Raw genomic sequence first — 71,749 nt, forward strand, 5'->3', positions numbered from 1 at the left:
GGGGGGGGGCGAAAACTAAAAAATAAATATATACCACGTCAGGTAGTAACAAATGCTTCAAAGAAAATTAGGAAGAGGGAGAGATAGAAGTAGGCCATCCTATTTGAATAAAGTCGTCTTAGGAAGACTTTCCTGACAAGGTGATGGTTGATTTAAACCACCTTCTAGAAGGATTGGGTGTATGTATTTAGGAAGTCCCAGGCAAACTTGGCCCCATCATGGCTGTGTGGTCTTGTTCTCAGTGACTAACTTCTCTGAGCCCAAGCCAGTAAAAATCGAGAGGATGAGGAAAATGCACTGTAAATTATAGTGATTATTACAGTTTATGAATGCAATTTTGTTATAGTATGAATTTTATGGATGCTATAATAACTTCTTTATGCCCCAAGGAAAAAATAATCTCCAATCCCCTGAGGGGGGTCTTGCCATACTTCCCTTCTTTTATTTTATTTTATTTTTTTTTAAAGATTTATTTATTTATTTATTTGACAGAGAGATGACAAGCAGGCAGAGAGGCAGGCAGAGAGAGGGGAGGAAGCAGGCTCCCTGCTGAGCAGAGAGCTCAATCCCAGGACCCTGGGATCATGACCTGAGCCGAAGGCAGCGGCTTAACCCACTGAGCCACCCAGGCACCCCCTTCCCTTCTTTTACAATTAGAACTGGGATTTCGGACCCTGCTACAAAGCAGGCATTCCCCTGATTCTGAGAATTCGGAAAATTCTCCATTGCTAGCTTCCGTTCCTTCGTCCATGAATCGGAGATAATGGTAGGGCTGACCACTTTAGGGTTTTTACTGATGTTGTTAAAATGACACTGAGCTACATGTGAGACACATTGAACCATACGCCAGGCATGTTCCTAAACAATGGAAACATAGTCATTCATTTAATCCACGACACACCCGTAGACCGAGTACAATTTTAAACTGCCCTTTACAGCCAAGGAAACTGAGGCACGGAGGCGTTAAGTCTTGACCTCCAGAGCTAGGGTTCCAGCCACGACAACTGGGCTCCAGAGCCTGGCAGTGTTACACAGGGCTCAGCCCTGGGCCTAGCCCACAGTTAGAGCTCGGGAAATCTTTATAGGGGTGGTTTTGTCCGTTCCAGCGCGGGGCTGCTCCAGACTTTCCACTTAGGAAGAGCTGAAGGGGGCTGGTTTGTCGGAAGGGGAGGCTAGGGGGCGCTTGCATAGCAACCGTAGTTCAATGCATAGCAACCATAATGTTTACTGGAACTGGGGGAGTCGGTGGGGATCGCGGGGAAGCGGAGTGAGCCGGCCACCCCTGGACACCCCATTTGCGGCGGAGACTAACAAGCCCCGGAGCAGCTCAAATCCAAGCTCCCCCCCACCACCACCCCGCCCCGGAGCCGCCCGGTGAGCCGGCCCTCCGCGCGGCGCCCCCCCCCCCTGTCTGGAGGCAGATGGTTCCTTCCGTTCTCCGGCTGGTTCAGGTTCCGCGCTCCGAGTCACAAAGCGCGGGGTCACGTGGGCGGGCCGGTGCGCTTTGTGACGCCGCGGGCCCCGCCTCCCGGCCCGCCTATCCGCGCACGCCGGCCCCGCCTCGCGCGCGCCGCCCGTGCAATCCCTGCTTAAGAGACCCCGGAGTGGGGCGCTCGCCCGAAGCCAGGCCGCGTCCGCCATAGTGCCTGGCTTGGAGGTGTCGCCGGCGCTGGGTGAGGGCCGGAGAGCGGCAGGGGGGCGAAACAAAAAGAGAGCCCCGAAGCCTTTGGCGTTGCCCGGCGGTTTCCGGGCCTCCTCTCGCGATTCGGGGCCGAGAGGCGACGGGAGCGAAAGGCGAGAGAAGCGCGGAGCACACGGCGAGAGGAAGCGTCGGGGAGCCTCGGCGGCGTCCCCAGGGTCCGCCAAAGCCACCCGGCCGCTGGCTGGGGCCCGGGGTGGTGAGGAAGTGCTTCGAGGCCTCGTTGAGGCCTAGTACCGGCTTTGTGTCCGAGGCGGCGGCGGCGGCGGGGGGGAGGCGGAGCCGGGGGCGGCCTGCGGGAAGGCCTCTCCTCCGCCGACCGCGCGTTTCTGGCCTAGGCCGCGGGCCGCTCGTGGCCTCCGGGGAGCAGGCGACAGGGGTTTGCGTGTGGGGGGGCCTGGGCCTGGGGAAGCTGACGCCGGTCGTCCGGAAGCCAGGAGGAGGCGAGAGGCCGCTCGTGGACTCCGGGCCTAGGCCCTCTTCCCCCAACCTTCTCCCGGGGCCTGGGTCACCCCAATCCACGGAAAGAGAGACCAACCGGGAGGTGCGGCCTCGCTATGGACCCCTGACCCCGCGGGGTCATTCGGACTCTAACGTGTGGACTGACCGCTACTGACTGCACCGCCTGCCCCCCGTCTCCTGCCGGCCCCTTAGCATGAGCGAGGGGGACCCAGCCGGGTGACATTGTGCCCGTTGGCGGATTCTCGATTTCCCCTTTCCCCGCCCTCGTCCGCTTCCTCCCGTATGAAGTGCTTCTGAGTATCGGGGGGAGGGGGGCGGGGGGGGCTCTGGATTATTGTTTTTACGAACCCCTGCTTGTGGTTGGGGGGGTATTTAATCTGAGGCCTTAGGGTCCTTCGGTGTCTTTTTGAGTGTTTTGTGTGTGTACATATTTTGCTCTTAAGTTTATAAATATACATATATTGAGCGTGTCCACGTCTCCTCGCTGAACCTTAGGAATCCTTTGGCACCATGTCCTGTGTGCATTATAAATTTTCCTCTAAACTCAACTATGATACCGTCACCTTTGATGGGCTCCACATCTCCCTCTGCGATTTAAAGAAGCAGATTATGGGGAGAGAGAAGTTGAAAGCTGCCGACTGCGACCTGCAGATCACCAACGCGCAGACGAAAGAAGGTAAGAGCCACACGGGCTCCAGCTCGGCTGGCCGGAGATAGGTAGTGGTTGTGCTAAATACTGGTTGCCTGGCAGGAGGCTAACCGCCATTACGTCTCCTGTGGGCCTGTTCGTTCTAAGACTTTGGATGCACCTTTCCTGGAGACCCAGGGGTTGCAGCGGTCGGCCTGGGGGTTTAACTGGCTTGTATGGTGTCTGCGTAGGTGGGATCATCGGTAACCGGCTAATCTGAAAACGTGCAAGTCGGTTTAGTCTTCTCAAATGTTATTTAAAATGAGGATGTCCGTGGGAGAGGGTGAGGGGTGCCCTCCAGGTTCTTGGGGGTGCTTGCCCTGTGGCGTTTTCGAGCTTGTTTTTCATCAGAGGGCAAGAGAGCATATGGAGGCGTCTTACTTGTTAAAGCAGCGGTAGAGATAGTGCCCTAACTTGCTAACCTGACAGTGGTTTGGGGGTTCAGTGGCAGGTTTTATGTACTCCCTTTTTCTTCCAGTCCTTTGGTACTTAATTTATTTTTATTTTGGAGTTGCCTGTGTTGCGGCGCAGGGATCCTCACTTAAATATTTTTGAGGATTTAATCCAGCCAGTCTTTAATGTTGGAATTGCTTTTGGAACCTGATGTGTTCTGATGTCACCACTTTTGTGTGTAAATTCCAGAATTAGTAATACAGTAATTAAGTGGCTGAGCTCTGAGTTCATCACATTACTCTTAAAATTTAGTAGCAATTTAGTAAAGGGTCTTCTTTTTTTTTTTTTAAAGTAGTAATTGCTAGGCTTTATTTACGTGATTATGTTACTTGGATGTGGAGAATAGTAGGCTGCTACCAAGTGAGTTTCAAACAAGCCACTGATGGGAATATTTAAGTTCTTTCTCCTTTTTAAAAGCATTTAATAATGTTGAGAATTTAACATTAGATATGACAGTGTGAGAAGTAGTATCTGCAGATTCTGGTTCTGCATTTGTTTTGGTTTCTTTTTCTTAGTACTGTAATGCTGATGTGTAGTTTTCAGTAGATCAGTCTGGGATGGGGAGAAATAAAGTTCAAACTAGCTTAGGGTATTTTATCGATCACTAAATTTTTCTTAAGGTGTGACTTGCGTTCTTTTAGTTGAAATTGGGGGGGTGTCCCTCACTTCTAGCCTACATGGGGTTTTGGATTTTGTTTCGTTTTTTAAATATTTTAATTTTAAGTAATCTCTACACCCAGCGTGGGGCTCGAACTCACAACCTAGAGACCAAGAGTCGGACGCTCTACCAATTGAGCCAGCCAGTGCCCCTAGTTTATAGTTTTTAATAGAGTGAATCTTGTCATGTAAAAGAGTTGTTTCCCATTTATATCCAGATATAAGTTTAATTGTATTACATTAAGGACTGGCATTACTGGCATGATTCAAAAATATTGAATACAAACTTTATTTGCTTACATGGTAACACATGATGGAATATTCTCCACTGCCCCCACCTCCTTTTAAAATGTCATACCTAAGGGATACTCCACAGGAAGCTTTTGTGATTATAATTATGTGTAGAATCCTCTACTTAAGGAGAGGAAAAATTGCTGGTCATCCTGAAGAGTCAAATAGCTTTTTAAAAGTGTTCAAGAAAATACCTTAAAGAAAATACTCTTTTTTTTAAGGTCACCAAAAGTGTCCCTGAAATATTGCAGCCATAGTTACAGGATAGATGGGTTTATAAGAATTTCAGGACATGGGGCCCTGGGTGGCTCAGTGGGTTAAGCCGCTGCCTTCGGCTCAGGTCATGATCTCAGGGTCCTGGGATCGAGTCCCGCATCGGGCTCTCTGCTCGGCAGGGAGCCTGCTTTCCCCTCTCTCTCTCTCTCTCTCTGCCTGCCTCTCTGCCTACTTGTGATCTCTCTCTGTCAAATAAACAAATAAAATCTTTAAAAAAAAAAAAAAAAAAAAAAAAAAAAAAGAATTTCAGGACATACTGGTATGTTTATGACACTTATAAATGAGAGGAAGAAGATGTATATGAAAGTAAAGAATATTAAGGCAATTTTAGTCCTATACTTGGGCAGGATTTACATTTTCTGGAGTATTAAATGATTTTATCATGGACTTGGCTCATTTTCTCCACCTGATAATTGAATACAACTTTGTTAGATTGCAGTAAGTTACAGTTGATGGACATCTTGCCCAAAAATCTAAGAGTTTTGTGACATTGAGTTATTTTTTTTTCTAAGCCAAGAAATTTATGTTATGTATTATTTTTTACAAACCCTGAAAGTTAGGGAGGTGTTTTGTCCAGCAGCATATCTTTTTTTAACATGTTTGTGTGAACCGTCTATATTGAAGAAAGCTTTGATGTTAGATTAAGAGAAGGGGTTTCTGGGGAGAGAATGTGCATTTTGTGCAATCCTCAAATTAAGAGAGGAGAAAATACTGGTAGTCTGAGGATAGTCACTTAATGAGTTTTACAGGAAATAACATCCAGTGTCACAGGCAGCTGAGTAAGAATGGGCTGGGTTTTAGCACCATCCAGTGAATTAGAGAATACAAAATATTTATAGCCTCATAGTTAGGCGATTGCCTAGAAGGATGCTGAACTGGATCACTTAATTTGTTTGAATTAATGTTTAGATTACCCAGTATATCGCATGTCTGTAAAAACATTACTTAGAGTTTTGGGAATCTATGTTTAGGACCCTTAAATCTTAATTACATCAAAATGCATGGGTCAGAATTTTATGTTTTAGATTTAAGAATCTTGCTCCTTTCAAAACAAATCCTGAATGATCTTCCTATATTTTTTAATACAGATTTCCCATATAAACTTGTTTCCCTACCTTTCACCTTCTCTCCCACCTCCAAAAAAAACAAAGCAAAACAAAATAAAACCCGCAACAACAACAAAACAAACCTTCATTCTGAACTTAAGAGTGAAAGATTTGAAAGCTGAGAATGAAGTATTTTTGAAGAGTCTTCTCTTTTTCCATCTATCAGATTCATCTTGTTTTTCATTCCGGAATCCATGGTCTTCATATTTTTGAATCGGAAATCACACTGGCGCCTGGAAAGGGTCTTTTGAAGTTAACAGCCTGCTTAGTAAAGTAGTTTAAGGGTAGGAAGTAACCAGTGTAATTCAGGTAGTTAAAGGTCAGAGCATCTGGTGTGGGGGCACGTGACTTTTAGTCTGACACAGTACTGGTCTGACCAAATTAATAAGTTGTCTTGGAAAGCTACCCTCAATGTTTTTAAGAGTTGTTACATATTCAGAAAGTCCTTGTCAAATGTTTGACGCCAAGTTTTGTTTTAGAATTTATTTTGTGAACATCTCCCATCTTTCAGTTTTTCTTACTCAGATCTTGATTGAAATTTGGAACTATCATGAACTATCAAGGTAATGATGATAGTCTCTAACAGGTCTAGGAAATTGAATTGCTCTGATTGGATACCTGTGAGATACAGTCTGCTACTTGAAATATACCGATAAGAACCCATTTTTGAACAATTTGTAACAGGAAGTAACTAATGATGTTATGATTAAAATTAATAGAGTATTAGACTTAAAATGCTCACATTGTGTGATAAATTGAAATAACTGGAAGAACAGAGGTAGTCAGCCACTTGGTGCTGAGTGACTTAAGTGAAGCAAGTAAACTCCATAATCCTAGAAGAGTGAACCCTGATAACCTGATTATGTGATTGGGAGAGATGAGTACGTTCTCATATCTATCTCATAGATATTCTCGTATCTATCAAATCTGTAATTTTATAGATTCCTTCCTCAGGAAAGCTTTTTACCCATACTTAAAGTTAATTGGTCCAGGTTCTCTCTTAATTTCATTCTTCCAGAAGTATTGCAAGTAATAGGGAGTTTAAAAAGTAGAAAAATAGGATCCATTCATACTTCCTCTTTTGTTCTCAGTGACATCACTGTTCTTCCAGTTGGCTTAAGCCCGGAACCCAGTTTCTTATGACTGACTGCTCCTTTTCCTTCATCTCCCTACCCTCCTTTAATCCATTGGTAGCCTTACCACTTCTACCTCAAAACATTCTGATTCTCTCCCTTTCTGCATCTGTCACATACCAGCAAGGATCATCGTTTCTTACTGGGCCTTTGCAGCAGCCTCCTTATTGGTCATCCTCTTTCTACTCTTGTTCCCCTGTGGGTTCATTGTCCACGTAGATACCAGAGTTCTCTTGTTTGTTCGTTATTAATGTAAATCAAATTGTCATCATTTTTGTTGAATATCTTCAGTGACTTCTTGTACGTATAAATAAAATATAAATCCATTTGTGATTTGTACTTTTCTATCCATCATTCTTCCCTTTCATTATCTTCTAGCTGTACTGGACTTTATTTTTTTTTTTTTTTTTTAAGTTTTATTTATTTATTTGACAAATCACAAGTAGATGGAGAGGCAGGCAGAGAGAGAGGGGGAAGCAGGCTCCCTGCTGAGCAGAGAGCCCGATGCGGGACTCGATCCCAGAACCCCGAGATTATGACCTGAGCCGAAGGCAGCGGCTTAACCCACTGAGCCACCCAGGCGCCCTGGACTTTATTTTTTTCACATGCTTTTCTTTCTGTCTGAAACAGTTTTTGTCCAGCTTTTTTGCATATCTTTCTAGCTTTTCATTCTTTAAGTCTCAAATGTTCCTTAGAAAGGCCTTAAATCAATATTCTATCCACAGTTGCCTCCTGCTACTAATTATTTTTATGAAACTCTTTTTCCTCTATTTAGAACATGTCTTAATTTCTTTAGTCTGTTGTTTTTAGTGATAACTCAGGTTGAGCGAGGGGCAAGGAGGGACATATTTTAAATAACAATAATTGTTAAATAATTTAAATAACACCTTTTTCTCATAGTTTAGATAATTAGCATTACTAGCTAAATAAACTAAAGAATAACTTAGTATTACTGAGATTTGGGGTTCAACAAAAGTAGGAGCGCGAGAGCCGAGAACCTGCTGACAGTCTTTAGTGTCCTTTGAAGAGAATTTCTATTTGTTCTGACAGTATCAGTAATCCAGATGCAAGGAACATGCAGTGATTAATGTTCTTTTAAATTTAAGTTCATTTCCCATAAAATTTATGTTTGGCTGAAGTTTTCTAATTCTTGAGGACTGACATCTCCAAATCGCCAAATAGAAATTCAACTCTCTATCTTTTTTACAGAATATACTGATGATAATGCTCTAATTCCTAAGAATTCATCTGTAATTGTTAGAAGAATTCCTATTGGAGGTGTTAAATCTACAAGCAAGACGTATGTTATGTAAGTATTTATCGGATCTCCTGTATTTAAGTCCTCAGAATAGACTTTTTATCTTGTGAGAAAGAAGTATTTTAGAATAGAAGTCATTACCTTAATAAGTATATCTTCTTAATCCTCGAAACTGTGGGGATGGGTTTGTTTCTTCCTGGTTTCTTCCCCCAGATAACTTAATCTGTAGTTAATAGTACAAACTGTCAGGAAGAAGTTTTTGCTATATAAGTATATTAAAAGCCTTGTTCTAAATATTTTGACGGCATCCAGAGTGTTCAGTAATGCTAACATTTGTTTCTCAATAAGGGGCTTTTGTTGGGAAGCTATAGAGTTTATAGGATTTATGGAATCAGGCTTAGGTTTGACTCCAGTAGCTGCTTTACACCAGTTGTGACTTTGAGTAAGTTATCTAAAGCCTCAAAATAGACTTCTCGGGCCCCTGGGTGGCTCAGTGGGTTAAGCCGCTGCCTTCGGCTCAGGTCATGATCTCAGGGTCCTGGGATCGAGTCCCACATCGGGCTCTCTGCTCAGCAGGGAGCCTGCTTCCTTCTCTCACTCTCTATCTGCCTGCCTCTCTGCCTACTTGTGATCTCTGTCTGTCAAATAAATAAAATCTTTAAAAAAAAATAAAAAAAGACTTCTCAAAATAATATAGGGATATGAGTATTTAACTCAAGAAGAGAGTTAGAAGAATTAAACAGTGCCTGACCCATGGTAGACTCCATTAATGGAGTACGAACACAGCAGTATTTTAGCACCAGTCTAGAGCTTAAGGAATTCACAAAAGACACAGGATTAAAACATCTTTTAACGTTCCCTGCCTCCTTGCAATTTTAATGGTGTTAGAATTATAATAATGTGAAAAGAGTAGTGATTTCCACTTAGAAGTTAGGTTGCCTTAATTGAAATTTTGGCAAATTCTGCTTTTGGCCAGTGAAAAATTCTGGAATTTGCCAGTCGTAGGAAATGGAATGTCTTCTTGGAATTGAGGTAAAATAGTCATTTCTTGGAGATTTACTTCATATGGGCAAGTGTTCATTCTAAACTTACTGTCATTGGTTTGCTATAAAGTTATATTCCATGTCCTAGCCCTTGGGGATCGTTTTGTGTAATATCTTCTGTATAACAATAGCTTAAAAACTTGCATACTTTCTTTTTCTTACAAAAACCAAGTGAATTATGTGCTTTTAACTTTGTGTAATTGTAAGAAATGAGGGAATAATTCCTAGTATTTCGTGTGAAATTACACTTTAAATGCTTTTTAAAAACAGTAAACATTAAGTTTTTTGGTTTTTGTTTGTTTTTTGATACTAAGAAACTTTTAGGGAGAGAATTATTCGAAGTACATGGGAAAATAAGTAGCCTCTTAAAATTGTGTGTTAACTGACTATGTGTGAGATTTCCTTTGTAATCTTTTTTCCTCATAAAATGCCTCTTGAGTTTATTGAGCAAATACTAGAAAATGAATGCTTCATTTTTATCCTAGGACTTGCAAATCGCATGTAAACTTAGAAACTCCTTTCAGATGCACACTAACATTTCTCTGTAGTCAGGATAGCATAAATTTCAATTAAGCTTTTAAGTGCTGTATTTAACAACTCAACTCCTGTTCCCTTTCCTGTGAGAACTTTCAAAAGAATTTCTTCTCAGACTTTATTCGTATGTACTTTAAAAAATCAACATTTTCAGTTCTTCACAACCATCAAGCTCGTTCTTTGAACTAATAAACTGTCAAGACTATATTGCGTATTTCTGGAAGTTCTTATCCTCAGTCATTGTTTTGAGACTTATAAGAAGTTAAAGTTACTATCAACCTGTCTTTCTGGATTTGAAATTTAGTTTTTGGAGCACAGCAATTTCTCAGGGGTCCCAATTATAAATGCTAACAGTGAGTGGTCTTCATTTAAGAAGATCTGATACATGAAAATTTTTATTTGTTACCTATTAAAAAACCAGGGAGGAGCTCCTGAGTGGCTTAGTCCTTAAGTGGCTGCCTTCAGCTCAGGTCATGATCCCCAGGTCCTGGGCTCCAGCCCCACATCAGGCTCCCTGCTCTGCAGGGAGCCTGCTTCTCCCTTTCCCACTCCCCCTGCTTGTGTTCCCTCTTTCTCTGTCTCTCTCTTTGTCAAATAAATAAAAATTTAAGAAAAGGTGGGGGGGATAATGTAACTTGGTTGCTCAGTCTGTAAGAAATAGCTACAATGTTTCTTAACAAAAGACCTTCATACTACCTGTGGGAAAACACCTGTTGTAAATGGCAGGTTACACCTATTCTAGAATTTCTTAGTATAGAATTTTGTTTTATTTTATTTTATATCCCACAAATAGGTCTTAAACTATTAGTAGTGTACATACTAGGAAATTGGTTGTTTTTAAATCTTTGTACCAAAGGAAATTTGTGTTAATAAAGGTATGTGATGAGAGATATATATTAAGTTGTTTTAGCACAAAAATCCATAAATACCTCCTCATAATTAATATTATTTTCATTTTTGTTTATTTTTTAGAAGTCGAACTGAACCAGTGATGGGAACTTCAAAAGCAGTATGTAAAAACACAATCTCACACTTTTTCTACACATTGCTTTTACCTTTATAATGTAGCAGTGAAGTAAATCATTTAGAACTTAACATCCAACTGATCATAGTACATATTGTAAATAAAATGTATTTCGATGACAGCTCAGTTGAATATGGATATATGTGGCATAATTTGCACACTCTGTAGAAATGGGTAATTTGTGCCCCCCAAAACACTGTTTCATATTAAATATAGCATCCTCCCTGTATGACACCGTGTTGTACAGTTAATGTATGATTCTTTTTAGCTCTTGTAGGTTTTACACTAATGAACATGATAACATGTTCTACATCTGTCTGTCTATAGTTAGTATTTTGTATGTATGTACAGGCTGTTGTGTGCTTTTTGTTTCTTGCAATAAAAAAAAATGTTTGGAGTGTATATTTTGCCATTTTCACGTTGTATCACTTAGTTTTTGTTAGTTTTTTTCCTGCCTGACGATGGCTTTTAAAAAATGCATTAGCAATATGCAAAGCTAATGTTAAAGTTTGATGCTTTCTCCAAGTTCAGACACATATAGAAAAGAGCTTTCCAGAGTTGATGCAGCTATATTACTTAGTTTTATCTTATTTGGCAATTTCAAGCTTTTATTCTTTGTTTATATCTCCACTATAAAGTAAGACCTGAAATTGGGCCCCCATGAGTATATAAATGTCTCATTGATGATTTATATAATTGAGTACATTGTTTTAAAATTTTACTACAAGGTCTTCCACTTCCAGCCTGCTTAGTTCTCCAAATTGAAATATTTCCCTCTTTCTCATAAAAATACTAAATGCTGCATTAATTGTAAGCTGATTGAAAGCTGTAGCTCATCAGAGGTAACTCCCCTTAACCAGGATAACATCTTAATTTTTACGATCATAGCTTAAATATGACACCCTGTTGACTTGGAGGTCTTAAATAAGAGGCAGCAGTGTTCCTAAGTTGTGGGGTGACACATTTGTTTCAGAGTATAGGGCTGTAGTAATTGGGTTCTGTAAACTTGATGGTGCTCGAAACATTTTACTGCTGAGGCTTGATCTGTACACAATACAAGATGTCTGAAATCTTGATTTAGAATTCAAGGGTATTGCTTGCTGTTTCACTTTATCCTTTTTAAATAGTACTGATCTTTGTGTATCAGGCATTTCACTAACCTTGGATCATTGCATCTTAAACATGATAATATAGAATATCTTAACTTTGGACTTGTTCTTTAAAGTATATGGCCTTTAGTTCTCATGGAACTAAATATGGTGATTCAAAGATCAAAACTTAGTGTTTTGGGGTCCCCCCCGCCCCTGGGGTATATGGGGTTTTTTGGTTTTTGTTGTTTTTTGTTTTTTGTTTTTGGGTTTTTTTGTTTTTTGTTTTTGTTTTTTTTTTGTTGTTGTTTTGGTTTGGTTTTTTGGTTTTTAAAGCATAATGCTGTAAAAAACTGTCCAAGTTTCTGTTTTGCTGGTGATTGGTTTAAAACTGATTTTATGTATCCAAATGCTAGCACAAATTAGAGTGACTATCCTGGTGACTGTAGTAGTTAATGTAACACATTTTGTATAAAGTACTTTTATATAGTATTTAAATTAATTCAGATGAAGTTTTATTTCTTGAAAACAGTTATTTCCTTTTTGTTTATTAGCATGTGTATAAACACAAATCACATGTTCATAAATAAAGTTAACATTCTTTTAGCCTTGTGTGTTTCCCTGGCATGTCTGTATTACACTTATACAAGAAGCAGTTTATTTTATGCTTATTTAGGTTTCTCTTTTCTTTTTTCTTTTCTTTTTTTTTCTTTTTTTTTTTTTTGGATACTTTAAAAGTGGCTTTAATTTTTAGGTAGAATGTCTGAAATGAAGACATTAGATGATTTAATAATTTAATATCCCCATCATTTATTTGCTTGGGGTACATTTGCTGGCATTTAGGATGAGAATATATTCATGAAGCATAATTAATGCCCATTTTACAAATCACCTGTTACTGTACACTTCACAAAAGCCAAGATAGAGCCACCAAATGAGGTTTCTAATTCTAGTTAATAGAAGTAAATGTGTGTACATTTTTGGTAACCTAAGCCAATTGCGATCAAGGATGGCTGTTTCTGTCCATATCCCTTAGCTTTGTTTTATTTAGTCATCCTTCCACGTTGGTACTGCAAAGCTGGATGTTCTTTTTGCTTATTAAATATCAGAGTTGCATTTTGTTGGATCCTTTAATTTCAAGCAAGTATGGGTGGCATAAAAAAATTTCAGATTCTTTCTCCCAGAAGCAAGACCATAAATTAGATGTGGGGAAGTGGGTTAATTTTAATAATGTCCACAGTATGTACTCATCAGTATTTTTTAAGACTAGATTTTTTTTTAACATGGTGCAGTTTTTAAATCATTAGTTAATACATTTATTGATGCTTAGGACATGCAAATTTCTGGTCATGTTTAAACCATTTCTTGTCAGCAATTTTCACTTAATTTCTAGTACCTTACTATATCCGGGAAACAATTGGATTCCTTTCTCAATTTCTGGTAAATTTTACTTCCTTGTGGATTTTAAGGTATTTAAGGTGCTAGAGTGATTGGTGGGGAAAAAAAGTGATGTAGATGCCATTGAGTATCTGAAACCACTTTATAGGATACTAAAACAAGTTGGCAGAAAACTAACATGGCAAGAAAGCCCAGTGTAAGAACCAAAAGACTGCTATATTTTAGGAATGGAAAGAACAAAAAGTGTTAGTGTTAGTATTTTAGTTCCAGCTATAATAAAGTTAATATAGCTGCTTTTTTTTTTTTAAGAAATGATCAGTGTTCATATTCTAGATAGTAATGGATTTATTTTGAAAGGCTATTAATTTGTTTCTTTGGTTAGAAACATAGATGATGCTTGACAGTAATTTGTTCAGTTCTTGTTACTTAGATTCAAATAATTCCTAGCTGATGTAAAATGTAACCCTCTTCAAAATAGATATCAGGATTTATTCTCGATAAAAATAGGATATTTGTGTATTCTTTTTTTTTCTCTTTAAGTTTCCCTTTGAGATTAGTTCTGTAACGAAAGAGCACTTAAAAACTAGATGAGAATAAGAACACGTTGGTGGATTATATGGTTGTGTATTAGGAATGTGGAGTTCGTGCATTATGAACTCTGCCACCCCTCAGTGGGGAGCTAAGAACCTTTTGTTTAAATAAGCATCCCAGTAGTAATATCCATTGAACTAACTCTTAAAACTCTAAGATATTTATAAGATATATTTTAAATTTAGCCAACATTACTTTTATTTATTGAACTCCTTCTATGGTGGGCATTGTGCTAAGAACTTACTTCATTGAAACTTGTAACATTTCTATTTGGGGCTCTCAGTCATGCTGCTTTTATTTTAATACTCTTAGCTCTCTGGAATATTTGAAAAATACTTAACAGAGACTCACTTTGTTGTTGTTGTTTTTCTCTGATCCAGACATCCTGTTACATCCTCTCCATTTTAAACAAGAGTTCTGACCAAAATGCATGAGAAATTTATAACCTGTTGAATGAGCAACCTGATTACTACATAGGAAGCTAATAATGTTTTCATTTTGGCACACTTACAGGGGAATAGTATCTTAAGAGTCATATGCTAAACGTGTGTGTGTGTGTGTATACATGTGTACACATATACACACATAAACACTTATATAAAAAAACTGATAATAAAATCACTACAAAGATCAAATAAGTGAAAAAAAATTTAATATCCTATTTGAAAATACATTTTTAAAATCCTTCTATCCTTCAGCATTTAATGCTTGCTCCATTTGATTAACTTCCTTCACACATTAAATTCCATCTTTTTATGAGAGCCCTGGTTTGCCTTTGTCACAGGCTACCTTTGGTTTCTTTTTTTTTTGGCTTAACACCTTTCCTTGATAAAGCTATGGTTTCTTTGGCAAGAAGCCATTCTTTCTTACTCTTTGGGAGAATAACCAGATTTACTCAGAATGAGCAGTACATGCTCAAAAATAGAGAAAAAAGTAGCAATTATGTGGGAGCTGTTTTATTAAACAATTATCTGAGCCTTTAAAGAGCTGCTTGTTTTTACAGTGTTCTATAATGGCATTCCAGAAAAGTTAGATTTCTTATTCTTCTCTCATCTAATGCACATTGTCTTAGCATTTTCCGATTTAGAGAGCACTGATAGACATGGGACTCTTTTTTAATATTTAGTCACTGCTCTGAACACATTTTCTGTGATACATTTTTCTTTACCCTGTTGTTCTTCTTTTATTCTTTGTAATTGAGTCTCCCTCAACTTTAGCCTTTTACTGTGTGTGAAATACATAGAGAAGGGTAAAGCGGGGGTGAGGTACAGTTTCAGCTTTAAAACTGGAAATAATAACATTCTTTAGAAAACTTCTAAGAAAATGCCCAGTATTTGAACATTAAGTGGCAGTAGGGACTAAATGATCACTTTCAGATGTTTTCAGTGTGGAACTTGAATGTGTGTTTAATTTTTTGTGAACAGATTGATGACTCTTCTGCGTCTATTTCTCTGGCCCAGCTTACAAAGGTATATATATATATATATATATATTCTTGAAAATATAAATCTTTTTCTAACATCGTATTCTTTTTTAATGTGGAACAGTTGTTTGAAGAGGGGTTGGGGGAGGATGTATTTTGTGAAAACATTGTACACATTATTACTATCCTGTAAAGAGTAGTTGCCGTTTTGAGAAGATAGGGGGAGTATTTTGGCAGCCTCACCATAATGTTGGAGTGTTGTTCATCTTCAAGACCGAAGAAACACATGAAGCTACCCTTACCTTTTTTTTTTTTTTTCCCTCATACATTTTGTTTAATTATACATTGGAAACTAACAGAGTTCTGGAGGAATTTCCTGGTTTTGGCTGTAAATTATGTGGACTTTCTTTAAGCAGCCAAAATAGAAGCTTTCCTTTACATGGACAATTGCACAGTTATTTCTTGAATATTCGAAATGATCCCATGAAGGTCAACATTTTAAATGTGTTACAATTGTTTCTTTATGCTATAGACTTGTAGTCTGTCTGCATTAGAAAAAGTTTTAAACAACCTAATTTGTTTGAACACAGACTACATGGATTGTGTAAATGTATGAAGCTGTTTGCAGGAATATACCAATGTGTATGTTTGGCAGAGGGGCAAATTGTTACCTCCTGAAATAATTGTATATGCCGTGTTTTGCGATAAAATTGCTTGCATTTTCTGCTCAACAATGTGTACTTTTGTTTGGGAAAGCACTAGTGATGGATTACTTTTTAAAATAATAGATGTAGCTTGCAAATTATGCCTTTAAAAAAAAGAAAAAAGGGAAGAAGACATATATTACAGAATAGACAGATTTTTTAGGACCAAGAAGGAAGGAAGTCTTCCAGTTTTTCAAAAATCTTTTTTCCCTACTGTCAGAAATGTAAAACCAAACTTAAGTAACCAAGATTTATCTAATGAGTTGGATGGATTTTCCATTAGTGCTGTCCCTATCTTATCCTTGGCTTTGTTAGAGGTTGTGTCCTTTTCCCCTAGAATGTATCCCCCCAAAATGTCCTAATAACAAATAAGCTTTTAAGCTCTTGTTCCGGGAAAACTAAACATTAAAATTGATGATTCTGAGACACAAAGTGGGCTGAAACCCATCCTCTCTCACAGTTTTCTAAAGCAAAGTGGTCTAGCATAGAGTTAACCTCTTAAGCAGTTTATAGTTCATGGTTTTAATTCTTATGTGCTGTAAGGACCATATTTGAATTTTGGTCTGTTCCTACTATTGTTTCTTTGTGGGAAGCAGTTGGGGAATTTTGGAGGTTTGGGGGATTTTTTTTTTTAACTATTTGTAAATTAATGTTTGGGTTCAAACAAATTAGTTGTTCAACATCTGTAATCCAGTTTTCTGTAAATGTTGCTGTTGTTCTAAGCTCTGTTAATGTTAAGCATTCTTTGTATATAAAATTACAATAAAATGTTAAAACTGGTTGCTTGTTTTGTGGATGAATGTAAAGATAAAACCCAATGAATGGCTGATGTGAGTGCTAGATGCTTGAAGATTAAAGTTACTAGGACTCACTCTCTTAGACCCTGCTTATATCTAGACTCTTCTGTATATAATGAAGTTCATAAAACTTTGGAGAGTTGGATTTAAAATTTTGAGTGCTCAGTTGCATGTGCCTTGCACTTAATTTGAAACTGTTGCTACTACTTAAAGAGCCTTCTGGCTTAGTAACAGCTGCATAATAGGTTCAGTAGTTCTACCCACAACCCTATCTCCAAGTTTTAAGTATTAAGTCTTTGTATTGTGACACTTGAATTATTTTTAAGATTTAAAATATCAAGTGTTTCCGTAATCTGTTTTTAACTCTTAGAGGAGTCATATGCAAATCTTAATGTAAGGTACAAACAGGGTCTAAGGTTTGAGTGCCCCCAGAACGGCCTTCCTCAGCGCTGCAGACACCCAAACATCATGTAATGACCTAAGGAACTCCCGGTGCCTCTTCTAGGTTATACATTTAAATAGTTTTAGGTTTTATGCAAGATTAGATACTGCTCTTTATAGGATGAGTGGTGTTGTCTTTGGCTGTGTGGTCTTAAATGTGTTTCTAATGTGTGTGTCAAATAATTACCTGTTAAACAGACTGCCAATCTGGCTGAAGCCAATGCTTCTGAAGAAGATAAAATTAAAGCAATGATGTCGCAATCTGGCCATGAATACGACCCAATCAAGTAAGTCCATAAATACTTCGTATTAATAGGTATTTTGGGGTGGGTTCTCCCCCCCAATCAAAAGCGTTTTTTCAAGTTTTTGTGTACATGTAACTTTTTTTCCCTTTCAGTTACATGAAGAAACCTCTAGGTCCACCACCTCCATCTTATACCTGTTTTCGTTGTGGTAAACCTGGCCATTATATTAAGAATTGTCCAACAAATGGGGTAAGTCCAAAGTAGAAACCCTGGTGCACCTTATTTTTCTCAGTTATTTCTTAGCCATTATAGTTTTCTTGTGAATACTGCCTTCTCTATTACAATGGCAAATGAGCACAGGCTCTGGAGCCCAACTGCCAGGCTTCAGAACCTGGCTCTGCCATTTAATAACTGCGTAAGCCTGGGCAAGCTACTTGATGCTTCAAGCCTGTGGTTTCTCCTCCGGATGACTGAGGTGCTCATAGCAGTATTTCCCTCACGTGGCTATTGTGAAGATTAAGTGAGGTCATGTGTGTAAAGCACTACAAATAATAGAAGCAATTAATGAGTACTGCATGTTAATATTAAATAAATGTTAACTGCTTGCTTTCTTCCTCCTTTCTCCTTTCTCCTCCAAATAGGATAAAAACTTTGAATCTGGTCCTAGGATTAAAAAGAGCACTGGTATTCCCAGAAGTTTTATGATGGAGGTGAAAGATCCTAACATGAAAGGTGCAATGCTTACCAACACTGGAAAATACGCAATACCAACTATAGATGCGTAAGTATGCGAGTTAGGTGCGATTGTGAGGCCGCCATCCGGCCAGGCGCCAGTCCTCTATGTAGTCTCAGGCTCGTAACGTGGCTATTTGGATTACTTGTGAGCATTATATAGCAATACTGTTAGTCTCCATGTGTTGCATTTCTGTGTGAAGAATGAAAGGCTGCAGTCTGCTCCATTAAATGCAAATTTAAAATGGATTTGGGGGTTTTTGTTATCACTGAGTGCCACTTCCCTTGTAGTCTTCTGATTTTTTTCTTTTTCTGTCATACCCTGCTTTCTTCCTCATTCACATACATACTCCCACATAATCTTATATGCTGTCTACATTTTTTAAGTGAAGAAGACAAATACCTTAATCCTTTTGAGAAGCAAAAGGCTTAAGCATAAGCGTTCTACAAGATGTCAAGGCAAATATAAGTGCCAAGAATAAATAAAAAACTGAGTCCTCTTGAACAAGTTTGGACAAACCATGGGAGTGTTAAGATTTTAAAATATGGTTTGTTTATACGCCATTAGAAGAGCTACAGCACTGTATGCTACAGCTTCCTGCTTATTTTGAATGGGTTTTCAGATTTTGCTTAATGGGTCGATTTTAATGAAATGGATAGCTGTGGAAACCTGGCGTTGTGGTTCAACCAGACAACTTCTCAGTTTACCTGCTCTTACTGATCGTTAATTTTTGGCTGCCCTGGGCAGCTGTGAAATCACATAATATAGAACACGGTATTAATTGTTCCTTTGGACTGCATTCTCTAACCACTCCTCCAGTGGGTTATGAAGTGAGCGTGTCCTCAGGACATATCTTGAGAAACATCAATTTAGAGAACAGCTGGCAATGTTCATAGGGACACAGGGAAAATGTACAGAACAGTTTGCTTCAGCTTCATGCTGTCCTGTTGAAATGCAGTGGAGTGAGCAGGTGAGGGTGATGGGAGGAAGACGGCTGTGCTGTGGGAATGGTGTGGGGCAGAGTGGTTTCGAGTATGCGCTCGAGTAATAAGTGCCTCATTTTCGTTCACGGATAGGAATGAGTGTTCTCCTCAACTCCCAACCCTGTTCACTTTCTCAGTTTCACCCCCATCTATTTTTTCTCCGTCACCATCCTGTGTTTGTGGTTCATCTTAGAGCAGTCTGTTGTTCTGTTTCTAATTCAGACATTTCATACATATTTCCAAACAACTTAGGTTGAAATGGATGATTTTTACAGACACAATTTAAGAGCAGACCGCTTCATCTTAATATAATATATACAAGTAAAAGTATTTAAATAGAAATTTGTGTTGGAATAACACCACCCTTGTGAACCCTAACTAGTAATTAACTTCATTGCTTTTTGAATGCTGAAATACAAAAGCCCATTTGTGCCAAACACACAGCAAATACTGGGGAAAATGGGAGCCCAAATATTTTAAATGAAGCTTTCACCCTCTCCACTAACACCACTGATAAGCAACTCAGACTCTTCTTCTGTTTCTTTTTCTATCCTCTGTTCTCCTCTTTTTTTTTTTTTTTTTTCTTTCTTTTCTCTCTTTTGGGCAGTGGGAGACTCCTCTTTCACAAATTGGGAACAATGGGGCATAAGCAAATTGATACTTATTTCTGGAATCGTGGTGATGTCTATGGAGCAACTGCAACACAAATAACACACCTAAGGTACCCTACTCCGTACAGCTGAGATTCTTTCATTTCCAGCGTTGAGATTGACACACTCTGTTCCTAAATGAGGTAGAAAGAATTTATGTAGGCATTCCTGTGTTTTATAAATCTGCCTGATTACAGAGAAGATGGGGGTGTTCGGAATAGTTGTGACAAGTTAGAGAATAGTGTATTGTTTTTTTTTTTCTTTTTGATATATTAAATATACAACATTTCTGCAGAATGCACTTCTACCAAAAAATGGACCCCAAATGATGGAAGTGTTACTTTATGTTTTTGTAACACATACTTTGATCACTTAAGTCATTAATATTTCTTAGTTGGCTATAAATAGTAAGTCTCTCTTTTAAAATGCCGATTATAAGTAGATCACTGGTTTTACAGTCTACTTCTAGATACTGGTGTGGTTGGTAGCATCCTGTTTTCCTAGAGGTATCCCCCTTAATTTTGTAATGTCAGCACCAATTTCTATTTCCTGTGGTACGGCATTCGCTCTAATACCGTCACATGTTCTGGGTACTGTTGGACCGAGGAGGGGAAATTTCGTTTGTTTGTTTTTCAAGTAATGTGGTAGGATAGAGAAAACTGTGGTTAGGATGTTGTCATGTCTAAGTTCAAATCCTGTCTCTGCCACTTAAACATAATTTTGTGGCACCGAATATGTCCCTTTATTTTCCAGTCCTCAGTTCTAGAGTTGTGGATTTTTAAGATTCTGTTAGCCAGTTTTACAGTGTTTGTTTCTTTTTGTTATGCTTGTTTAGGACTTCGTTTTATGTCTTATTGTTGTTTAGAGGGAGGATGTTCGTAATACTCCATTATTTTGGAAGGTATTATACTTGTGTAAACAAATGTAGCATCGAACTGAATTATAAGTTCCCATTATGGTATAGTAGAACATGTTCATCTCTTGGAAATACTTTGCCTTCTTAACAGTGTTAAAACAGAGAAACCTTCTTTTACAGAGAAGCATATGCAATTGGGAAGAAAGAAAAACCGCCTTTCTTACCGGAGGAGCCATCCTCTTCTTCAGAAGAAGATGATCCAATCCCAGATGAACTGTTGTGTCTCATCTGCAAAGATATTATGACTGACGCCGTTGTCATTCCCTGCTGCGGAAACAGTTACTGCGACGAATGTAAGAAACGTTGAACTTGGAAAGATGTAGATCTTAAAATATGTGTATTTACCTGGAGAGGCTCTAAGCAACGCTATAGGTTTTAATAATGAAGTATGAAATGTCAGTAATTGGTCAGTTCCTAAGTGAGCATTTAATAGCAAGAACTGTTTTTGTTGCTGCATTTTTTTTAAACAACAGTCTCTTTGTCCTATTAATTAATAGAGTGGACCACCTCTTGCACCTTCATCAGGTAACTCTACTGGGGTTTTATGAAATGTAGGATTTTTGTTGCCTGTACATTTTAAATGGTATGCAAAATTTTGAATGCTTTTTGGGCCTTAGATATTCTGGAAGTACTTTTAAGGTACTTAAATCCCTTCCCTGGAGGATTGTGGAAAATAGCTTATTCCTTATTCTAAAATTCCTAAGTGTGATTGAGATCTTCTTTCTCACCTGCATCTGCCATGTGGTGACTTGTGACTTTTTTTCTTTTTTTTTTTTTTTTCCTAAAGATTTTATTTATTTATTTGTCAGAGAGAGAGAACACAAGCAGGCAGAGGCAGAGAGAGAAGCAGGCTCCCCACTGAGCAAGGAGCCTGATGCAAGACTCTATCCCAGGACCCTGGGATCCTGGGCCGAAGGCAGCGCCTTAACGGAGTGAGCCACCCAGGCATCCCTGACTTTTTTTTTTTCCTGATCATTTATATTAGCATTTGTTTTTTTTTCTGCCACTTACTCTAAATTTGCCCCTTCTTAACTGAGATGAAAATGGCATCCTCTGAAAATTTCACTGCTTCTCTGTGGCGTGCTCTCCTCTGGCCTTTTTCATTTCTAAACATAGCTTTGGAACATAAATCTTTATTTGGGGTCCTCTTTAGTGAAGACCAAGGTAAAGAAGAGGTCACTTACAATTTGTTTCAGGGTATGTCTTAGCTTAACAAACCACTTATTTTTTTTTACTATACTAAAGCATAATTGGTGAATCTGTAATTTAGCATTATTTCTATGTACTGTGCTGGAGGTATTGCTGACCTGGACTGTATAACACTTCTGGTTTTTATCCTCTACTTTCCTCGTGAGGCTTTTTTAAAAGGCCTCTTAGCCATGTAAACTTTTTCTCTTTCTAGGCTATACCTTATTTCTGTGATTTTCCCCTATAATATTCCAACTACTAGCTAAACAAACCGAATGGTATTAAGGAAAGAGTGCTTCTTCTCTCACTTTAAATGTTTGTTGGAATTATATTCATGGCTTCTGTTTTTAAGGTAGAAGTTAGAGCAAAGGAGTGCTATTAGGCAAGAGATTTTACTTCTAAGTTTCTTTTTTTTTTTTTTTTTTTTTTTTTTAAAGATTTTATTTATTTATTTCACAGAGAGAGATCACAAGTAGACAGGCAGAGAGGCAGGCAGAGAGAGAGAGAGGGAAGCAGGCTCCCTGCTGAGCAGAGAACCCGATGTGGGACTCGATCCCAGGACCCTGAGATCATGACCTGAGCCGAAGGCAGCGGCTTAACCCACTGAGCCACCCAGGCACCCTACTTCTAAGTTTCTTAATCTCAGAAATGATTAGTGATATGTGCCTGGAAACAGAAATGTAACCACTTAGGTATAAGTCTTTGTAATTCATTCTCTAAACCCTGAGTTTTTATAATTCATTCTCTAAACACGGAGTTTGTACTCTGCTTTTATTAATACTTAAAATATTTGACATAGGTATAAGAACAGCACTCTTGGAATCAGATGATCATACATGTCCGACCTGCCATCAGAATGATGTCTCTCCTGATGCTTTAATTGCCAATAAATTCTTAAGACAGGTAACTATTTTCATATCCCTTTTCTGAAAATTTTTTAAGAATTTTTGATTGTTTAAACTGTACTTGAGCAAATACAGCCTTACATTTTCCTGCATTTTTCTGTTTGGTATCTGTAGGCTGTTAATAACTTCAAAAATGAAACTGGTTATACGAAAAGACTACGAAAACAGTTACCTCCACCATCGACCCCCGTACCAACGCCGAGACCACTCATCCAGCGGAACCTACAACCTCTGATGAGATCTCCAATATCAAGACAACAGGATCCTCTTATGATTCCAGTGACATCTTCATCAACTCACCCAGCTCCTTCTTTGTCTTCATTAACTTCTAACCCGTCTTCCTTGGCCCCTCCTGTGCCTGGAAATTCATCTTCTACCCCAGCTCCTGTACCTGATATAACTGCAACGGTGTCCATATCAGTCCACTCAGAAAAATCAGATGGACCTTTCCGGTAAGTCTGTGTGCAGCTCTTGTGATTTAGAAACAAGTGAGATCGGGGCGCCTGGGTGGCTCAGTGGGTTGAGCCGCTGCCTTCGGCTCAGGTCATGATCTCAGGGTCCTGGGATCGAGTCCCACATCCGGCTCTCTGCTCAGCAGGGAGCCTGCTTCCCTCTCTCTCTCTGCCTGCCTCTCTGTCTACTGTGATCTCTCTCTGTCAAATAAATAAATAAAATCTTAAAAAAAAAAAAAAAAAAAAAAAAAAACCTAGAAACAAGTGAGATCAGTAGTACAGTTTTTTTATTGTATGTTGCTCTAGCAGTTGTAGTGGCCTGGAGTATGTATCATCCTTGTGAATCACTGTGCTCAGTAAGGTGAGGGACTCAAAAAAGTAACCCTCTTCTAAAGGTTTCCTTGTAACAGATGACCTACTCTTATTGGAGGAACAGGCAAATGAAGGAGATTCACTCGGTAAATGATTAAGCATCCCAAGGTGAAGGGCTATACAGGTTGCCAACAACCCTTATTAAATGTCGAATCATAAAGAGATTTCACTTGTGGTCATAATGGTGGTATTAGAAAGAGTCGATTTGAGCAGAACTAAGCACAGTTTGGATCGGTAGAGGGGATAAACCACTGGTGGCGGTAGAATTGTTTTGGAGCAAAATTAGGTAGAAGACCAATGAAAACTCACTTAAATCCTACCACTTCAGACACAAAAAGGACCTTTGATCATGTAGTCTGATGGCTTTTATAAATTCTTAAAGAAGCAACCAAATTAAAAAAAAAAAAAAAAAAAAGATATCAGGGGTCTGTACAGACCTACTGAAGTAAAAATCTTGAGGATTGGGTCCTTGACATGTACATGGAAGACTTCTCACTGATTCTCTGTGATTAACGGTGGGAATGAGTCTCGGGTTCATTGGCATTTCTAGACCACCCCTTTGATTCACTAGTGGAGCTGGAAGTAGAATTTACTCTTAATCCTGTCTCTTTAGGTCCCACACTTTGACTTTCTGTTTGTTTGGGGTTTTTTTTTAAGCTTTTATTATTCTTACAACCATACCGGTTTCTATCATAGCTATCATAGATGAGACTGCTTATGGAGATTTCCTTTTTTTTTTTTTTTTTAAAGATTTTATTTATTTGACAGACAGAGATCACAATTAGGCAGAGAGGCAGGCAAAGAGAGAGGAAGGGAAGTAGGCTCCCTGCTGAGCAGAGAGCCTGATGTGGGGCTCCATCCCAGCACCCTGGGATCCCGACCTGAGCCGAAGGCAGAGGCTTTAACCCACTGAGCCACCCAGGCGCCCCTGGAGATTTCCATTTTTTTACTTAGCACCCTGTGTTCACGGAACTCTGTAAAGGTCCAGTCCTCTCACTTTCCTCAAAAGCTTTCATCAACTTTGATTTAACTCACCTTAATGCAGGTGGTGGGCAAACAGACTTAGTAATATGTAATTTTTTGCTCTTAATCCTCCATTTCTGATGACTTCTTAATGCATTGTAAACTACATTGTTTTCTAGGGACTCTGATAGTAAAATACTGCCAGCTGCAGCCCTTGCACCCGAGCACTCAAAGGGGGCCTCTTCAATTGCAATTACTGCTCTTATGGAGGAAAAGGTAAGTTTGACTGGCTTTTAAATTTGGAGATTTGTCTTAATGTTGTTCTTCTGGGTCTGTTGTTGGGTCTTTTTTTAACTGTTTCTTTCTATTCATGTTTTTTTCATACAGGGTTACCAGGTGCCTGTACTTGGAACCCCGTCTTTGCTTGGACAGTCACTATTGCATGGACAGTTGATCCCCACAACTGGTAAGTAAAATTCTGGTTTGAATATTTTTTTCTTTCAAAACAGTTGTAACTTAACATGCGGTTTCACATTTACCTATTGTTTTTGTTTCCAAGGTCCAGTAAGAATAAATACTGCTCGTCCGGGTGGTGGTCGACCAGGTTGGGAACAGTAAGTATATGTTTAAAAATCTCCAGATGATTGCTTTTGAACTAGGTAATGGGAATTAGAGTCTAGCGTGTTGCTAATATTTTTTATTGTAAACTCCTCTTTTGTATGTCATATTAACATAGTTTTTATGTAAAGTGTCACAAATTCAAGATTAGGTAAACTATTTTCTAAAAGAATGAGTAATTCTCCTCTTAAAATGGTAAAACATAAAATCTTATCAATTCTTGTTACTTTCATGTCTTAACAAATGGTGATCTTGACAGAATCTCAGTTAATGAATAGATAAGAAGTAATTGAAAGTATTTCTTTTGAAAGAATATTTTAAATAGTAAGTCACTGTTGTGCTAATAGATTAAACTTTTTCCTAGTCTTAATATGGATTTTTGAAATTTGATTTGAGTGAACATAGTAAGGCTACCAAACACAGAATTTCTCATTTTGAATGGTCTGTGTTCGTGAAATTTTATTGCATATTAAAATCTGTAGGATTTTGATCTTTGTATTTGATGATGGTCTGTGGCATTAAAAATTAGTATATTTATTTATGAATGGTCTTTATATAATCATTTCTGTTTCTAAAATCTATATAAACAGACTGATATATTTATATGTAAACTGGCTTATAATCTAAAAGTTTGATCTATTTGTTTGAAAGGTAAGTTAGATTTTTCATTTTCAAAAGTCTGCTAAGTGAGAGACTTAGCAGATTGTGTCAGAAGGAATACAGAATTTGGAGACACGTAGGCTTGGGTTGGAATCCCAGCCCCTGCACTTAACAGCTACATGACCTTGGGCCATGCGGTTTCACTCCTCAGTTGTGCAGTGTGCAGCAGATAAAAGGGCTCTACTTCTCTTCTGTAACAAGTTCACAGTCACTTGTAGAATGCTAAATGGAATACCATATTGTGAAAAATACTGTACATTGACGTTTAATTATTGTCACAATAGTTAATCAAAAAAATAATTTAAATAGATGTTATACTTGCCCATATCTCCTCTATGTGGAACAAATTTCAGAATGAGGATCAGGGAGAGGAGAAAGTTTTTAAAATGTGTGTCTTAAAAGTCTACACATTAAGAGATCATGTGTTGGGGCGCCTGGGTGGCTCAGTGGGTTAAGCCGCTGCCTTCGGCTCGGGTCATGATCTCAGGGTCCTGGGATCGAGTCCCGCATCGGGCTCTCTGCTCGGCGGAGAGCCTGCTTCCCTCTCTCTCTCTCTGCCTGCTTCTCCGACTACTTGTGATTTCTCTCTGTCAAATAAATAAATAAAATCTTTAAAAAAAAAAAAAAAAAAAAAAAAAAAGAGATCATGTGTTATACTCAAGGCCATTTTGTCTTTCCACACAGTTCCAATAAGCTTGGATATCTGGTTTCTCCACCGCAGCAAATTAGAAGGGGGGAGAGAAGCTGCTACAGGTAGGCTTGTTAAACATCTTGAAAAACTGTAATCTGATGACCTGCTCAAAAATATAACACAAAGAAATTAAAGCCACAGCAGTGGCAGGGGAGGGAGGTCATTTGGTTTATGCTTATCTCACTTAAGTCCTCAGGAGTTGCCCTTGAGGCCTAGAGAAGAATAGATTATATTTAGTCTTATAAATGATGGTTTTAGGCTACATCTTTAATACTCCTTCCCAGTGACTATTTTCTCCCAGTACACAGCAGAGTATTAGCTTACATTTACTCTTTTGAGGGTAGAAGGGAGTCATTAAGGCCCAGACAATATTAACATGAAAGTTAACTAGTTCACCTCCCAAGCGTGAAGAAGACTTGCATTTATTTCTCTTCTAGACTCCATTGTTTGAATCTTCTCCCACCTTCTCTTTTCTAAAAGAAAGGACAAAGAGATTGTTCAGGGCTCTTTCCCGGGACAGACCAAAGCAATGTTATTCTGTGGAAGTAAGCCCTAGGTCTTAATATCTAGGTCACACCCGCCACCAGGGTAAAGGACCTCTAAATTAACTCTATAACAAGAATATATTAAGGGTATCTTTAGTGCTCTGTTGAGAATTGCTAAGTAATAACTTTGTTACTAGATCACTTGTTAATGGAAGATAATATTTACTAATTCAGACTCTGAAAAGAGGCTTAAAATCTGAACCCCTGCTGCTGCTGTTATTTATAATTTTAAAAAACCTTTAACTTGACAGAAGCCCACCTTTTAAAGAAGCCACTATTTCCTCAATGAGGGACAATTCAGAAACATTGGCTCGCACTGTTACTTTCACCCAACCCTTAGAAATAAAACATTGAGATTTCTAGTTGTTAATTACAAATGTCAGGAGTCATACTTATATTCTTGAGGATGAAAGGTAGAGCATAGGGAATGTAATCAATGGTATTGTGATGGTGTGTTATAGTGACAGATAGTAGGTTACACTGTTAGCCTCACATAAGGTGTAGACTTAATGAATCACTGTGTTGCACACCTGAAACTAAAGAAACCTAGTGTGTCAACTCTACTTCCAGTTTTTAAAAAACATAACCAGTTAATACAAAGTACTTTAAATACAAAAACAAAACAAACAAACAAAAAAAATGAAACCATTTAAAACTGTGTTTCTAAAGACATTTTAATGACATCGAGAAACGTTCATGGTATATATAATGTCAGGTGAAATACAAAATTATAAATATCAAAGGTATTTTTGAAGTACTACTTAGAAGGATCCTTTCCACAGTTCCTATCTCAAAGGATTATAGGAAGTGGTTTTTCTTCATTGAAAGTTTTGGTCTGAAGGGTATTCTGGGATGGTCTAGGTCAGAGAGGCATTAACCTTGTCCGTTCCTTGAAATGACAGATTAGGAAGTCACAAAAGATCATTGTGGAGTGATAAAGAATGTGAACTTCATAAGAGAACTTCTAAATATAGTGTCTCCATAGGGAGACGGCCCTGTAAACTTGTATCATCTGGGTCCCCAAGTGGCCTTAAAAATTATGTTTTCATATAAATAAGTTCCTATGCTTATTTTGAATAGTTGTAAGTTTGAAGGTAATTATGGACAGAAAAGACAGGCTTACTTGTCCGTCTCAGGTGATTTTAGTTTGAAGGAATAATATCTTGGAATTTGTTTCTCCAGAAGTATAAACCGCGGACGACACCACAGCGAAAGATCACAGAGAACTCAAGGCCCGTCGCTACCAGCAACTCCAGTTTTTGTGCCTGTGCCACCCCCTCCTCTGTATCCGCCCCCACCCCATACACTTCCTCTCCCTCCAGGTGTGCCTCCTCCACAGTTCTCTCCTCAGTTTCCTCCCGGCCAGCCGCCACCTGCTGGCTATAGTGTCCCTCCTCCAGGCTTTCCTCCAGCTCCGGCCAATTTATCGACAACTTGGGTATCGTCAGGAGTGCAGACAGCTCACTCAAATACCATCCCAACAACACAAGCACCCCCGTTGTCCAGGGAAGAATTCTATAGAGAGCAACGGCGGCTAAAAGAAGAGTGAGTGTTTTAATTTGCAATTCTCATACACTTTCATTTTCTGATGTAACATTAAACCAGGTATCTTTGGAAACATTTTCTAGTGTTTCCAGTTAGTGTAAGAAAAATCACCTACAAATTAAACCAAAGCCATACAAGCAACTTCCTCAGGGATTCTTAGTTATTTATAGTTTTAAAATGGAAAACTAATGGCAATTTCATTCATTTCATTCATGATCTAATTACATTTGTCTTGTTAGTTTTCTTAAATGGTTTTTGTTAACTTTCACTCTTTAACTTTATTTTACTAGGGAAAAGAAAAAGTCCAAGCTAGATGAGTTTACAAATGATTTTGCTAAGGAATTGATGGAATACAAAAAGATTCAAAAGGAGCGTAGGCGCTCATTTTCCAGGTTAGTGTTTTGCAAGCCTTCACAACAGAATTACAAATGGGACTTTGAATATCCAGGGATTAGCTATGGATATAAATAGCATTGCACTTACGGAATTTTTCTGATTCGGTCTAGGTTTATAGGAATGGACATGTAGCTTATTTCCCAATATCTGTTTATTGAAATGTCTCAATGTAAATTCTATTGTGTAGAACTAGCAGTTATGGGGATTAAATTGCCCTTGTCCCTCAAAGTTATTCGTAGCATGAAATAATTGGGAAATGTTTGTGGAAGGAAAGAGAGAAATAGCCGAAGGATATTTCTGAGGACCCTTTTACCTGAGGCGACAGCTTCTTGCTGGAACATTAACCTGTGTAATTAATGAAGTAGTGGTAGAATACAAATTGATTTGCCGATAGAAAAACTGAATTATAAAAATTCCCTGGAAGTTTGTTTTTAAAAGACTTATTTTTTAAGCTTACATTTGAAATGTGGTTCCTTTCAAAGCTAGACTACTGGCCAACATAGGACAAAGAAAGTACTCCTACTTAAATAATCAGATAGGAAGTAAAATTTAAACTTAATTGGCATTTTGTTTAATGTTAAGTTAATTGGCTCATATAACTCACGGTACATTAATGCGCTTCACTCTCTAATTGTCAAGATTTCACTTTTGTTTTGTAACAAGTGATTGCTCAGATCTTCGTGTACTTTATTCCATTCCAGTAGAGGTCACTGTGCCTCTTTAATCATCTAAGATGAAATTTGATATAAAGAAAGATGGAACCGTGAGGATAGCATGCTAGAATCTGAGTCTGTATTTTATTTTGTATATATTTCTCAACTATCAACTATTGTTTTGTTTTTGTTTTTAGGTCTAAATCTCCCTATAGTGGTTCATCATACTCAAGAAGTTCATATACTTATTCTAAGTCAAGATCTGGTTCAACACGTTCACGTTCTTATTCGCGATCATTTAGCCGCTCACACTCTCGTTCCTATTCACGATCACCTCCATACCCCAGAAGAGGCAGAGGCAAGAGCCGAAATTACCGTTCACGGTCTAGATCTCATGGATATCATCGGTCTAGATCAAGGTCACCCCCATATAGACGATATCATTCACGGTCAAGATCTCCTCAAGCCTTTAGGGGACAATCTCCCAATAAACGTAATGTGCCTCAAGGGGAAACAGAACGTGAATATTTTAATAGATACAGAGAAGTTCCGCCACCTTATGACATGAAAGCTTATTATGGGAGGAGTGTTGACTTTAGAGACCCATTTGAAAAAGAGCGTTACCGAGAATGGGAGAGAAAATACAGAGAGTGGTATGAAAAGTATTATAAAATAGGTTATGCTACTGGAGCACAGCCTAGACCATCAGCAAATAGAGAGAACTTTTCTCCAGAGAGGTTTTTGCCTCTTAATATCAGGAATTCTCCCTTCACAAGAGGCCGCAGGGAAGATTATGCTGGTGGACAAAGTCATAGAAGTCGAAATTTAGGTGGCAACTATCCAGAAAAGCTTTCAACAAGAGACAGTCACAATCAGAAGGACAACACAAAGTCGAAAGAGAAAGAGAGTGAAAATGCTCCGGGAGATGGTAAAGGAAACAAACATAAGAAACATAGGAAAAGAAGAAAGGGGGAGGAAAGTGAAGGCTTTCTAAACCCCGAGTTATTAGAAACTTCTAGAAAATCGAGAGAACCCACAACTGGTGAAGAAAATAAAACAGACTCATTATTTGTTCTCCCAAGTCGGGATGATGCTACACCTGTTAGAGATGAACCAATGGATGCCGAATCTATCACTTTTAAATCGGTGTCTGAAAAAGACAAGAGGGAGAAAGACAAACCAAAAGCAAAAGGTGATAAGACCAAACGAAAAAATGATGGTTCCACTGTGTCAAAAAAGGAAAATGTTGCAAAACCTGCCAAGGGACCTCAAGAAAAACTAGATGGAGAGCGTGAAAAATCTCCTCGATCTGAACCTCCGCTTAAAAAAGCCAAAGAGGAGACTCCAAAGACTGACAATGCTAAAGCATCCTCTTCCTCCCAAAAAGACGAAAAGATCATTGGTACCCCCAGGAAAGCTCACTCTAAGTCCGCAAAAGAACACCAAGAGACAAAACCAGTCAAAGAGGAAAAAGCAAAGAAGGAGTACTCCAAAGATGTCAAATCAGAAAAGCCCACTAATAAGGAAGAAAAGGCCAAGAAGCCTAGTGAAAAAAGTAAGCCACCTGACGGCAAGGGAGACAAAAGAAAAAGAAAAACTGAAGAAAAGGGTGCGGATAAAGATTTTGAATCCTCTTCAACGAAAATCTCTAAACTAGAAGTGACCGAAATAGTGAAACCATCACCAAAGCGTAAAATGGAACCTGATATTGAAAAAATGGATAGGACCCCTGAGAAAGACAAAATTTCATCATCAACTGCCCCAGCCAAAAAAATCAAGCTCAACAGAGAAACTGGTAAGAAAATTGGAAGTACAGAAAATGTATCTAATACAAAAGAACCCTCTGAAAAATTGGAGTCAACATCTAGCAAAGTTAAACAAGAAAAAGTCAAAGGGAAGGTCAGACGAAAAGTAGCTGGAGCCGAGGGATCCAGCTCAACGCTTGTGGATTATACCAGGTAACTGATTGTGGGTGGTTGGGTGTGGATGCTTGTTTTGGGAAAGAATTTAATTTTATCAGTGCTTGTACTTCTAAAGTATAATATGTTAATTAAGAAGGGGTTAGGCTGGTTAATTTCTATCTTTAAAGAAAGGAGTTGAAGGTGGTTAAATTTTGTGGATGAGCCACTTTTTTTTTTTTTTTTTTTTTTTTTTTACACAGTCCTACATTTAAATCATTTAATCTTTTATCAGAATAAGGGCATTGGCTTTTGAGCATTAAAAGGACATTTATGGTTAAGGTAGCCTTTTTACACTTAGTAGTGTTCAGTAGTAGGTAAATTCTTAATTAAATTCATCACAGATTAACAGCATTTTAATTTTTTTGTTTTAGTACGAGCTCAACTGGAGGCAGTCCTGTGCGGAAATCTGAAGAGAAAACAGATACAAAACGAACTGTCATTAAAACTATGGAAGAATATAATAATGACAATACAGCTCCTGCTGAAGATGTTATTATTATGATTCAGGTTCCCCAGTCCAAATGGGATAAAGATGACTTTGAATCTGAAGAAGAAGATGTTAAGACCACCCAGCCTGTGTCAAGTGTAGGAAAACCTGCCAGTGTTATTAAAAATGTCAGCACTAAACCCTTAAATACAGTCAAGTACACTGAAAAAGAAAGTGAGTCATCAGAGAAAATTCAGAAACTCACCAAGGAAGTGAGCCATGAACTTATACAGCATGAGATCAAAAGTTCAAAAAACTCTGCATCCAGTGAAAAGGGGAAGACCAAAGATCGAGATCATTCAGTGTTGGAGAAGGAAAACCCTGAGAAGAGGAAGAACAGCGCTCAGCCAGAAAAAGATAGTAATGTGGACCGTCTGAATGAACAAGGGAATTTTAAAAGTCTGTCTCAATCTTCCAAAGAGACAAGAACTTCAGATAAGCATGATTCCGTTCGAGGTTCTTCAACTAAAGACTTTACCCCCAACAGAGACAAAAAAACCGACTATGACAACAGAGAATACTCAAGTTCCAAACGTAGAGAGGAAAGAAATGAATTAACAAGAAGGAAAGACTCTCCTTCTCGAAGTAAAGATTCTTCATCTGGACAGAAAACTAAGCCAAGGGAGGAGAGAGATTTGCCCAAAAAAGGAACAGGAGATTCCAAAAAGAGCAATTCCAGTCCTTCAAGAGAGAAAAAACCTCATGATCACAAAGCCACTTATGATACAAAACGCCCAAGTGAAGAGGCAAAACCTGTAGATAAAAATCCTTGTAAAGATCGTGAGAAGCACACATTAGAAGCAAGGAACAATAAAGAGTCAAGTGGCAATAAATTACCGTATGTGCTTAACCCACCAGACCCACAGACTGAAAAAGAGCAAGTTCCTGGGCAGACTGACAAGAATGCGGTGAAGCCGAAACTGCAGTTAAGTCACTCCTCCCGACTTTCCTCCGACTTAACTAGAGAGACTGATGAAGCTGCTTTTGAACCAGACTATAATGAAAGTGACAGTGAAAGCAATGTGTCTGTGAAAGAGGAGGAAACTTCGGGAAAAGTTTCTAAGGAAGTGAAAGAGAAAATCGTGGAGAAAGCAAAAGACAGCCTGGACCCGGCAGCAGGCGGCCAGATAGGCACAGCCAGGAGCCAGAGCCAAAGCAGCCCTAGTGTTAGTCCAAGTCGAAGTCATAGCCCTTCTGGAAGCCAGACCCGAAGCCACAGCAGTAGTGCCAGCTCTGCAGAGAGTCAGGACAGCAAGAAGAAGAAGAAGAAAAAGGAAAAGAAAAAGCACAAGAAACACAAAAAACATAAGAAGCATAAGAAGCATGCAGGCACTGAAGTAGAATTGGAAAAAAGCCAAAAACACAAACACAAGAAAAAGAAGTCCAAGAAGAGCAAAGATAAAGAAAAGGAGAAGGAGAAAGATGACCAAAAAGTGAAATCTGTCCCTGTATAAAAGGACAGATTTTAAAAATTGACTTAATTACTAAGTCATCTGTATTAAATTTTGTTATAATGTAAAGAGATTCAAGCCTTGTAAATAATGATATGGAAGACCCTGTGCTGCACTTAAAATATTGCTGCTTGATTATTTGATTTTTACATCAGAGCTTTATAACACGAACTTTTGTACAGAATTGTGAGTTGTGACCATGTAACATGAGAGGTTTTGCTAGGGCCTATTATTTTTAACCACCATTAATTAGTTGGGGTGGAGTTTACTGTACTGTGAAATTTTCACATTTGAATTTTTTTAATTGCCTGGCAAAAGCTGGTATCAGTTCTAAAATATCAGCAGAATGATTTGCTGAATTCATTACAACCCTGTTATGTCACTTTTTGATTACAATAAAAGTTTTCAGTAAACTTTTCAAATGTCGAATATTTGTGGGTTTTTTTGAAGGAAGTGTGTCATGTCTCTTCCCCCTTCCATTTCCTCATTTAAAATAGCCTTTGAGCCTATAGTATATGTTGCACCAAATAAACAAAATTGGGAAGTAAACATGGTAGATGAACTTCATCAGTGGGCTGGTGGTAGGTGGCCAGAAATAAGAAATCAGGATTAGTTGGAGAATTGGTTGGAAAAAATCAAGGGTCATAAATTTATATAGTAATTCGAAGTTTGGACTTCAATTTTAGCAATGAGGAATTGTGGTTTATGGTTCTGTCTTCTTGAAATCCTGATAAATGAGTGTTCAATTCCTTGATAAAGTGCCAGCTAAAACAAACAGCCTTGAGCATCTGGTCAGCCGCATTGACAAGAGCAAGCAGCAGCAGGTCTAGGAGCACCAGGTTCAGACTGATGGGCTCCTCCTTTGTGGCTGGGGTTCAGAAGTTATCATGGCATTGAAAAGCTATTGGAAGGGTTTGGGGAGTTAGAGTAAGAATGGTATCTCAGAAACAGCTGTATAAACAGCGATCAAGATGACAGCAGCTGGGAGGAGGAAAAGAGACCAGGTCCAGTCTGAGGGTGGTCCTAGGTACCCCTGAACTGTTAGTGGGAGAGGAAGGGTCTACATTAGCAACTTGCCTCTACGAACCTCTGTGTCCATGCCTTGTCAGGATTTCCAGACTATGCCATGTAGACAGTGTACAAAAATACTGAGTGTTTTTAATGCAACTTTTAATATTTAAAAGAAAGAAATGATTTAAAGCGATGAATGTGGGTGTCATAAATGTTGGCCTCATGAAAGCCATCCAGGACCGAGTTAAGTTTATTATATGTTTGTCAAAATAAGTGTGTTAAAGTTAAATGAAACCAACTGTCCTTTAGAGGGCTCTGTCACTGGGGATGAAGGCGTCTGTTGTTCCCCCTCGCGGCCCCACCGCACCCCACCCCACCCCACACAGGACTACTTCTACTCTGAGGTACTCCAGCTAGGCTACCCTCTTCATTCGTACTAATCAGGACCCCAGATTTAGATTGTATCTCCCACATTCACTGAGGATTTTAGCACCCAGGACTCTGTAGCATTAATTTCATCAGGTGAAGTCAGTTTCCTTACCTAGGTAGGCTCCTGGCCTCTATAATCTTAATCTCAACGGACTTCTCTTTAACAGCAGTCCACTCCTATGACAGTTTTCCAGAGCTGCTCATCTGTGGCCATTTGGCTCTTAAGTTTAAAATCAATCTTTCATCTACAGCCTGGTCTTCCAGCCCGTCCTCTACTGGCCTGAGGTTTTAACTCCTCCCTTATTCTTCCTACTGCCTTTTCCTTTCTGTGATTGCCTGAACCCCATCATTCCCACCACACAACACCTCAGACCTGCTCCCCCTTCTCTATCTTCCTGAAGCGTAACTCCCAAACCTCAATAAGGGGGCTGAATGGGCTGCTTAGTGAAATTAAAGGCTTGAAAGAAATTGTAAGACGTAACGGCCACACACTGTGCTAGGTGCTTGTATTTATTTGATCCTCAAAAACTCTGGTTTTGATATCTGATACTACTTTGAGCAGGAAATCCCACTGCCTATAAAGGTTCAGTCCAGCCTTGGGTGTCTGTCTAGTCCACCTCACCCCTGCCACGTAGAGAGGAGTGGGACATAACACGTTAAGACTCACACACTTTTGCTGGACCCCAGAAATGCTGTTCGATCTACATGTTTTCTACACTTGGCTGTTTTTGTCTGTCTTCCTCCTCTGCCTGTCTCAGTTTCCTACCCACTGTTCAAGAATTAGCTTGCCTTTTTTTTTTTTTTTTTTTTTTTTAAACTACTCCCTCACAGTGCCTGCCAGCCCATCCCCATCCAAACATACCCGGGATGCAAGAGCATCACTGAGTGTGCTGTGAGGACACTCCAGTTGTTTTCTGTGGGCTCTGGTTTTCTTGTTCAATGGACTGAGAGCCTCAAAACCAATGTGGGGTTTATATTCCAGAAGCCAAACCATGCCTTGCATATAATGTTTGAATTGATAAGATGAAGGAACTTCTTTTAGCCTGAAGTTAAATTTTGCAAACTTCCTGGAAACCAGCAGTATGTCAACATTTTTAAGGGAGGAAAATAATTTTTGAGCTACTATAGACTTGGAAGATAGTATCCTTCCAGTAACCAGATGCTTCAGTGTGCCAAGGATATTGCAATGCCTTACAATCAGGGACCTAAGAATAACTCCTTTGCTAGTCTCAGCATGCCAAATGAAGAGCGCTAAATCCCCTCCAAACTTTGTAAGCCTGGGATTTCAGAGTTAGAAAGCTAGTTAATGGTTTATTCATCCCGATTTGTGCAAGTGTCCCCATCTGTTTTGTCCACTTTTTCCTGTCTTTAACTCCTTTAATGAATGCTGTTCTGTTGTATAAAACTACATGGAACAAAACCTCTGGTTTGAAGCAAGCTCTTTCTTCTCTGAGCCCTTTTATACTACTGCTATTTATTATGTAAGCCAATTTCAGCTGGTCTTTTTTTTTTTTTTTAAGATTTATTTATTTATTTATTTGACAGAGAGATCACAAGTAGGCAGAGAGGCAGGCAAAGAGAGAGAGAGGAGGAAGCAGGCTCCCTGCCGAGCAGAGAGCCCGATGCGGGACTCGATCCCAGGACCCTGAGATCATGACCTGAGCCGAAGGCAGCGGCTTTACCCACTGAGCCACCCAGGCGCCCCTTCAGCTGGTCTCTTAACAAAGTCTCACTAAAATGTAGGTACGTGTATATATAGTGTGCTCTGCTTTTTCTTTATATTTATCACAAACAGGTCCTTTTGGCATTAACGTTTTTCATTAGTTTTAAGAATTGCAAATGATCATGAAAAAGTTGAATAAGCCACTTAAATCCTTAAAGGGTAATGTGGCTTTGCTGTGTGTGACTAATGGTTCAGCACACTAATATGAAAAATGAGGTTAACAGGAATGTTCAGAGATTTCTTGAGAATTCCTTTCAGTAATGTAGTCTAAACACTCCATCAAGGCTTCCCTTTGTTACAGGTTTCTGAGATTTCTTAAGATCATGTTAAAAGGACTTTTAAAGAATAGCTATTGCTAATTTATATAGTTCAGAAACAAAACAAAACCAAAAAACTACTGGTTGCTGAACAGTGATCCCATTTGAAAATCCACACCAGAATGAATCTTGCTTTTCCACCCAGAAATGTGGCTACTTAGTAATTTGCTACAAAGCTGGCTTGGCCAGTGTGGATCTTTTATAATTTAGTTCTTTATTTTTAAAGTCTAGAGTAGTAAGAGTCACTAGCAAAAGAATGGACATACCTTTAGAATTCGAAATAGTTTTTGTAGAAACACTGATACCTTAAATTTTTGGTAAATATTTATAAATCTGTTTTAACCTTGGCTTAATGACCTGTAAGTAGATCTGGTAGACTGATTCCTTTTCATGTCCTGAAACTTAAAACTAATCAAAACAAGTTAGAGGAAAAGTGAACATGGGAGGAAACTGTATCAGTGCTAGAGTCCAGGGAAAGGCTGAGAGGGGGAGACAGCCAGAAATGTGGAATTTTGCCACAATGCCACCTCTTAAAAGTTGTGTTTTTGTTTTTGTGTTTGTTTTTAAGAACTAAAGACAGATGCCCAGAATTCTCTTGCTTGAGAAAGGAACTGGCCTCTTGGGAAATGCAAGTAGAAGATCTTGGGCAATATGAACGCCTCATACTCTGGAGGGACAATGGTAGGTTATGAAGCATGCAAGGAATATTCCCTTTGTGGTCAACATGATGGATATTGCACAAAGGACACCTGAAGCATAAGCTACAAAGTTGATGGGGATAGTGGAAGCTTCCATCCAAAAATAGATTTGCTGTATGTGGTCTCATGCCAGGAAGGAGGTCAAACAACAAGAAGCCTCGTTCCCCTGGCTATTACAGTTTGGTGGGGGTAGGGGGGCGTGGGGAAGATACACAATTTTCAAATCATGATAGTGTCTCTACTAGAACAGGTAGACAAATTGTGGAATTTAAATGAAACTCCAGAAATTGGCCCAAATAGGGGCACCTGGGTGGCTCAGTGGGTTAAAGCCTCTGCCTTCGGCTTGAGTCGTGATTCTAGGGTCCTGGGATCAAGCAGGGAGCCTGCTTCCCCCCCACCTCTGCCTCTCTGCCTGCTTGTGACCTCTCTCTTTCTCTGTCAAATAAATAACATCTTTAAAAAAAAAAAAAAAAAAGAAAAGAAATTGGCCCAAATAAAAATGTTTGATGATAGTTTCAGCATAAATAAACACAAAAAAGGCCCATTTTTCAGTAAGTAGTTTTGAGAAAACTGGATTACCATTTAAAGAAAAACTTTTTCACACCTCAAAATTCTAGATGGAGTCAATCTTTTTATCCACAGTTTTATTTTACATAACCCAAGTGTTTGGTCAGTTTTCCTTTTCCTAGGATCAACTTCTCTTTAACAGATTAGGTCTTTATTTTTTTCAAGCTGGCCAGTCAACTGGCAACCCAAGATCTTCCCCAATATTTCTGAGAATGCTTGTGAGATGTGGTTTATCTTGGTCTGCTCCTTTCTGATTCCCTGACATTTATTTCTGGTGCTGATTTTTCTCTTTGGATCTCACTAGAGTCTCGGTCTTCATTAGGTTTTATGACATTTCCCTCAGAATACATCACATCCTCTCACCTGTGTCCAATGTCTTTACTTCTTTTCTGTCCTATGCCATAGGCACTCCATCTTTTACGGTACTTTTCTGAGCCAAGAAACAACCCCCCTGTGATGAATTACACCATTAGAGAGCAAAAGAAGCTGCAGGGAGTTCTTTAAAATAGCAACTCTTTTCTCCCCTCTACAATTTTTAAAAATTACAAACTCAACTATTACACAGAATACAAATGGCCAATTGACATTTGAAAAGGTTAAATGTCACTGGCAATAAAAATGCCAGTAAAACAGAGTTCCATTGCCTTCAGGCATTTAGCGTTACCGGCAAGTGTACAACCCGCCCAGTTCTCTCTCCTCCCACCACCTGGGCATTTCCGTCAGCATTTGTGGGGGTTAGCTTCTCACTCCGTCTCTCAGATCATAATATGCATCCTTAGTTTGAAGGCTTTTTAAATGGTTCTGCTTTTATTTCTAACAAAGCCCTACATCGCTTAAAAAGTCATAAAGTTCTTCTCGACATAAAATGCTTGAGCCTCCTGCCCCAACCCCACTGCACCCCGACTCCAACGACTTCCGATGCTATCAGTTCCAACTCTCCTAGTTCTTTCTTTAGAAACAAAACAAAAAACTTGCGGAATATAAAAAGTGGACTATGGTGAGTGCTGTGAAGCGTGTAAACCTGGTGATTCACAGACCTGTACCCCTGGAGATAAAAACACATTATATGTTTATTTAAAAATTTTAAAAATTGATTAAAAAAGAAAAAAATAAATAAATTTTAAATTTTTAAAAAAAATTTTAAAAGACAAAAAAAAAAATAGTGAACTCTTACTTTTGAGTTTTCCATGTCAAGTATTAGCTTTAGGGACGCCTGGGTGGCTCAGTTGGTTAAGCAGCTGCCTTCGGCTCAGGTCATGATCCCAGCGTCCTGGGATCGAGTCCCACATCGGGCTCCTTGCTCGGCAGGGAGCCTGCTTCTCCCTCTGCCTCTGCCTGCCATTCTGTCTGCCTGTGCTTGCTCTCTCCCCCCACCCTCTCTCTCTGATAAATAAATAAAATCTTAAAAAAAAAAAAAAAAAGTATTAGCTTCAGCTCCTCCTCTCTTTCCCCACCCCCACCCCCACACCTGTATGTTCTCCCATCCTCCAAATAGAAGTTCCCCCTCAGGCTACATTGAAATGGTGTGGGCAGTGTGTCTTGGGGCTCCTGGCTGGCTCAGTAGGTAGGGCCTGTGACTCTTGATCTCAGGGTCTCGGAGTTATGAGTTCAAGTCCCATGGTGGGTGTAAAGCTTACTTTAAAAAAAAAAAAAAAAAAGATGTTGGGAAACATTATGTCTTTACCTCTGTAGTTCAAAATCAAGTCATTCGGTCTATTAGGATTCTTTTTCCTGTAAAATTTTGGTTTCCCTGGAATTGATGACTGACTTATTTGTAAAAGTGTTTCAGGGACGCCTGGGTGGCTCAGTTGGTTAAGCAGCTGCCTTCGGATCAGGTCATGATCCCAGCATCCTGGGATCGAGTCCCACATCGGGCTCCTTGCTCGGCAGGGAGCCTGCTTCTCCCTCTGCCTCTGCCTGCCATTCTGTCTGCCTGTGCTCACTCTCTCCCCCTCTCTCCCTCTGATAAAGAAATAAAATCTTTAAAAAAAAAAAAAAGTGTTTCAGGTCCTATCGAGTACCAAAAAATATAAATCTCTCCTCAGTCTATTCAAATGAATCAATTGGTCTTTCAGTTTTGTCTTTTTTTCTTCTGATAAGTCTCCTGTAAAAATTGGTTGTCCACTAGGCCAGCCACACAGCTCTCACCCTGCAAGCTTCTTCACTGCCGTCCTGGGGGTTTTCCTCACCCTCTCGCTGCAGCGGCTTGTTGTGTCTTCCATCCTGTATCTTTCTCTTTCCAGGTGGGCTGCCTCACTCGGAGTGAAGGGCTCATGCTTTAGCAGATTCTTGGGAAGGGCTGCATGAAGAGGTACAATTTTTTGAGAGCCTACAATATCGAGAATGTTCTCACTCCACCCCACACTTGATTTACGTTTTGGGTACAGAATCTTGGGTTGGAAATTATTTTCACTCACACTTGGAGACATTGCTCGTCATACAGCTTCCAGCATAGCTGGTAAGGACTTCAAAGGCAATGTGACTCCTAATCCATTTTTGTGACTTTTTTTCTCCTCCAGGATACTTTTGGGAACTTCCTTTTTTTTTTTTTTTTTTTAATTTTCTTTATTTCTTTGACACAGAGAGAAAGACAGTGAGAGAGGCATTACAAGCAGGGGGAGTGGGAGTGGGAGACGCAGGTTTCCCTGCTGAGCAGGGAGCCGGATGTGGGGCTCAATTCTAGGACCCTGGGATCATGACCTGAGCTGAAGGCAGATGCTTAATGACTGAGCCACCCAGGTTCCCCTGGGAACTTCTTTGATACTGAGTACGTTAAAAATCTGACGATGTGTGTTGATGTGAGCCTTTTAAAAATTTTTTAAATTTTTATTTGACAGACAGAGATCACAAGTAGGCAGAGAGGCAGGCAGAGAGAGAGGGAGGAAGCAGGCTGCCTGCTGAGCAGAGCGCCCAATGCAGGGCTCAATCCCAGGACTCTGGGATCATGACCCGAGCCGAAAGGCAGAGGCTTTAACCCACTGAGCCACCCAGGGACACCATGATAAGAGCCTTTTAAAAATTATCTTCCTGGGTTCCGGGGTGGCTCAGTTGGTTGAGCGATTGCCTTCGGCTCCGGTCATGATCCTGGACTTCCAGGATCGAGTCCTGCATCGGGCTCCCAGGTCCTTGGGGAGTCTGCTTCTCCCTCTGACCTTCTTTCTCATTTTCTCTCTCACTCATTCTCCCTCAAATAAATAAATAAAATCTTTTTTAAAAAAATAAAATTTATCTTCCTGAGTATTCTCTGAGCCCCTTCAATCTGGAGACTCAGGTCTTTCAGTTCTAGAAACCATCTTTTATTACGTGTGGGATAACATTCCCAATGTTTTTCTGGGACATTTCATATAAATATATATATATACATACATACAGAGAGAGAGAGAGAGAGAGAGAGAGAGAGGCTTAACTGAGCCACCCAGGCACACCTGGGACAAATTATTCAGATGTTAGTTTTCCTGAACTGATTCTCTGATTTTCTTACCTCTTTTCTCCTATTTTCCATACCTGTTTTTGTGAAGTTTCCTCAACATATTCCAGTTTGGGGCTCCTGAGGGGTTTAGTTGGTTAACTGTCTGCCTTCAGCTCAGGTCATAATCTCAGGGTCCTGGGATTGAGCCCCAAGTTGGGCTCTCTGCTCAGCAGGGAGCCTGCTTCCCCCTCCCCTTCGCCTGTCTCTCTGCCTACTTGTGATCTCTCTCTCTCAATCTCTCTGTCAAATAAATAAATAAATAATCTTTAAAAAAAAAAAAAAAGATCTTTAAAAAAAATCTTGATTCCAGTACAGTTAACATACAGCATTCTCTTAGTTTCAGGTGTACAATACAGTGGGTTCAGCAGGTCCCTACATTACTCCGTGCCCATCATGATAGGTGTACCCTCAAGCATTTTTCTCGGACTAGTTTCCCCAGGAAGGAATTCTCCACTCTTCAGAGTGGGCTAGAGGAGGAGGAGTATAATTACCAACCTGACTACCAGGAGCTTTTTTGGAGATAAGGAGGCTCTGCTAAGTATAAAGGCTTAGCATTTGATCTCCCTGATTTGATTACAGCGGCCCTGCCTAGAGCTATGCCTGATGTCCTCGAATGCAGAGGCTGTGCCGTTTAGCGGTTCTCCTAAGGGCTGCGTATTGGAATTACCTGGGGAGCTTTAGCGAATACCAAAGATTGGGTGGATGCCACCCCCGAGTTTCTGATTTAATACATCAGGTATAACCTGAACATCAGGCTGCTTAGAATCTCCCAGGTGATTCCAACACACAGCCAAAGCTGGGAACCACTGCTGGAGTTGCAACCCTCCAACTTGCTATCAGTAGTACTTGCTGTCAATGTATGCTGGTGGCGTTTCTAAGCAATCTTCGCCTAACCCCAATTCAAAAAGCTTACGCCCGTGTTCTTTCTTTCTTTCTTTTTTTTAAAGATTTTATTTATTTATTTGACAGAGAGAGATCATAAGTAGGCAGAGAGGCAAGCAGAGAGAGAGGGAGGAAGCAGCCTCCCTGCTGAGCAGAGAGCCGGATGCGGGGCTCGATCTCAGGACCCTGCGATCGTGACCTGAGCCACCCAGGCGCCTTTCCCATGTTCTTTTTCTAAAAACTTTATATTTGTAGTTCTATGCGTAGACCGATGATCTGGTTTTAATACCAGCTTTACTAAGATCTATTTACTGAGATAAAAGTCACCCCTCTCATGTATACGATTCAGTGGTTTGGGATTTGTGTTTCTCTAATGACTGATGATGTTAAGCGTCTTTCCATGAGCTAAATGGTCATTTGCATATCTTTTTATTTTTCCAGAAATGTCGATTCAGATCCTCTGCTCGTTTTATTTTTCCCCTGCCCCAGGGCTGTTTGTCTTTTTTTTTTTTTTTTTTTTTAAAGATTTTATTTATTTATTTGTCAGAGAGAGAGAGAGTGAAAGCGAGCACAGGCAGACAGAGTGGAAGGCAGAGGCAGAGGGAGAAGCAGGCTCCCTGCGGAGCAAGGAGCCCGATGTGGGACTCGATCCCAGGACGCTGGGATCATGACCTGAGCCGAAGGCAGCTGCTTAACCAACTGAGCCACCCAGGCGTCCCAGCTGTTTGTCTTTTTATTGTTGAGTTGCACAAGTTCTTATATAGTCTGGATAGAAGTCCCTTATCAGATACATATTTGCGAATATCTTCTCCCATTCTGTGGATTGTCTTTTCACTTCTTCTGTGGTTGTCCTTTGAAGCACAAGTTTTTAATCTTGTCGATGTCGAGTTTACCTTATTTTTTTCTTTCGTCACTTATGCTTTGGTGTCACATCTAAGAAAACATTGCCTAGTCTAATTTCATGAAGATCTACATTTCAAGAATTTTATTATCTTATCTCTTACATTTAGGTCTTTAATATAATATGAGTACATTTTTGCGTATGGTAGGAGATAGTGGTCCACCTTTATTCTCTTACATATATGGATATTCACTTGTCCCAGCACTGTTTGTCAGAAGACTGCTATTTCCCCACTGAATCTTAGTACATTCTCCAAAATCAGTTGACAGTGATGGTAAGGGTTTATATCTAGATTCTTAATTCTGTTCCTTTTTTTTTTTTAAAGATTTTATTTATTTATTTGACAGAGAGAAATTACAAGTACACTGAGAGGCAGGCAGAGAGAGAGAGAAGGAAGCAGGCTCCCTGCTGAGCAGAGAGCCCAATGTGGGACTCGATCCCAGGACCCTGAGATCATGACCCGAGCCGAAGGCAGCGGCCCAACCCACTGAGCCACCCAGGCGCCCTCTGTTCCATTGATACATATGCCTATCCTTAAGCCAGTACCACACTGCATCTTTATATAAGTTTTGAAGTTGGAAATTATGAGTCTTACAACTTCTTCTTTAAAAAAAATTTTTTTTTTTGCTCTTCTGGGTCATTTGCATTTCCATGTGAATTTTAGGGTTAGATTGTCCATTTCTAAAAATAAAAAATAAAAAATAAAAGCCATCTGGGATTTTGACAGGGATTACAATGATCTCTTTCGGTGGTATTGCCATGTTAATATTAAGTCTTCTAGTCCATAAACACAAGAAATATTTCCCCTTATTTACGTTTGTAGTTTTCGGTGTACAAGTTTTGTACTTTATTCTTGGTAATTTGTTCTTAGCAACGCTATTATACATTGAATTGCTTTCTTATTTGATTTCTTGTTCATTAGTAGTGTAGAGAACTACAATCGATTTTTAGGGACGCCTGGGTGGCTGTCAGCTAAGCATCTGCCTTTGTTTCAGGTCATGATCCCAGGGTCGGGGGATCAAGCCCTGCATCAGGCTCCCTACCTGCAGGAGCCCTGCTTCTCCTTCTCCCTCTGCCTGCAGCTCCCCCTGCTTGTGCTCTCTCCCCATTTCTCTCTGTCAAATAAATTAAAAAATCTTAAAAAAAAAAAAAGAACAATAGATTATTACATATAGATCTCGTATTCTGCAACCTTGCTAAACTTGTCAGTTAACACTAACAGCTTTTTGTGGAATTCTTTGGGATTTTCTGTATATTTTCCTCTGGAAAGAGTGGTTCTTCCTTTCCAATTTGGATAGCTTTTTCTTTTCTTTTTTTTTTTTTCTATGCCTAATTTTTCTGGGGATGTTAAATAGAAGTGGCAAAAAGAAACATTCTTGTCAAACATTCCGCTCTTAGGGGAAGAACATTCAGGTTCTCCTGATTAAGTAGCACCAAGTTTTTCATAAATAACTTTCATCAGGTTGAGGGAGCTTCCTTCTATTGCTACTTTACTGAGTGTCCCTAGTTCACTGAGTCCGAGGGTGTTAGACTTGATCGAATGCTTTATCTGTGTCTATTGAGATGATCCTATGGTTTGGTTTTGTGTTTAATACAGTGTATCATATTGATTTATTTTCATAGGTTAAACCAACTTTGCATTCTTGAGATCCAAATTAGTCATGGTGTATAATTACTCTTATATGATACTGAATTCTGTTCGCTAGTATTTTAGTTAGGAATTTTTCTTCTAAAAGGGATATTGGGTATAATTTTTTTTTATTCTGATATCTGTTTGGTTTTAGGATCAGGGTAATACTGGTCTCATAAAATGAATTGGGAGGTGTCCCTATGATCCATTTTGAGCTAATTTTTGTATAGTACAAGGTAGGGGTTGAAGTATTCATTGTTTGTTAGCATATATATGAACTTTGTTGATACAATTTGCTGAAAAGACTAACTTTCTTGGGACGCCTGGGTGGCTCAGTTGGTTGGACGACTGCCTTCAGCTCAGGTCATGATCCCGGAGTCCCGGGATCGAGTCCTGCATCGGGCTCCCAGCTCCATGGGGAATCTGCTTCTCCCTCTGACCTTCTCCTCGCTCATGCTCTCTCTCACTGTCTCTCTCTCTCACAAATAAATAAATAAAATCTTAAAAAAAAAAAAAAGACTAACTTTCTCAACCAAGTTGCCTTTGCAAGTTTGTGAAAAATTAATTGGCCCGATTTGTGTGGGTCTACTTCTATAATTCCTGTTCTGTTCCACTGGTTTTTGCATCTGTCTTTACACCAATACCATTACTATAGCACTCTACTCCTGTTTTGGTCGGATTCAAAGTTTTCCCCCCACTGTTCTCGGAGACCTTCCATATTACCATGAATTTCGGAATCAACAACATTTTTGTTGTGGTAAAATATACATAACACGACTTAGCATTTTAGCCCTGTTTGGATGTACTGCTCAGTGGCATTAAGTACCTTCATGCTGTTGTACAGTCAACATCACCATCCATCTTTTCCATCATCCCAAGGTGAAAGTCTGCGTCCATCCATCTTTTCCATCATCCCAAGGTGAAAGTCTGCGTCCATCCATCTTTTCCATCATCCCAAGGTGAAAGTCTGCGTCCATTAAACGATAACGCCTCCTTTCCTTTTCCCCTCCCCACCCAGCCTCTGGCAACAACCATTCTATTTTCTGTCTTTATAAAATTATTTTCATTTTTTAAAGATTTTATTTACCCATTTGAGAGGGAGAGAGTGAGAGAGAGCACAAGCAGTGGGAGAGGCAGAGAGAGAGGAAGAAGCTGGCTCCCGGCTTGACCCCAGGACTCTGAGGGCTGGATCCCAGGACCCTGAGATATGACCTGGACTGAAGACAGATGCCTAACCACCTGAGCCACCCAGGCGCCCCTTGTCTTTGTGAATTTAACCTCATATAGTGGAATTATATTACATTTGTCCTTTTGTGTCTGATTTATTTCACTTAGTGTAATTCCTTCAGCTTCCATCCATGTTATAGCACATGTCAGATTTTCCTTTCTTTTTAAGGCTGAATAATTGTATGTATATGCCACATTTTTGTTCATCTATTCTTCTGTTTGAAAATTTGGAATAGTTTCACCTTTTGGCCTTTATGAATAGTGCTACTATGAACACTAATTAATGTACTCAACTTATCAGTTTTTATTTTTAAAAAGCCATCTGGCATTTTTTCTTAAGATTTTATTTTTAAGTAATCTCTACACCCAGCATGGGCCTTGAACAATGCCAAGATCAAGAGTTGCACACTCCACAAGTAGAGCTAGCCAGGAGCCCCTCCTTTTGGAATTTTGATTAAGATTGCATTGAGCCAATAGATCAATTTTGGGGAGAATTGACATTTTATTTTTTTTTTAAGATTTTATTTATTTGTCAGAGAGAGGGAGAGCATACAAGCAGGCAGAGTGGCAGGCAGAGGCAGAGAGAGAGAAGCAGGCTCCTGGCTGAGCAAGGAGCCCAATGTGGGACTCGATCCCAGGACCCTAGGATCATGACCTGAGCTGAAGGCAACACCTTAACTGACTAAGCCACCCAGGCATCCTGAGGACTGACATTTTAACAATACCGAGTCTCCCAATCCATAAACCCATGTACCTTTACATTTATTTAAATATTCCTTCATTTCTCTAAGGGTTTTGTAATTTTTGATATACAGGTCCTATACATATTTGGTCAGATTTGTCCCCATGCTTTTCATATTTTCATGGTATTTCTTAAAATTCCCATTCTGATAGTTGCTAGTGTCTAGCAACAATTTCAGAACTTGGTCTTATATCCTGAACTCTCACTAAAGTTACATATTAATTCTAGTTTTTCATACCATTTTCTATATAAATTATCCTATTGCCTTAAATAAAGACAGTTTTAATTCTTTTTCCCAATCTGGGTGACTCTGATTTATTTATGTGTTTTCTTGCCCAAGTGCCCTAGCCAAGACCTGTAATAAGGTGTTGGATCGTGATAGTGAGAACAGACCTCTTTGTCTTGTTTCTGATCGTAGGGGGTAAAGCTTTTGGTCTTTCACTACTATGTGTGATGTTAGCTGTAGATTGTTTTCATAGATGCCTTTTATCAGGTTGGGGAGTTCCCTTCTATTTCCAGTTTGTTGAGAGTTATTAGAAATGGGTGTTGTGTTTTGCCAAATATTTGGGGGGTACATATATTGAAATAATTATGTGGGTTTTCTTTTCTAGTTATTATGTGAATTACATTGATTAAATGTTAAATTAACCTCATATTGTTGGAATAAACCCCACTAGATCATGATGTAGTAGCCTTTTCATGTGATATTAAATTCAGTTTAATAGAATTTTGTTAAGAATTTTTTCTCTTTTTTTAAGATTTCATTTACTTATTTGACAGAGAGAGACACCGCGAGAGAGGGAACACAAGCAGGGGGAGGGGGAGAGGGAGAAGCAGGTTTCCCGCCGAGCAAGGACCTGATTTGAGGCTCTATCCCAGGACCCCGAGATCATGACCTGAGCTGAAGACCGATGCTTAACAAGGCACCCAGGCACCCCAAGAATTTTTTTATTTATGTTTGAGAGGGATATTAGTTTTTAGTTATGTTCCTTGTACTGTGTTTGTCTGAATTTTCTGAGTACTGCTGGCTTTGCAGAATTCATTGAGAAATACTCCTCCTCCTTCAGTTTTCTTGAAGAGCTAGTGTAGAATTGGAATGTTTCTTCCTTTTTTTTTTTTTTCCTTTTAAAGATTTCATTTATTTGACAGAGAGAGACAGTGAGAGAGGGAACACGAGCAGGGGGAGTGGGAGAGGGAAAAACAGACTTCCCACTGAGCAGGGAGCCCAACGCGGGGCTGGATCCCGGGGCCCCATGATCATGACCTGAGCCAAAGGCAGATGCTTTAATGATTGAGCCACCCAGGTGACCCAGAATTTTTTCTTCCTTAGGAATTTGGTAGAATTACTCAGTGGAGTGATCTGGCTCTGGAGTTTTCCTTGTTGAAAAGATTTTAACTATAATTTCAATTTCTTTAATAGGTATAACACATATCCAAGTTATCTATCTATCTATTCTTGAGTGAGCTTTGACAGTTTGTGTCTTTCCAGGCATTTGCCTATTTCATCAGAGTCATCAAATTCATGGACACACAGTTACTCATAGTATCTTCTTATTATCCTTTTTAATATTCATAAATCTGGAACAATGCCTTCTTTCTCATTCCTGATATTGGTAATTGTGTCTTCTCCTTTTTTCTCCTTGATCAGTGTAGTTGGAAGTTTATAATTTCACTAATATGAAAATGTCATCTTTTGGTTTCATGGATTTTTCTGTATTATCTTTGAGTTTTCTGTTTTGTTAATATTGAGTCTAATTTTTTATTTCCTTTCTTCTGCTTACTGTATGTTTTACTTGCTTCTTTGTCCCCTCCTAATTTCTTAAGGCAGTAGCTGAAGTTACTAAGTTGAGGACTTTCTTTTCTAGTATAGGCATTTTAGTGTCAGAGATTTCCATTTATATACTATGTTAGGTACATCCAACACATTTTTGTATGTTCTATTTTTATTTTTATTCAGTTCAGAATTTTAGTTTCCTTTTTGATTTCTCCTTTCACCCGTGGGTTATGTAGAAGTATGTTAGTTTCCAAATATTTAAGAGATTTTTCAAATATATTTATGTTACTGATTTCTAATTCCATTTTGGTAGAAGATACTTTGTATGTTTTTTGTCTATTTGAGTTTATTGAAATTTGTCTTATGACTAAGGCTGTGGTTTTTTTTTTTTTAAGATTTTATTTATTTATTTGAGAGAGAGAGACAGTGAGAGAGAGCATGAGCTAGGAGAAGGTCAGAGGGAGAAGCAGACTCCCCATGGAGCTGGGAGCCTGATGTGGGATTTGATCCTGCGATTCCGGGATCATGACCTGAGCCGAAGGCAGTCATCCAACCAACTGAGCCACCCAGGCATCCCTAAGGCTGTGGTTTAACCTGGTAAACATTCTATGTGTACTTGAAAGGAATGTGTATTCTGCTCTTGTTTGCTCGGAGTGTCCTATAAATGTCAGTTAGAGCGAGTTTGTCAAAATGTTCAAGTCTTCTATGCTTGTTTTTTGTCTGGTTCTATTAATTATTGAAAGACAGATGTTGAAATATCTGCCTATAATTATGGATTTGCCTGTTTTTCCTGACTGTTCTGTTGTGCTTTATTTATTATGAAGTTCTCTTACTTGGTGAACAAATGTTAAGTTTGTTATATCCTCTTGATGAATTAACCCCAATGTCATTATGAAATTACCCTCTTTATCTCTTGTAGTAGACATCCTTCTGTGTTCAACATTGGTGGAACCACTCCAACATTTTTTGGGTTAAATTTGGCACGGTATAATCTTTTCTGTCCATGTATTTTTCTTAACCTATTTGTATTTTATATTTAAAACGGGTTTCTTTTAGCCTTTAGTTGGTTCTTGCTTTTTTATTCGATCTGACAATCTCTGCTTTTGAGTGGGTATTTAGAGCATTTTCATTTAATGTGACTGTTGATATGATTGGGTTGAGGTCATCTGTTCTTTATTTCCCTTTTCCTTTTTTTCTGCTTTTAGATGAAATGAATATTTTTGTTATTCCATTTCATCTCCTCTGTTGGCTTATTAGCTCTGACTTTTAATTATGTTGTTTTAGTGCTTGCTCTAGGGTTTATAGTATACTTCTTAAACTTATCACAGCCCACTTTCAAGTGATATTCTACTTCACAAGTAGCTAGTATAAGAATCTTAGAACAGGGGCACCTGGGTGGCTCAGAGGGTTAAAGCTTCTGCCTTTGGCTCAGGTCATGATCCCAGGGTCTTGACTTGCTTCCTCCTCTCTCTCTGCCTGCCTCTCTGCCTACTTGTGATCTCTCTCTCTCTGTCAAATAAATAAATAAAATATTTATTAAAAAGAATCCTAGAACATTGTACCTTTATTTCTGCCCTTGGGTTTCATGCTGTTTTTTTTTTTTTTTTAAAAGATTATTTATTTATTTATTTGACAGACAGAGATCACAAGTAGGCAGAGAGGCAGGCAGAGAGAGAGAGAGAGGGAAGCAGGCTCCCTGCGGAGCAGAGAGCCCGATGCAGGGCTCGATCCCAGATCCCTGAGATCATGACCCGAGCCGAAGGCAGCGGCTTAAGCCACTGAGCCACCCAGGCGCCCCTCATGCTGTTTTTGTCATATACTTTACTTCTATTTATTTTGAATATCTATAAAACATTGTTCTTATTTTTATAGGGATTTAAATAATAAGAAACAAAGTATTTCCATTTACTCACACAGTTACCTTCATTGTGCTGCTCTTTATTCCTTTATGTAGATCCAGGTTTCCATCTGACATCATTTTCTTCTCCCTGAAGAACTTCCTTGAACATTTCCTATGGTGAGGGTCTGCTGGTGATGAATTCTTTCAGCTTTTATATGATTAAAAGTATTTCTATTTTGCTTTCATTTTTGAAAGATTTATTGCTAGTTATAGAATTCTGGTTGACTCCGCCCCCTTTTAGTACTCTAAAAATGTTATACTATCTTTTCACATGCATTTTTTCCAGCAAAAATCTGCTGTCATCCTTACCTTTGTTTCTCTGTAAAATGTCTTTCCCCTCTCTGATTGTTCTTTTATTTTTTATAACCACTTTATTGAAATGTAATTCCCATGTTGTACATTTAAAGTGTACAATTCACTGGTTTTTAGTATATTCACAGAGTTGTGCAGTAATCACTACAATCAACTTGAGAGTATTTTATTACCCTGAAAGAAAACCCATATGCTTTAGCTGTTACCACATCCCCCAGATCCTTATCTCCCCAGCCCTGATCCACTTTTCTTTACAGATGTACCTATACAGGATATTCAATATGAAGGGAATCATAATATGTGCTTTTCCTGATGGCTGCCATCTTTCACTTAACATAATGTTTTTAAGGTTCATTCATGTTGTTCCTTGTATCCGTATTTAATTTCTTTTTATGGCCAAGTAATATTACATTGTAAGTACATACCACATTTTGCTTCTCTTTCATCAGTTGACAGACATTTGGGTTTCCATGTTTTGGCAAGTGCGGTTAATGTTGCTATGAATACTCATGTATTATGTTTATGAAAACATGTTTTAATTCTTCTTGGGTATATACCTAGGATCAGAACTGTTGGATCAAATAGTAATTGAATGTTTAACTTTTTGAGGAACTGCTCAACTGTTTTCCAAAGTGGCTATACCATTTTACATTCTCACCAGCAATGCATGAGGATTCCAATTTCTCCACAACTTTGCCAACACAAAAGCAATTTTTAAAAAATTATAGCAATTCCAGAAAGTGATTCCTGACCACTTTTAATATTTTCCCTTTATAATTGGTTTTAAGCAATTTGATTATGGTGTTCTTTGGTATAGATTTCCTTATGTTTTTGTGGTTGGTGTTTGTTTAGTTTTGGGAGCTGCATGTTTATAAATGTTTGGAAAATTTTCAGTCATGATTTCTTTTTTTTAAGATTTTATTTATTTATTTGAGAGAGAGAGAGAGAGAGACAGTGAGAGAGAGCATGAGCAAGGAGAAGGTCAGAGGGAGAAGCAGACTCCCCGTGGAGCTGGGAGCCTAATGTGGGACTCGAACCCAGGACTCCAGGATCATGACCTGAGCCAAAGGCAGTCGTCCAACCAACTGAGCCACCCAGGTGACCCTCAGTCATGATTTCTTAAAATATTTTTTCTATCTACCTCCTTTCAGGGTCTCTAATTCTGTGTGTATTAGGCCACTTGAAATTGTCCCTTAGCTACTAATACTCTGTTCATTTCTTTCCATCTTTTTTTTATTCTCGTTGTGTTTCACTTTGAGTTATTTCCATTGCTATATCTTCAGATTCACTAATATCTTATCTTACAAGTATAATCTGCTTTTAATTTTATGCAGTATAATTTTCTTCTCAGTCATTATAGTTTTCACATCTAGAAGATTGATTTTGTTCTATGTTATGTCATCCATGTTTCTACTTAACATATTTCATCTTTCCTCTAGCCTCTTGTATGGAATAATTATGGAACATAATAATCATAATAGCTTGAATTTCCTTATGTACTAATTCTATTTTTTGTGCCACTTCTAAGTTAGTTTTGATTGATTATTTCTCCTTTCTATGAGTTATATTTTTCTGTTTCCTTGCAAGCCTGATAATATTTGTGATTGTGACAGTGAATTTTACTTTGACATATGCTTGCTATTTCAGTGTTTCTTCAAATATTGTTGAACTTTGATATGGGTTGCATCTAAGTTACTTGTTGATCCTTTCAAGGCTTGCTTTTAAAGTCTGTCTGTCTAAACCAGAGTTGTGTTTAGTCTAGCAATAATTCAGTCCCACCACTGAGGCAAAACATTTCTGACAGTTGTACCTGATACTCGGTGAATTAGGAAGTTTGCCATCCTAGGTTAGTGAGCAGGAGTGATTCCTGGCCCTATGTCTTCCCCAAAACTTGGTCTCTCAAATCCTTTTGGGTAGTTTTTTTCCCATCGTTCTGGATAGTTTTCTCACAGGCATATCATTTCCAGTGCAGCTCTGTCCAGTACCCTGCTCTGAAAACTCCATCTGCTTGGTCTGCCTGGACTCCCAGCTCGCTCTCTCTCTCTCTGATTTGGGAAGACCGCCAAGCCTCAATCGGAGTTCCACCTCCACAGTGCAGCCTCTCTCTAGGCAGTGATATGGGACAATAATAGGGCTGATCTCATTTGTTTCCTTTGTCCTTCAGTTAGTTGTCCTTTGTTATTTGATGTTTGATGTCTTCAAAACTGTTGTCTTATATTTGTCTCTTTTTTCCCCAATTTTAGGCAGATAGGTACATCTAATTTCTGTTATTCCATCTTATTTGGAATCAAAAAGCACTCTCTCTTTTTTAAAAGTTAAGCATAAAGTGGCCCCTGGGTGGCTCAGTGAGTTAAAGCCTCTGCCTTCAGCTCAGGTCATGATCCCAGGGTCCTGGGATTGAGCCCTGCATCAGGCTCCCTGCTCAGCAGGACCCTGCTTCCCTTCCTCTCTCTGCCTGCCTCTCTGCCTACTTGTGATCTCTCTCTGTCAAATAAATAAATAAAATCTTTTTTAAAAAGTTAAGCATAAAGTTTTTTTTAAAAAAGACTTCATTAAACTGTTTAAGGATTTATTTAAAGAGAGAGAGAGTGTGTGTTTGAGCAAGGGGAGGGGCAAAGGGAAAGAGAGACAAGCAGACTCTCCACTGAGCAAGGAACATGAGCAGGGGTATGGGGTGCCATCTCAGGATCCTGAGATCGTGACCTGAGCTGAAATCAAGAGTTAGACATTTAACCGACTGAGCCAGTCAGGCACCCCTCAACTGTTTTATTATATGAAATTTACAGGGTCTGTCCTGCTCTTTTTTCTGTCTATTAGTGCTTTATGTGTTGAAAGAACTGGTGTTTTATAATTTTGGATTATGAACTCATATGCAATGGGAATTTAATCTGTGGGAATTCTGTGAGGCCGGGGCTTAAGAAATCTGCCTCTAGGTCAGTTTTATATTTCCCTGTCCAAAGCTCCCCTCCTTGTGTGTTGTTTTTTATTTTGATATTCTTGGGTCATAAAAGTAGTTTACAGTTGACCTTTGAACAACACAGTGAACTGTGTGGGTCCTCTTATACATGGATTTTTTTTTAACATTCTGTGAATGTATTTTCTCTTTGTTACAATTTTCTTACTAACATTTTGATTTCTCCAGCTTACTTTATATTATAGGAATACAGTATATATTACCTTTACCAATATGTATTAATCAACTATTTATGTTATCAGTAAGACTTCTGGTCAACAGTAAGATATTAGTAGTTAAATTTTTTTAAAGATTTTATTTATTCATTTGACAGAGAGAGTGACAGCAAGAGAGGGAACACAAGCAGGGGGAGTGGGAGAGGGAGAAGCAGGCTTCCAGCCAAGCAGGAAACCCGATGCAGGGCTCGATCCCAGCACCCTGGGATCATGACCTGAATCAAAGGCAGACCCTTAATTCCTGAGCCACCCAGGCACTCCTGTAGTTAAGTTTTTGAAAAGTTGAAGGTTGTGTGTGGATTTTTGACTGCATCAGGGGTCAGTGCCACTCACTCCTGTGTTGTTCAAGAGTCAATTGTATACTCAAACATCAAAGACAAGTGAGGACAGGCCATGGTTTTTCCTTATCGGGGAAGTCGATTTTTTTTCCCCTGACCTAGAATTCAGGTCAAATCCCACAAGATTCCATGTTTAGTTCTACATAAAGGTAAACTTTGTTCTTGAGAATACAATGCTTTAAGGTCCCTACGTTGATGTGGAAATTTCAGTTCTACCTCTTAGGCACAACAATTTGTCACCAACAGCTGCTTGGAGTCACAACCTAATCTTCTATAGCTACCATGTCCTCACCAAGCTCCATTTCTTCAGGGATGGCATGGTTTCAGCTGATACGCTTCGCTCTCTGGTTTTCTGTTTCCTTTTCCCATTTAGAGAGCTCAGCGCTGACTTAAAGGAATGTCTGCGGTATTTTATCCAGAACTTCTTCTATGACTATTGGGTCCTTTGTCTTGTCAGGAACAGAATGTCTCAATTTGCTTCTTAACCCACCCTCACTGAGCTCCCACCTCCACAACCTCACTGATGCTCTTCTTCAAAGGCCACTGATGACCAGGAAGCAGCTGCCAAATTCCCTGGATGCTGTTTCAGTTAGGATGTATTCCAACCACAAGTGACAAAATATCTGGCTAGAAGGAGCTTAAACCATAAAGGTTCTCAGTTTTCCTAAAACAGCTGGTCAGTTTGGCAGCTCAATTCCATTAAGGACCTATGTTTTTTCTGTCCTTCTTTGTCATCTTTAACGTGTCAGTAACATGCTTTATCTCATTTTCACATGGTGGCTGCCTCCTGTGACCACATCCAGGTAGCAAAATATAGCAAGCAAGAAAAGGACTTTTTTCCTCACGAGCTTTTCTCTCTTATCAAGTAGGAAAAATCTTTCCAGAAGGTCCAAGCAGTAGACCCTTTAACCCCTCCGGCAAGAACTGTCACATACCCACCCCTGGAACAATCACTCAAGTCATTCCTGGGGTTGCCAACATTGCTGTTGGAACAATAAAGGGATTTTGTTGACAAGGAATAGGAGTTGTAGAAATGCGCAAGGCAAGATCTCTGCCCTTGAGGTCTGTGTTGTTTGGGGGAGACAACAGAAGCACCGATATAGCGAATGCAAAATTCATGGTCACACAAACTTGGGTGTACAGTAATGTAAATTCTCTATTAGTCTACCCCCAAATCTAATTTCCACCCTAAACCCCTATTCTTCCACATGCAGGAAACAAAGTATCACATACTGTCAACGCCATCAGGGGGTGGGCAGTCATCTGTGTGTGCCATAGACGCCTTCTCTGCTTTCCTGTATAGGACAGCACAGACGTTTTCTGTATTTGGAGCAGGCTCTTTCCTCTCAGAGGTATTTTACAATGCTGCCCGTCTGGCTTTAAAACATAAGCCTCCTTTCCTGCACCTTCCCCCACATTGCAAAGTGATGTCGAAGCACTCTCTACCTCCTAAGGAAAGTGGTCCACACAGTTTACTAGTTCATTGGAGTGAGGATCAGAGCTTAGTACCAACCCCAGGGTGAAGAACAACAAGAGAAAAATCTTTAATTTCATTTGCTTTAAATGAGAAGCAGAGAGAAATGGCCCAGAGGTGTTCACTTGGAAGTGACTAGAGTCCATTTCCTCTGCTGGGCAGAATGGAGGGCAGGGAGGCTGGAGGTAGAGGTGAAGTTCAGGTGTAGACAGACTGGTGCCTGACTGTGGGGGGCTCTGAAATGTGCAAATGCTTACCTCCCTGTGTGTTTCTGCTACCCCTCAGAGACAGCATCACCTCAAGAACAGAGATCCCTCCCTTTAGGCATCTTCTCAACCTCTCTTCCCTCCCCTTCTCCTCCTCACCGCCCAGCACAAGACCTTCAACGTAGTAGGTGCTCCAAAAAAATGCTTGTTTAATAAAATGTTGATAGAATGAATGAATAAATGAGAAAAGGAGGTTACTGTAATGGGAGGAAATGAGCCCAATAGATCTTGAAGCCAAATGTGTCAACTGTATCCTGATTAAGGAGAGAAACACATGTATGCATACAGGCAGACACAGAGAGAGAGAGAGCTCCTGCAGACAGAGCTGAGCTCCGATCACCAAGTAAAGAGGAGACAGCCTAATCAGAGGGCCAGACGGGCCCCACCTGACTCTTACTGCAGCTGGGAAGAAGGAAAAAAAAAAAAAAAAAAGCCTAGAAGGTTCAGTGGGCGCAGTCTCCCCACCTCCGCCCCACTCCCGCTGCTCAGCGAGGCGGCATGGAAGCTGCGGGGCGGGGAGGCAGCCGAGCTGGGCTTTCCAGAACGAGGCAGGATGGTGTGAGCTCAAACGCCCTGCAATTGCTGGAACAACGGTGGCGACACTTGAGTTATTCACAAAGGCTGGAATTCAAATGAGGTTGGCACGGCTCCAAGTCGCAGTAGCTTAGGAGGAGCGAGAAAGAGAAAGGCGTATTAAGTATTCATCAAGATCTTAGCGTTGCGTGGGCTCTGAGCGCGCTCCATCTGCATCCCTCCCTCCCTCAACCGCGGGTTTTTGCGTTCAGGGGGGCTCCTCCAGAAGCACTTTATCTGTCAGTCTGCAAGGTGGGGGCGGGGGCGGGGGGCCGAAGTTAGGCAGAATTGTCTTATCACATGATGGGGGACCTGTATCATGTGATGACTCCGGTGATGTTGGAGGCGGCATGTGACTCCCAGGGCTACGTGGGCTCAAAAACAATTTAAATACAAAAACACAAGCAGGTTCCCCTCCTCTCTTTTGCCTTTTGGTCCGGCTCTCCCTGTCTTTGGGTTGGTGCCCGACTGAATGGAAAATCCGTCATCTTGCAGGCACTAACCTGTGAGCACCGGATACCTGGAGACCAGGCCCCCTCTGCTGGGGGGTCCCCCAGGAGCTGTGCCCCACCATTCTGCAGCCCACTGACTCCCAGCCTGGTAAGTTACTGAACACTTTGAGCAATTATTTGTGAACTGTCCTGGACTACCTCATTAGCATGCACAGGGCACCCTCATTGGGCACTGGGCACATTGGGAGGAAAGTGCCTGCCGGCTCTGGAGAGCTGCAGCTCTCGGGTCTGTGGTCTGTGCGCCAGTCCTCCGCTGCCTTCTTGGGAAGCGGAGCTGTGCTGGTTCCGCAGGCGCTGGGGTGGAAGGAGCACCTCCATCCCTCTCCCCCCAACCATCCCCCCCCACTGCTTTTCTTAGGGGGTCTGCTCCCCTCGCCTTAAAAAAATTTTTTTTGGACACCTAGATCTTCTTTCGGTCCAGAACCCGAAAGACAAACCTTTGAGGACTTGGTGATTGGAAATGTACTAACTATCCCTTCTGAAATATTTTTCTCTCTAATACAAGGTAGATGGCCTGGTTCCTGTCATATATGTGGGTGCGTGTGCGCGTCTGTGTTGAAGGGTGACCGATCTGTTTCTTGGGGCCATCAGAGCTGTTTCTTGGGTGGACCTTTGTTGGCTCCTGATCCCCGCTCGCGTAGGGATCATCAAGTGATAAAGAGGGGCACTTACAGCAGTCAGGAGACATTGATCTCTGACCCCAAATGTCTGGCTCTATGGGAGAAATCAAGTCTTAAAGCAGGAGCCAAGATCCAGTCAGTGCTCAAGGATTAGGGGCTCTACGCATCTTGGAGAGGTGACTCAGAGTTTGAGGCCGAATGTTTGCAGAATGAGGCAGATCGCTGGCTGAGGAACTAGCCATGGGGAAGGCACATGTAAATTTAATCATGGCCATGTTCATACTTACTACATAGGAAGGAGATGTTGGCTATGTCAGAAGCTTCTGGTTCACCGTTATCCAGTGCTGATACCTGTTCAGCAAGAAATAATAATTATTGCACACAATCCATCTAACAACTCAATGAGCAGGTGCTATTTTTATCCCCAACTTAGAGATGGGCAAGCTGAGGCACAAAGCAGTTAGACATTCCACCAGTAAGAGATAGAGGTAGGATTCAAGCCCAGGCAGCTTTTCTCCAGAACCCACACAGTTAATTACTATGATAAACTCCCTCAAAAAGAAAAAAAACAAAATCCAGGGGCAGCTGGGTGGCTCAGTTGGATGGGCATCTGCCTTTGGTCATGATATCCATGTCCTGGGACCAAACCCTGCATCAGGCTCCCAGCTCAGCGGGGATTTTGCTTCTCCCTCTCCCTCTCTCTCTCTCCCTCTGCTTATGTTCTCTCCATCTCTCTCTCTCTCAAACAAATAAGTAGAATCTTAAAAAAAAAAAATCCATCCACATTACTATGTGACAGGTAATATGCAAGGTTCAGGGTTATTTTTGCGAACAAAACAGAGACATCCTGTTCTCATGGACTTGACAGCTCATTGGAGAAGGCAGCTATTAAACATCATCACATAAGACAATATATTATTTCAAATCAGGGCATTTGCTAAAAAGAATAGTAGGGGGACGTGAGAATGTTCACCTGCAGTCATACTTCAGTTGGAGGACAGAGAAGAATAGTTGGTCAGAGGAGTCCCCTCTGCGCGTGTAATACTCAAGACGTAACCTGAGAGAGGAGCAGGGAGTCAAGCAGGTGAAGAGCCAGGAAGAACATTCCAGACAGAGGGAACAGTATGTACGAGAGCCTTGAGGTGGGAAAGAGCTGGGACCACGCGAGGAGCAGCAGATAGGCTGAGCCCATTGTGAGTTGAACCAGAGCAGGAGATGAGCCCTCCAGACTATGTGGACCTCTTGTGGGCTTTGCTAAAGTGACTTGGGTTGTATTTCAGGATCAATGAAAAACCATTAAAGCATTTTAAGTAGGGAAGTAGCATAACTGGATCTGCAGTACGAAAAGACTTCTTCAAGAGGTGTATCTGTTCGTTTTCGCTGCATTAGAAACCCCACTGAGATGCAGTGGCTTGAAACAACCCTCGTTTATAGCTCCTAATGCCATGAGTTGGCAGTTGAAGGTGGGATCATCTGGATGGTATACTTCTTGCCTGGGTTCCCTCATGTAACTGGGCAGCTGGCACACTGGCTGCCGGCGGCTGATCCTAGAGGATCTCACGCACGTGTCAGCTGATTGGCAGGGGCAGCTGAAATTGACTGGGCCATGTGTCTCCCTATCTAGCGAGCTAGCCCAGTCTCCTTCATATGATGGCTGGGTTCCAAAAGCAACAAGGGAAGGGGACCCCCCAACGCACAGGCACTTTACGAGCACCTACTTGTTTCACATTTGCTAATGTTCCATTGGCCTAGACAAATTACGTGGTCAAGACCAGATTCAAGGGATAGAGAAATAGATCTCTGAGCTAGAGGAGCTGGAAAATACTGGGTTCTGTTTGTTTCCAGTGTATAGCCTGAATTCAAAATAATAAGCTGGATACTCTCTTCCTCTACTATGGGAGGAACTGAAAGCCAGGAGGAAATTCAGAGCCAATTTTTGCTATGGTTGGAAATGAACTTAAACTTGGTTGTATATCAAACTTTGTGTTCTGATTAGAACAAGTAGGAGTCTGAGCATCTGTTTTGGCCACAGATCAGGAGTGTATCTAGAATGTGGTATGGAAATGTCTTCTCCTTTTCTCACAGGATTATCTGGGAATAGCTTGGAGTCTAGGAATACTTTTAAGGTTGTTACCCTAGAATGAAATTTGGCCATATGGAACTCAGAATGTGTTTAAGTGTTCCATGCAAGGCAACAGCATGTACAAAGGCCCTGAGGCAAGGAAGTAGGTGTCTCGTTTGGGAAATAGGAGACAATTTAGTTTCATGTAATTGCAGTGGGAATGGAACCGGAGTGGACAGATTGAAAAGACGCTTAAGGAGGTAGGGGGGATAAAAAGCAAGTCTTCCTGATGATCTAATAGGGGTTGAAGAAAAGGTACAGATTAAAGAAGCCTCCCAGGTTGGTGATACTATATCCTGAAGTGGAAAAAGTAGGTTTGGATCAGGATGTTTGCAGCGGCAACAGGAGTAGGAAAGGCTGAAGAAAGTCACACATGCTATCAGCTGGGCCAAAGGTTGCTGAGGCACTGATTCAATTAAAGGACAGAAAAGCTTCTGTTTGACTTAGGAACATGGAGGAGGTAGCTGAAGACTTCAACGAGCAATTTTGGTGGAGTGGCGAGGATGGAGGCAAAATTGGAGGGAGTAAGGAGTGAGTGAAGGTAAACTATGAAAAGGACAATAGGAATCAGGCGGTATTTAGCTATGGGTCAGAGTCAAGGAACTCTCTTGATTTTACATTTGCTTAAAAAAAAAAAAAAGCCTCTAGATTATGTAAACTATCAGAGTAGTCCAGCTGGAAGAGAGTGAGGCAAAGGGATCCAAAGTGTGTATGAATGAATAGGTGATGACAGATTTTTTTTTAAAGATTTTATTTATTTATTTGACAGATCACAAGGAGGCAGAGAGGCAGGCAGAGAGAGAGAGGGGGAAGCAGGCTCCCTGCTGGGCAGAGAGCCTGATGCGGGGCTCGATCTCAGGACCCTGGGATCATGACCTGAGCCGAAGGCAGAGGCTTTAACCCACTGAGCCACCCAGGCGCCCCCCCAGATTTTTATTTTTTATAGGAGGGGGATAATGAGACGAGATGCAGCAGATACAGGTAAGCTTGTAGATGTGATGTTGGGAAGACGAAGCACTTGCTATCTGTCAACTTTTATTTTCCCAGTGAAGTAGAAGGCCAGGTCATTAGCAGAGAGAAAAGGAGATGAAAGAGGAAAAGAGGACAGAGTCCTCTTGGAGACAGAGGAATTAGCATTGTAAAGAAAGGAGCAGGGAAGTTGGATAAAGCAGAGTGCCTATTAAGAACACGGATTGAAGGGCGCCTGGGTGGCTCAGTCAGTTAAGGGACTGCCTTCAGCTCAGGTCATGATCCTGGAGTCCCAGGATCGAGCCCCACATCAGGATCCCTGCTCAGCAGGGTATCTGCTTCTCCCCCTGACCCTCTCCCCTCTCATGCTCTCCCTCTTTCTCATTCTGTCAAATAAATAAATAAAATCTTTAAAGAAAAAAAAAAAAAGAACATGTATTGAGGCGTTTTTCTCTGGGGTCATTTAAGCGCTTGGGTTCAAGCACTTAATGGCGGTGCACTGACACACTGAAGTTTCGCTGGGCAAACTGCACAGACGAGGAGAGGGCAAGGGTGTGGAAGGGGGTACCGGGGAGTGAGTGTCAAGGAGAACCAGGAATCTAACCTGAGCCAGGAAGGGAATGGGGCCAGGAAGGAATGATGAAGAATGAGTCAGTAGTCGAAGACCAGTGGAACAGAGCTTATGAAGAGGTAAAAGACTGTGTTCTTTTTATTTTTTTAAAACATTTTATTTATTTATTTGGCAGAGAGAGATCACAAGTAGGCAGAGAGGCAGGCAGAGAGAGAGAGAGAGAGGAGGAAACGGGCTCCCTGCCCAGCAGAGAGCCCGATGTGGGGCTCGATCCTAGGACCCTGAGATCATGACCTGAGCCGAAGGCAGAGGTTAAACCCACTGAAGCCACCAGGCGCCCCAAAGACTGTGTTCTTGAATGGAGTCCTGCATTGGCATCAACTGCGAGGTTGTTGGAAATGCAGATTATCAGGCCTCACCAGATCTTCTGAATTCAAATCTGCATCTTTAGCAAGATCTTTTTGATTTGTCTCCATATTAAAGATTGAGAAGCACAGGGATGCCTGGGTGGCTCAGTTGGTTAGGCATCTGACTTTTGATCTCAGCTCAGGTCTTGATGTCAGGGTCCCAAGTTCAAGCCCTGCATTGGGCTCCATGCTGGGTGTGGAGTCGACTTTAAAAAAAAAAAAAGATTGAGAAGCCCAGATCTAGATTGTCCTGTGGAAGAAAAATGTGGCTGTTCTGCGCAAGGTGAGAAGGTAACGAACCTCAAAATGTCTCTTTCAAGGGTGCCTAGGTGGCTCAGTGGGTAGGGCCTCTGCCTTCGGCTCAGGTCTTGATCTCAGGGCCCTGGGATCAAGCCCTGCATCGGGCTCTCTTGCTTTGTGGGGAGCCTGCTTCCCCTCTCTTTCTGCCTGCCTCTCTGCCTACTTGTGATTTCTCTCTGTCAAATAAATAAAATCTTTTTTAAAAATGTCCCTTTCGAAATAGATCTTTATTGAGCAAATTTCTTTTTCTTTTTCTCTTTTTTTCACCCCTCTGGTTTTATTTTATTTTTATTTTTATTTATTTATTTTTAGAAAGATTTTATTTCAGGGCGCCTGGGTGGCTCAGTGGGTTAAGCCGCTGCCTTCGGCTCAGGTCATGATCTCAGGGTCCTGGGATCGAGTCCCGCATCGGGCTCTCTGCTCAGCGGGGAGCCTGCTCCCTCCTCTCTCTCTCTCTCTCTGCCTGCCTCTCTGCCTGCTTGTGATCTCTGTCTGTCAAATAAATAAATAAAATCTTTAAAAAAAAAAAAAAGAAAAGAAAGATTTTATTTCTTTATCTCTTTATCTGACAGAGAGAGAGAGAGATCACAAGTAGGCAGAGAGACAGGCAGGGGGGCGGAAGCAGGCTCCCCGTGGAGCAGAGAGCCCGGTGTGGGACTCGATCCCACGACTCTGAGATCATGACCTAACCTGGAGGCAGAGGCCCAACCCACTGAGCCACCCAGGCGCCCTATCTTATTTTTAGTATACAGAATTTCAAACATGTTAACATTGAGTGAGACCTCACATACCTGCATAAGTTTCAATAATTTTCACCTCATGGCCAATCTTTTCTTCATACTACCCCTCCCACCCAGGATTGTTTTGAGTCAAATCATAGACTAATATCATTTCACCTGTAAATATTTCATTACTGACCCCTAAAAGACAAGGACTGCCTTTTTAACCACAACCGCTGTACCATGACCACATCCCAATAAAATCAAGAATAAATCCTTATTATCATCAGATAGCCAGTTAATGCTCACATTAACTGCAGTAGCCATATTATTTAATTTGTAACTTTGTGTTCAATGAGTATCCAAATAAGGTCCACACATGGCAGCTGGTGATTATGTCCCCTTAGTCTTTTGTGAGTTATAGGTTCCTTTTTCTTCTCTTTTTTTTTTTCCCCTTGACATTTTGAAGGTTTATTTATTTATTTGAGAGAGAGAGAGAAGAAACAAGATGTATTGTTTTGAAGAAACCCGAGGATTGGTTCTCTAGATTTTCCCAAAGTCTAGACTCTGCTGATGGTTTACTCATGGTATCACTTAGTATGTTCCACTATCCTGTATATTCTCTATAAACTGGTAATTAGACCTAAAGGGAATTGCTTTTGAAAAAAAAATTTATAGTGAAATATATCCCATATAAATCATGTAAAAATATATATGTACAGCTTAAAGAATAAAAATGTCCTCATAGGGGGCACCTAGGTGGCTCAGTGGGTTAAGCCTCTGCCTTCGGCTCAGGTCATGATCCCAGGGTCTGGGCTCAAGCCCCGCATTGGGCTCTCTGCCTAGCAGAGAGCCCGCTTCCCCTTCTCTCTCTGTCTGCCTCTGCCTATTTGTGATCTCACTCTTTCTGTGTCAAATAAATAAATAAAATCTTTTTTTAAAATGCCCTCATAACAACTACCTCCTGTCTTAGAAACTTTCTAAAAATAGCCCTCTTCATCTTCCCTAGAGGTAACTTTTATCTTGGCTTTTGTAATAATTTTTCTCCTATTTTTCCCCCACGTATGTGTGCATCCCTAAGCAATATATTACTTAGTTTTTCCAACTTCATGAGTTGTATGTAAATGTAATCACACTACAGACATTCTTCTGTGGCATGTATTTTTCTTGATATATTTTTTAAAGATTTTATTTATTTATTTATTTGTCAGAGAGAGAGAGGGAGAGAGAGAGCACACATGCACAAGCAGGCAGAGTGGTAGGCAGAGACAGAGAGAGAAGCAGACTCCCTGCTGAACAAGGAGCCCGATGTGGGACTCGATCACAGAACTCTGGGATCATGACCCAAGCCAAAGGCAGCCGCTCAACCAGCTGAGCCACCCAGGCATCCCTTGCTTGATATCCTTATTTTTGTTTTTATTCATGTCTATATTTGTAGCTATGGTTCATTCATGTTCATTGGCCTATAGTGATCAATCACGTGAATGTTTTAACAATCTATCCTTTCTATTCTTGGTGGGCATCTGGGACCTCCTGCCCAACTTGGGGGTATTATGAATGATGCTGCTATGAACATTCTTGTACATGTCTTGTGTCCTTGTGCAAGGACTCCCCTAGGTATATACTTAGAAGTGAAAATGCTAAATCATAGAGGCGCCTGGGTGGCTAAGTAGGTTAACTCTCTGCCTTCAGCTCAGGTCATGATCCTCGGGTTCTGGGATGGAGCCCCGCATCCTATCAGGCTCCCTCCTCAGTGGGGAGCCTGCTTCTCCCACTCCTTCTCCCTCTGCCACTCCCTCTGCTTGTGTTCTTTTACTCTCTCTCTCTCTCTCTCTCAAATAAATAAATAAAATCTTAAAAGAAAATACTGGATCATAGAGTATGCCTCAGTTCAACTTTACAAGAAACTGCTAAACTGTTTTCTGCAAGCTGATTTTGTTCCTCTCCAATCCTTACATCTTTTAATTTCTTTTTGCTCCCTCATTGTACGTCTAATACAATATAATCCTCTAATACAATATAATAGGAAGCAATTCTTGTCTCATTTCGATCTCAAAGGGAAAGCATCCCACATTACACAGTTAGGTAACATGTTTGCTGAAGGGGTTTTTTAGAGTTTTGTGTGTGGTGGGTTTTTTTTAAATCAGATTAAGAAAATTCTTATTTCTCCTTTGCTCAGTTTTGTTGAACCATTAATGGCTTTTTAACTTTATCAAACGCATTTCCTGTCTTTTGAGATGATAAAATGATTTCCCTATTTTTATTCTTTTAGTATTGTGAATTATATGGGTTTTCTTTTTTCCCAGCTTTATTGACATATTATTAACGTAAGCGATGCTGGCGTGGGGTGTACAGTGTAATGATTTGATGTACACATGTATTGTGAAATGGTTGCCACAATAAAGTTAGTAAACACCCCCCATTTTCTCTCATAATTTTTTTCTTGTGTTTGTGGTGATAACATTTAATATCTACTCTCTTAACAACTTACAGTAATATAGTATAGTCAATTATAGTCATCAGGCTGTACACTAGGTTCCCAGAACTTATAGCTGGAAGTGTATGCTCTTTTTTTTTTTTTAAAGATTTTTTATTTATCTATTTGACAGAGAGAGATGACAAGCAGGGAGAGAGGCAGGCAGAGAGAGGGGAGGAAGCAGGCTCCCCGCTGAGCAGAGAGCCCGATGCGGGGCTCGATCCCAGGACCCTGGGATCATGACCTGAGCCGAAGGCAGCGGCTCAACTCACTGAGCCACCCAGGCGCCCCAGTGTATGCTCTTTGACCAACATCTCCCTCTTTTTCCCTGCACGCTCCCAACCCCCCCGCTCTTGGCAACCACGATCTTACTGTTTCTGTGAGTTCAGACTTTTGAGATCCCACATGAAAGTAAGGATACAAATATTTTTGTTTCTCTGTCTGACTTACTTCACTTGGCCCTCGGGGCCCATCGACATTGTCACAAAATGCAGGATTTCCTTCTTTTTTTGTAGCTGAATAATATCCGTGTGTGTGTGTGTGTGTACATATCACAGTTGATTTAGTCATTCTTCTATCAGTGGGCACTTATGTTGTTTCCATGTCTTGGCTATTGTGGATAATGCTTCAATGAACATGAGGGTACAAATGTCTCTTCACTATTGATTACATTTCCATCAAATATATACCCAGAAGCAGGATTCCTGGGTCATGTGGCATTCTTTTTTTTGAGCAACCTCCATATATAGCGTTTTCCATAGTGGCTGCACCAGTTTACATTCCCACCAACAGTACACCAGGGCTCCCTTTTCTCCACACCATCCCAACATTGGTTGTCTCCTGCCTTTTTGGAAATAGCCATTCTAACAGGTACAAGGTGATATTTTTGTTGTGGTTTTGGTTTACATTCCCTTGATGATGACTGATGTTGAGCATCTTTTCATGTATCTGTTGATCATCGGTATGTCTTCTTTGGGAAAAATGTCTATTCAAATCCTTTCATCAGTTTTTTTTTTTTTTTTTTTTTTTTGTATTGGACTGTGGGAGGTCCTCATGTATTGGGGGGTATTAACCCCTAACAGATAAATTATCTGTAAATATTTTCTCCCATGCTATAGGTTGCCTTTGCACTTTGCTGATTGTTGCTTTTGCGGTTCAGAGGCAAAAGTAGTTTTAGTTTGATGTAGTCCCACTTGTTGATTTTTGCTTTTGTTACCTAACCTTTGTTGTCATATCCTAAAAATCATCGCGAAGACTGACATCAAGGAGAATTTCCCCTGTGTTTTCTTCTGGTACATTTTATAGTTTGGGGCCTTCCATTTAAGCCTTTAATCCGTTTCTGGAGATTCTTGGGTGGCTCAGTCAGTTAAGCATCTACCTTCGGCTCAGGTCATGATCCAAGGTCCTGGGATCAAGTCCCACTTTGGGCTCCTTGCTCAGCAGGGAGCCTGCTTCTCTTTCCACCTACTACTCCCCCGGCTTGTGCTCTCTCTCTCTCTCTCTCTGGCAAATAAATAAAACATTTTAAAAAAAAATCTTTAACCCACTTCCGGAAAACTTGTGAGTGGTGTAAGACTGGGGTCCATTTTCATTCTTTTGCATGTAAATACCCCGTTTTCCCAGTACCATTTATTGAAGAGGCTATCCCTTCCCTAGTAAATACCCCTGGCTCCCTTCTCATGTATTAGTTGCCTGTGTATGTGTGGGCTTATTTCTGGGCTCTCAGGGCTCTTGCACTGGTTTATGTGTGCTTTTATCCCAGTACCATACTGTTTTGAATTCTGTAGCTTTATTATAAATCTTCACATCAAGAAGTATGTTTTGTTCTTCCAGCTTTGTTCTTTCCCAGGATTTCTTTGGCTGTTCAGGCTCTTTTGCGGTTCTGTATACATTTTAGGATTGTTTTTTCTATTTCTGTAAAAAATGGCCACTGAGATTTTGATAGGGATTGTACTGCATCTGCAGATGAATAGTATGGACAAATTAATAACATTAGTTCTTCCAATCCATGTACACGACTATATTTCACTTGTTTGTGTCCTCTACCATTTTTTTAATCAGTATCTTGTAATTTGCAGCAAATAGATGTTTCATCTCCTTGCTTAAAATTTATTCCCAAGTAATTTATTATTTTTGATGCAGTTTTATTTTTGTTTATTTTTTAAAGGAATTTACTTATTTGTCAGAGAGAGAGAGCGCACACAAGCAGGGGGAGAGGCAGGTAGAGGGAGAAGCAGACTCCCCACTGAGCAGGGAGCCCAATGAAGACCTCAGCCCCAGGACCATGGGATCATGACCAGAGCCAAAGGCAGATGCTTAACCAACTAAGCCACCCAGACATTCCTTTTGATGCCATTTTAAATGGGATTTTTTTTTTTTTCCAGATAGTTTGCTGCTACTTTTTGAAATGCAGCTGGTTTGGAGTGCCTGGGTGGCTCAGTGGGTTAAAGCCTCTGCCTTCGGCTCAGGTCATGGTCACAGGGTTCTGGGATCGAGCCCCGCGTCGGGCTCTCTGCTCGGCAGGGAGCCTGCTTTCCCCTCTCTCTCTGCCTGCCTCTCTGCCTACTTGTGACCTCTGTCTGTCAAATAAATAAATAAAATCTTAAAAAAAAAAAGAAATGCAGCCGCTTTTTATAAGTTGGTTTTGTATCCTGCAACCTTACAAAATTCATTTATTAGTTCTTTTTTTTTTTTAAAGATTTTATTTATTTATTTGACAGAGAGAAATCACAAGTAGGCAGAGAGGCAGGCAGAGAGAGAGAGGAGGAAGCAGGCTCCCTGCTGAGCAGAGAGCCCGATGCGGGACTCGATCCCAGGACCCTGAGATCATGACCTGAGCCGAAGGCAGCGGCTTAACCACTGAGCCACCCAGGCGCCCCTCATTTATTAGTTCTAATGGGGTTTTTTTGTGAAGTGTTTAGGATTTTCCATATAGAAGATCATAACATCTGCAAAGATGATTTTACTTCTTTCTCCCTGAAATGGATCCCTTTTATTTCTTTTTCTTGCCTGATTGCCCCGGCTAGGACTTCCAGTACTATGTTGAACAGGAGTATTGAGAGTGGGCACCTTTCATTTGTTCCTGATCTTAGTGAGAAATCAACCTTTCATTGTTGACTCTAGTGTGGATTTGTCATATAGGACCTCTATTATATTGAGGTGTGTTTCGTTTATACCCAATTTTGTTAAGAGTTTTTTTTTAATTTTTAATTTTTTATAAACATATATTTTTATCCCCAGGGGTACAGGTATGTGAATCACCAGGTTTACACACTTCACAGCACTCACCAAAGCACATACCTTCCCCAATGTCCATAACCTCACCACCCTTCTCCCAAACCCCCTCCCCCCAGCAACCCTCAGTTTGTTTTGTGAGATTAAGAGTCACTTATGGTTTGTCTCCCTCTGAATCCCATCTTGTTTCATTTGTTCTTCTCCTACCCCCTTAAGCCCCCATGTTGCATCAGCACTTCCTCATATCAGGGAGATCATATGATAGTTGTCTTTCTCCGCTTGACTTATTTCGCTAAGCATGATACGCTCTAATTCCATCCACGTTGTCGCAAATGGCAAGATTTCATTTCTTTTGATGGCTGCATAGTATTCCATTGTGCATATATACCACATCTTCTTGATCCATTCATCTGTTGATGGACATCTAGGTTCTTTCCATAGTTGGGCTATTGTGGACATTGCTGCTATAAACATTCGGATGCACGTGCCCCTTCGGATCACTACGTTTGTATCTTTAGGGTAAATACCCAGTAGTGCAATTGCTGGGTCATAGGGCAGTTCTGTTTTCAACATTTTGAGGAACCTCCATGCTGTTTTCCAGAGTGGTTGCACCAGCTTGCATTCCCACCAACAGTGTAGGAGGGTTCCCCTTTCTCTGCATCCTCGCCAGCATCTGTCATTTCCTGACTTGTTGATTTTAGCCATTATGACTGGTGTGAGGTGATACCTCATTGTGGTTTTGATTTGTATTTTCCTGATGCCGAGTGATATGGAGCACTTTTTCATGTGTCTGTTGGCCATCTGGATGTCTTCTTTGCAGAAATGTCTGTTCATGTCCTCTGCCCATTTCTTGATTGGATTATTTGTTCTTTGGGTGTTGAGTTTGATAAGTTCTTTATAGATTTTGGACACTAGTCCTTTATCTGATATGTCGTTTGCAAATATCTTCTCCCATTCTGTCAGTTGTCTTTTGGTTTTGTTAACTGTTTCCTTTGCTGTGCAAAAGCTTTTGATCTTGATAAAATCCCAATAGTTCATTTTTTGCCCTTGCTTCCCTTGCCTTTGGCAATGTTCCCAGGAAGATGTTGCTGCAGCTGAGGTCGAAGAGGTTGCTGCCTGTGTTCTCCTCAAGGATTTTGATGGATTCCTTTCTCACATTGAGGTCCTTCATCCATTTTGAGTCTATTTTCGTGTGTGGTGTAAGGAAACGGTCCAATTTCATTTTTCTGCATGTGGCTGTCCAATTTTCCCAGCACCATTTATTGAAGAGGCTGTCTTTTTTCCATTGGACATTCTTTCCTGCTTTGTCGAAGATTAGTTGACCATAGATTTGAGGGTCTATTTCTGGGCTCTCTATTCTGTTCCATTGATCTATGTGTCTGTTTTTGTGCCAGTACCATGCTGTCTTGATGATGACAGCTTTGTAATAGAGCTTGAAGTCCGGAATTGTGATGCCACCAACGTTGGCTTTCTTTTTCAATATCCCTTTGGCTATTCGAGGTCTTTTCTGGTTCCATATAAATTTTAGCATTATTTGTTCCATTTCTTTGAAAAAGATGGATGGTACTTTGATAGGAATTGCATTAAATGTGTAGATTGCTTTAGGTAGCATAGACATTTTCACAATATTTATTCTTCCAATCCAGGAGCATGGAACATTTTTCCATTTCTTTGTGTCTTCCTCAATTTCTTTCATGAGTACTTTATAGTTTTCTGAGTATAGATTCTGTGCCTCTTTGGTTAGGCTTATTCTTAGGTATCTTATGGTTTTGGGTGCAATTGTAAATGGGATGGACTCCTTAATTTCTCTTTCTTCTGTCTTGTTGGTGGTGTAGAGAAATGCAGCTGATTTCTGTGCATTGGTTTTATATCCTGACACTTTACTGAATTCCTGTACAAGTTCTAGCAGTTTTGGAGTGGAGTCTTTTGGGTTTTCCACATATACTATCATATCATCTGCGAAGAGTGATAGTTTGACTTCTTCTTTGGCGATTTGGATGCCTTTAATTTCCTTTTGTTGTCTGATTGCTGAGGCTAGGACTTCTAGTACTATGTTGAATAGCAGTGGTGATTATGGACACCCCTGCTGTGTTCCTGACCTTAGCGGAAAAGCTTTCAGTTTTTCTCCATTGAGAATGATATTTGCAGTGGGTTTTTCATAAATAGCTTTGATAATATTGAGGTATGTGCCCTCTATCCCTACACTTTGAAGAGTTTTGATCAGGAAGGGATGCTGTACTTTGTCAAATGCTTTCTCAGCATCTATTGAGAGTATCATATGGTTCTTGTTCTTTCTTTTATTGATGTGTTGTATCACATTGATTGATTTGCGGATGTTGAACCAACCTTGCAGCCCTGGAATAAATCCCACTGGGTCATGGTGAATAATCCTTTTAATGTACTGTTGGATCCTATTGGCTAGTATTTTGGTGAGAATTTTCGTATCTGTGTTCACCAAGGATATTGGTCTATAGCTCTCTTTTTTGATGGGATCCTTGGCTGGTTTTGGGATCAAGGTGATGCTGGCCTCATAAAATGAGTTTGGAAGTTTTCCTTCCATTTCGATTTTTTGGAACAGTTTCAGGAGAATAGGAATTAGTTCGTCTTTAAATGTTTGGTAGAATTCCCCCGGGGAAGCCATCTGGCCCTTTTGTTTGTTTGGAGATTTTTAATGACTGTTTCAATCTCCTTACTGGTTATGGGTCTGTTCAGGCTTTCTATTTCTTCCTGGTTCAGTTGTGGTAGTTTATATGTTTCTAGGAATAAATCCATTTCTTCCAGATTGTCAAATTTGTTGGCATAGAGTTGCTCATAGTATGTTCTTATAATTGTCTGTATTTCTTTGGCGTTCATTGTGATCTCTCCTCTTTCATTCTTTTTTTTTTTTTTTTTAAAGATTTTATTTACTTATTTGTCA

General features: G+C 40.1%; 1 protein-coding gene and 1 pseudogene across 2 annotated transcripts; one reads left to right on the forward strand and one right to left on the reverse strand.

The window, feature by feature from the left end:
- Positions 1 to 2,658: 2,658 nt before the first annotated feature.
- On the forward strand, positions 2,659 to 33,902 carry RBBP6 (RB binding protein 6, ubiquitin ligase). 2 transcript variants are annotated; one of them, XM_059153999.1, is made up of 18 exons: positions 2,659 to 2,837; positions 7,975 to 8,074; positions 10,573 to 10,609; positions 15,126 to 15,170; positions 17,265 to 17,353; positions 17,464 to 17,560; positions 17,953 to 18,092; positions 20,714 to 20,886; positions 22,581 to 22,684; positions 22,801 to 23,138; positions 24,653 to 24,749; positions 24,861 to 24,939; positions 25,033 to 25,087; positions 26,436 to 26,504; positions 28,170 to 28,532; positions 28,823 to 28,924; positions 29,779 to 31,539; positions 31,914 to 33,902. In XM_059153999.1, the coding sequence occupies exons 1-18, from the start codon at positions 2,672 to 2,674 to the stop codon at positions 33,481 to 33,483; spliced, it is 5,385 nt and encodes a 1,794-aa protein (XP_059009982.1). In that variant the 5' UTR covers positions 2,659 to 2,671; the 3' UTR covers positions 33,484 to 33,902. The 2 variants fall into 2 exon arrangements, with proteins under 2 accessions (XP_059009982.1, XP_059009983.1); XM_059154000.1 differs by lacking the exon at positions 28,823 to 28,924.
- A 27,686-nt stretch (positions 33,903 to 61,588) lies between these two features.
- The window catches only part of LOC131820013 (5'-AMP-activated protein kinase subunit gamma-1-like), a 19,729-nt pseudogene continuing 9,568 nt past the window's right edge, over positions 61,589 to 71,749 (reverse strand).

The sequence above is a fragment of the Mustela lutreola genome, chromosome 17, assembly GCF_030435805.1.
Source record: "Mustela lutreola isolate mMusLut2 chromosome 17, mMusLut2.pri, whole genome shotgun sequence".
Taxonomy (NCBI): domain Eukaryota; kingdom Metazoa; phylum Chordata; class Mammalia; order Carnivora; family Mustelidae; genus Mustela; species Mustela lutreola.

Coding starts and splice junctions, on each gene's coding strand:
- RBBP6 (XM_059153999.1), top strand. CDS start 2,672: ATGTCCTGTGTGCATTATAAATTTTCCTCTAAACTCAACTATGATACC. Junction 8,075..10,572: donor ACAAGCAAGACGTATGTTAT/GTAAGTATTTAT, acceptor TTTATTTTTTAG/AAGTCGAACTGAACCAGTGA. Junction 17,561..17,952: donor AGAATTGTCCAACAAATGGG/GTAAGTCCAAAG, acceptor TCCTCCAAATAG/GATAAAAACTTTGAATCTGG.